This window comes from Danio rerio, chromosome 8 (genome assembly GCF_052040795.2).
Source record: "Danio rerio strain M-AB ecotype USA chromosome 8, GRCz13ab, whole genome shotgun sequence".
NCBI classification, from domain to species: Eukaryota; Metazoa; Chordata; class Actinopteri; order Cypriniformes; family Danionidae; genus Danio; species Danio rerio.
In genome coordinates, this window is record NC_141028.1 from 6,939,991 (window position 1) to 7,012,079 (window position 72,089).

The 72,089-nt window shown below is 36.3% G+C and overlaps 2 protein-coding genes across 4 annotated transcripts in view; both read right to left on the reverse strand.

The window, feature by feature from the left end:
• Window positions 1–7,749, reverse strand: part of bnip3la (BCL2 interacting protein 3 like a) — a 17,557-nt gene extending 9,808 nt beyond the window's left edge. The window contains exons 1-2 of one of the 2 annotated variants that reach the window (XR_015496845.1): window positions 7,667–7,749; window positions 67–319 (exon numbers count right to left, since the gene is read on the reverse strand). Coding sequence is in view for 1 of the 2 variants with exons in the window: in NM_001012242.1 (NP_001012242.1) it covers window positions 67–319; window positions 7,667–7,721 (308 nt within the window). In the remaining variant the exon portion in view is untranslated. 2 annotated transcript variants of the gene reach the window in all.
• Window positions 7,750–18,081: 10,332 nt separating this feature from the next.
• Window positions 18,082–55,481, reverse strand: ppp2r2aa (protein phosphatase 2, regulatory subunit B, alpha a). Of its 2 annotated transcripts, XM_087264135.1 has the most exons (10): window positions 55,271–55,481; window positions 54,793–54,864; window positions 47,602–47,699; window positions 42,553–42,718; window positions 41,585–41,697; window positions 40,728–40,905; window positions 37,374–37,538; window positions 33,809–33,978; window positions 24,070–24,161; window positions 18,082–21,465 (listed from the first exon to the last, which is right to left on the reverse strand). In XM_087264135.1, the coding sequence occupies exons 1-10, from the start codon at window positions 55,275–55,277 to the stop codon at window positions 21,186–21,188; spliced, it is 1,341 nt and encodes a 446-aa protein (XP_087120261.1). In that variant the 5' UTR covers window positions 55,278–55,481; the 3' UTR covers window positions 18,082–21,185. The 2 variants fall into 2 exon arrangements, 1 of the variants encoding a protein (XP_087120261.1); XR_015497420.1 differs by lacking the exons at window positions 18,082–21,465; window positions 24,070–24,161 and adding an exon at window positions 30,825–33,240 and having other exon boundaries at window positions 33,330–33,978.
• Between the last annotated feature and the right edge of the window lie 16,608 nt (window positions 55,482–72,089).

Below are 72,089 nucleotides of genomic sequence, written 5' to 3' on the forward strand. Positions count from 1 at the left end.
AGAAAAATAAAAAGCGTCTACTGAACCATGCAGTGTAAATGCATCTAAAGTGTCCTGGTATCGTACCTGTTGCAGGACGAGCTGCTGGGACTGGACTCGTGTTGAGCGTCCAGCAGGATTTTCTCCATGTCTCCATTATGGATGGAGGAGGAGGAAGGCACATGCTCTAGTCCTCCTGTCAGGACCTCCTCTTCCTCCTGCACGGCCTCCAGGGCCTGTGAAGTCTGGGGCTCGCCTTGGTTCCCGTTCCCCAGCAGTGAGGGCAGGCTGGGGCTCTGATGCTGAGTGTTTCCATTCATCTCCAGCTCCACCCAGGACCCTGATCAACAAAAACAGTCATTAGCATCAGCTGCTGCTTAACAGATTAATGCATCTGGGCCCCAAATAACCCTAACCCAGGGGTGGCCAACCCTGTTCCTAGAGAGCCGCTACCCATATCAAACACACCTGCCTGTAATTATCACGTGGTGTTCAGGTCCTAATTAATTGGTTCAGGTGTGTTTGACATGGGTAGCAACTGAAATCAGTAGGAAGGTGGCTCTCCAGAAACAGGGTTGGCCACCCCTGCCCTAACCCTAAGAGCTAATGCACAGACTTAATAAGCTAATACACATCTTTTCTTTCTTCTTTCATTCTTTCAATGCTAACCTCTGCCTGACCCAGATGTGTCTATTGGAGTGAAGCTGAGCAGGCATTTCAATTCATCCTCTAGGCAGAGGATTGTGGAATTGAGATCAAGACAGAGTAGGAGAGTGTGTGCACATTTTAAGCAAAGAAGAGACGAAACAACATACATTTCATTCCTAGAAGAATCAGAGGCTAACATGCTCTGTTGTCCCGGGGCAAACATAAGACACGCATGTGTTCTGTCTGACCCTCACTGTTGCTAGGCAACACAGAAAGATCCAGTATAATAACATGATGGAAAGTTGCTAGGGAATTGTTATGCGGTTGCTAGGGAGTTCTGGTTAAAAGTCCATTCACTAATCTCAACAAATGCTTTGAACAGAGCGTTAAGTAGATATATATAATATACTTTAATAATTAACATTTGCGATATTACCAAGGGCTTTTTAAAATACATTCATTGATTTATTTTCCTTCGATGTAGTCTCTTATTTATTAGGGGTCGCCACAGAGGAATGGACCGCCAACTATTCCGGCATATTTTTTACACAGCGGATGCCCTACCAGCTGCAAACCAGTTTTGGGAAACAAACACACAAACACACACAAAAACACAAACACAAACACACACACACACAAACACACACACACACAGGCCAATTTAGTTAATCCAATTCATGGCGCATGTGTTTGAACTGAGGGGGTAACTGCAACACTTAGAGCAAACCCACGCCAACACGGGAAGAACATGCAAACTCCAGACAGAAATGCCAACTTGCCCAGCCAGGACTCGAACCAGGAACCTTCTTGCTGTAAGGCGACAGTGCTAACTACTGAGCCACTGCGTCGCCACTTTAAAATACAATAAATATTCATTTTCAACTACATTTCCGGGGCCGGGTCGCGGGGGCAGCAGTCTTAGGAGAGAACCCCAGACTTCCCTCTCCCCAGACACTTCCTCCAGCTCCTCCGGGGGATCCCGAGGCGTTCCCAGGCCAGCCGAGAGACATAGTCCCTCCAGCATTTCCTGGGTCTTCCCCGAGGCCGCCTCCCAGTGGGACAATCCTGGAACCCCTTCCTAGGTAGTCATCCAGGAGGCATCCGAAACAGATGCCCGAGCCACCTCAGCTGACTTCTCTCAACGGGGAGAAGCAGCGGCTCTACTGTGAACTCCTCCCGGGTGTCAGAGCTCCTCACCCTATCCATAAGGGTGCGCCCTGCCACCCTTCGAAGGAAACTAATTTCGGCTGCTTGTATCCGAGATCTTGTCCTTTCAGTCATGTCCCAAAGCTCATGACCATAGATAATAATACATGATGTATTTTCAGTATTATAATATTATTAAATAACTATATTTAATTTCTGCCTTCCTTATTATGCAGCACTAATGAAACAGAATCCTGTTTAAACGAGGATGTCACATCATCTTGTTTTGCCAAAATGGTTCTCCGGCCCACAACACTGAGCTCTTGTATTTGTACATTCCAGCAGCCCTTCATCTGTGAGCATTTGTTCTCCCTCCGTCTGCATCACACAACCCAAACCTCAGACATACACTGAAGGTATGACTCCATGTTTGTTTCTGCATCTGAAAAAATTACAAGTGGTGTATGACAACATCAGTGTGGTAAATTATTCAAATGAACGCACAAATAGCGCACCAGCTCTTGTTACACAACTAAACACAGAGCAGCTTTAAAGGAATCCACCGCAGGACAGAAGCGGGACGGAGGGAGGGAGGGAGCGAGCGATTATGTAATCTCTGGCACATCAAACCCAAATCCTCTCGCCGTTTTCCCGCTCCCATCCCCCTGCTGAGTCTGTAACCCAGATCTGTCTGCGTGCCACAGACACCCATAAGCATACTACTCATCATCACTACACGCTAACTAGTAAACAATGACTCATTTTCATGTCATATAAGTAGGCACCAAGGTCAAAAAAACACAATCATCTTGCATCTCACTATACAGTTAAAGTCAGAAATATTTGCTCTCCAGTTTATTTCCTTTTTTAAATGTTTCCCGAATGATGTTTAACAGAGCAAGGACTTTTTCACAGTATTTCCTAACGTTTTTTCTTCTGGAGAAAGTCTTATTTGTTTCATTTCGACTTGAATAAATGCAGTTTATAATTTTTTAAATACCATTTTAAGGTCAAAATTATTAGCCCTCTTAAGCAATATTTGTTTTTAAATGTCTACAGCAGTGGAGCCCAACACCCGGGCCACGATCAATTGATCCCGGGCTGCAGAAAAAATCCTTAATCATTTAATTTTATTTTTTATCCAAGTCCGAACGATCTTTTATTTTGAAAAATTATGATTCACTTGGTTACATCTTGAGCACTTGAGCACCCAAATTTAACCAACAAGCTAGCAAAATGAGCAAGAAACAAACATCTTTGAAAAGTTTCTTTGTGAAGAGGAAAATGCTCAGTGAATGATCTACAAACTGCCAAGGGATACGCTTATTTCACACGGTCACCCGGTACCTTGACGTCATCGAATTTCGCTTTCAGATTTAAAGGGCTAGCGTTGCACCAGACCCCCGTAAGTGGTGTTGTTTGAAAGTGTAAAATCTATGTTTTATGCACATATGCATCACTTTGGTTTTTATTCTACTGTATAAAACTTATTTACACTTAAATATATAGTATTTTGGATACCCGAGCTAGGTATTTTACATTGGTTTATTTTCATGTTTTTCATATGACACATGTACAAGTTATAGCTCAAATGAAAGCTCTTGCCGGTGCTCATACAGTTCTAGCATTCTTTTTACTGAATTATATTCATATGCCAAACATTTGTTGAATGAATTGTGGTGTTTCCATGGCGCAGAAATAAGCAGCCCTAGATAGCACAGACAGCTGTCATCTCTTACCTTATGCTGTGCGCTTCAGGGCCATTCTCCTCTGTTTTTGAGGTGATGTGCATAAGTAATACTTTTATATGTCTGATGTGGCCCAAACGCAGTAAATTATGTTTACTTGTGAGTTTAAGTGGTTAAAACACGAAAGAGAGGCTGCGAAGAAACCTGCGTCCATTTCCCGCTAACACTGAAGAGCCACTAAGCACTTTCTTAAACAGCTGATTTGCTACAGTATTCACAGTGCTTAACAAAAAATGAGGGTGATTGGTCGTTTTTATAAATTCCAGTACCGAAATTCAGTATGGTGACAAATCTAATTAATATAGTGAAAGAGTCAGTTCATTAACTTGAGTTTGATAAATGGCATCTAAACAGTGTGTTTGGGAAAGAAAACGTTAGCTAACGAGTGCCATTTCACTTAACTTAGCTGAAAATGTGATCTGAAATTCCTTTTTATTTTCACTTTCCATTCAGAATGGACCTTCGGGTCACTTGAAAGACTGTGAAATTATAAGTTTGTGCCACTTTCTCTTCGCTGATAAAATATACAGCCAGCTACACAACATTACTGTGTGACTCAGGCGATACTTCTGGGTTTCTTCCCACCGTAACCTCAATTTCGCTTTTTAAATGGAGGCCGTGTGAAAACAGTCAATGGATCCCCAAGGTATTTGTCAACAAATCAGGTGAATCCAGCATGAATTAGTCATATTATAGTCTTATTCAGATTAGGGCAAATAATTTGATTACTTATGTCCATGTAAACGTTATTGACATTAGTTAAATTAGCTGAACAAATGGAGCCTTACTGTACAGAGTTAACAAACAAAAGGCATTTAAATAGTCACAGATTTTTCAATGTCGTAGGCTAGAATAACACGTAAAAATATTCATATTTGAATAAATCTTCAAGCATTTGCTGCTGTGATGAACGAACATTGAAGACTCTATAAAGGTTTAAACCATAAATGATTATTCACAGTATTGTGAAGTGCCCATGATGTCAATATTGTGCATGCTTATTATGATGAAATATTGTATTATTGAATATTGGCATATTCAATTCACTACAACTTACGTTTATTTCTATAGCGCTATTACAATGTAAATAATGTCAAAGCCGCTTAAAGTAGAAGTTGTAGTGATTTAAGGCCCCGTTTACACTAATGCGTTTTCGTTTTAAAATGCATAAGTTTTGCTATGGTTACACCATCCGTCCACACTACGCCGGAGTTCTCGAGCGCCGAAAATGGAGCGTTTTGAAAATGCTGGAGAGGCCGTTTTCATTCTGAAACACTGCTGCTCCGTCTCAGTGTGGATGAGGAAAAACGGAGACATCTGAAAAGGGAGGCGGGGCTGCTGAGATTCGATACCTGATTGGGGCTTTTGTGTCATTGCGTATCCTTCCCTTATTCGTCAAGCCCCTATCACATGACTATAACACATGGCTTAACGCTACCGGAATACAGTACTGTAAACAACAACATGGACACAGAAATGGGAGTGTGGTTTGCACTATTGTCTGTTTTAGGCGCCATTGTGCAGTTATTCATTTGTTACGTTTAGTAACAACTCGACCTCATCGTCTGTCCACAAAAATACCTCTCTTGCTTTCTTTGCCATCGCGTTTAATGTTCAACCGGCGTTTGTTGACTAACAATAACCAAATGCCGAGCGAGACGCATGCTTTCTGTTTATACTAGAACGTGCATGCCCAGAGTGCGCGAATGGTCACGTGATATACGTTTTTGGTGGCGTAGTGTGGACGGAGATATGTTCAGAAGCGCTGGGGGAAACGCTAGTGTGGACGCAGATCGTTTTTGATCTAAAACGCCGTTTTAAAACTAAAACGCACTGGTGTAAACGGGGCCTTAAACTGTGTGTCAGTCCAGTTTTCAGCTGAAGTTCAGTTTAGTTCAGTGTGATTTAAATTTCATTGCTGAAGGTTTAAACGCTGAAGAGTAAATCCATCGATTTGCATATGCCTAATATCTAGATCAGTGGTTCTCAAACTGTGGTACGTGGGCTAACTTCTAGTGGTACGCACGGGAATCAAATATGTCATATGTACATGCTACATATATTTAAAAATTAATTTAAAAAACGATTTATATATGAATATGATGACGTATAGCCTATGTTTCCAGGTGTTGATAAATAGGCTACTATGTTGTTACTACTTTACAGGAGTACAAGAGTTTTTTTTTCTTTTCTTTTTAAGAACAGTAACCTATCATTTTTAACTTTTAAAAGCAGATTTTAAGTTGAAAGTTGACGTTTTCAGTCAGTAGTTACACTGTTTTTTAATACTGGTCATTATGGAGGTACTAGGAGAGACATTTGTTTCTGAGGTGGTACTTGATGAGATCCACTGATCTAGATATTACTCTTGAACATCAGAAGATGGATAAAAACTGGGTCTGTGATGAACGTTTAGAGGAGGAAACTAGGCCTGTCACAATAATCAATATACGGCACAACACATGAACATTCATTCATTCATTAATTTTCTTGTCGGCTTAGTCCCTTTATTAATCCGGGGTCGCAACAGCGGAATAAACCGCCAACTTATCCAGCAAGTTTTTACGCAGCGGATGCCCTTCCAGCCGCAACCCATCTCTGGGAAACATCCACACACACATTCACACACACACTCATACACTACGGACAATTTAGCCTACCCAATTCACCTGTACCACGTCTTTGGACTGTGGGGGGAAACCGGAGCACCCGGAGGAAACCCACGCAGGGAGAACATGCAAACTCCACACAGAAACGCCAACTGAGCCGAGGCTTGAACCAGCGACCTTCTTGCTGTGAGGCGACTGCACTACCTACTGCGCCACTGCTTCGCCACACATGAACATAACCTCAACAATTCTTGGTGATGCAGTATATATCCACCATATGTAAAAAACAATTCTAGCAATATTTCAGCTGATTGTCAACATCTCTATCTCTATTGGAGGTGTTAGTGTCAGTATGGTAAAACACTAGTACTGTCAATTACTATAGTATATTTTCATGTGGGTTTCTGACGACTGAATATAAATCCTCAGTTGCATTTGACCTTGCAACTTTTTGTTAATATTTATTATTTATTTATTTAAAATATGCCTTTTCACATTATTATTCCAGTGTCTCATTATTAAAATGACTATGATAAATTAAATATTCTTAAGAATTAAATATGATTTGTTCTTTGGAAGAGTGTACTTGCATCGTGATGCAATTATATTGTCATTCTGGAATTATATAATGAGTGGCGTAAAATGGTCTTAAAATGACAATAATATCGTTAATATCAATAATATTTAACAAAATAGCCTTTTAAAGTGCAGCTGGGTAAACTCTTTCTAAACAACAGCAGATGCAAGAAAGTATGTTTGAATATGTGAATGATAAATTGCATTTTATTTATTTCGATTTATTGCATTTTATTTTTTTTAATAAAAAGCACATTTCAGTACTGTGCGATGACAACATTTATTAAAGCTGTCTACTTGTTTTACTTCACTTTTAATCTATTATTGCATGTATTAGAGTAATTGAATAACTGACTAAAGATAATTTAATATATAAAAAAGTTAATTTATGAAAATATAACGTAATTCTAACGTATTCAGTACACATAATGAGGATATGTAAAGATAGTGCTACAGCTACTAAACAAGATGACACAATTAAACGGATAATAAACAAAAAATACTAATGAAAGCTGGGTCAAATTAAACAGCAATTGACTCAGCTGTATTACAGTTTATTTAGTTATTGCACACGCCTCCCGCCTCCATTTTTTTAAGCGCCCTCTTTGCCTTGTTTTGATAAAGTAGCCCCGCCTCCACAGCGCTCGAACTTGATATGAAACTATCGATTGGTTTACGTCCCATCAATCATTACACGTTGCTAAGCAACAATAAAGCGAGGACCGCTATCAGGTATTCTCATTGGCTCTTGCTTTATGACGCTATCTTGCGCTCCCGCCTTTTCACCCCTCCCAGCGAGCGAGGAGGAAATTCCAGCCATTGAGCGAAGTGAGACAATAGATGTTGCATAACAGCGACTTAAAGCTCCAGAGAAAAATAAAATCAGCACAAACAACAGAGTAAAAGCGACATTAGGATCCCTCCCGAGTTTTCCCTGCAGAAACACGGACGGAGTTTTACCGTTGAGGCCCGGTTCTTCATTGTTGTTCAGCTGCGCGGCGGCTGTGGTGGACATGTTGCCTCTCCAGTCACTCGCGTCCGTCAACACAGCGCGCTCCCGACTACTCGTGAACGCGCGCCCTGAATGACTCCACCTGAGCGCAGGCACGACGTCACCACAATCACAACATAAATTTATTGACTAAATAAACTGAAGTAGCTTTTTAAAGGAAATTATAATCAGAGTTTTTAGACTTTAGCATCAGTATGTAAAGTTATATATGCTAGTGTGGTTTAAAACAATTCATCTTTATTTCTATAGCGCTCTTACAATGTAGATTGTGTCAAAGCAGCTTCACATAGAAGTTCTAGTAAATTGAAACTGCTTCAGTCCAGTTTTCAGAGTTGAAGTTCAGTTTAGTTCAGTTCAGTGTGGTTTAATATTCAATAATGTTATTAGGTCCAAACAATGAAGAGCAAAGCCATCGATGCGCAGCTCCACAAATTCCAAACCAAGCAAGCCAGTGGTGAGGAACAAACTTCACAGGATCATACTGTTGAAAAAACCTTGAGAGAAACCAGACTCAGTTGGGTACAAACATTTCTCCTCTGGCCAAACTTTCTGTGCAGAGCTGCAGTCTAGGCGCCGAAGGCTGAAGAATCCATCATGGTGAAGCTGCAGGTGTGAGTAGGTCACCGGTGGGGAGTTCAGCCTGGCCTATGGGAACAATGCAGAGTCTCGTCTGTCATTGGGGTCTTTCAGGAATCAGTCTAATGCTCTCCGCTCCTCCATGACCACCACGGTATCTGTTCAGGATACGGCCAGGTCCAGGATTATGGATATTTTGCCATCATCTCTTTACACACACTGACAAAAAAGGTTCAGTTTAGAAGATATAAACCTGATATAAACATTCAAAGTTTGCAATTTGTTGTTTCCACCTAAATGGTGTCATGAGAAATCAAGTCCTCCATGCAATCGAGTCCGCTTAGGACCCCGAATCGATCAGCTGGGTTGAATGCCTGATCCTGTCCGCTTGTTAACGCCCCATTCACACGGGGCTTCAGCGTCAATGCTTGACGGAAGGCGTTTCTGAAGTTGGGGCTGAAACGATCGCCATAGAAGCGTCAGCCAATGAAATTCAGTCAGAAATAGGCCACTGTCTAGCTGGTGTGTTTGCATACAGCGATCTGATTGGCTGACGCTTCCGTCGGCGCTTGAAAAGTTGAGCTGGTCGCAACTTCTGCAGCGAGCAACACCTCTGAAGCGGCGACGACGGATCCACAATGCAGTTCGGCAACGCCTGACGTCACCCATTCAAAGTGAATGGGAAGCGTTGACGCTGACGCCCCGTGTGAATGGGGCGTAAGTGTGAAGTCACACGAAGCGGCTTCCAGGTCCAAGCGCTTTATTCAACTTAATGGGAAGACTCGTAAAATGGTAATAATAAACGTTTACGAAGCGATTTAATACTTTTGAAAATCACGATTGCAATATATATGTCTATGCCTAATATCTAGGCCCACACGAAATCTGCGTCTAAATTTATTTAGTTTTTAATTAATTACAGTAATATTATTGACTAATATGAAAATGTTCATCTGATTTATGTACAATGCAGTTTGTACAGTAATATTTTCTGTCTTTTAGTTAATATCTTTATGAAACTCTTGCTTTTTGTAACCAAATAAAGTGAAGCTAATTAGATTTGCAATTTAGACATTAAATAGAAGTAAAAAAGATCTTACTTTTTATTTCACATATTAAGGTTTTAGTTATTGTTCTCCCAAAATAATTCCGCAGAAATCCGCAGACTTTTACCAAAATTCTCCGCAGAAATAGCAAAGAAAAACGTCTGCAGATTCCGTCTGGCCCTGCTAATATCCAATGGCCAGAAAGTTAATCATTTTTTTTTATAAATTGTTAACATTTTGGTATTTGTGATGCAGCAAGCCCAAAGATTGTTGTGTACACTTTGACTTTATATAAATTTATATTTAATGTGTGATTTGAATAAAAAAATGATTATAAATGAATGATTTCCCAACTCAAATGAGTGGCAGCTTGGACCCGGAAACAGTATTACTTACGTCACCAACACGTCACCACTTAACAAGCAGATAACTGGATGGGAGACCACTTGGGAAAGCTAGGTTGCTGCCGGAAGTCATGTTAGTAAGACCAGCAGGGGGCACTCAACCTCCGGTCTGAGTGGGTCCAAATGCCCCAGTATCCGCTTGTTAAGTGGTGACGTGTTTGTGACGTATGTAATACTGTTTCCGGGTCCAAGCCCCTATCCATTTGAGTGGAGAAATCATTCGTTTATGATCACGTTTTATTCCTATCACACATTAAAGTTAATTTTATATAAAATCATAGTGTACACAACAATCTCTGGGCTTGCTGCATAACAAATACCAAAAATTTAACAATTTATAAAAAAATGTATAACTTAGGCATGGACATATATATTAGGCATGGACATATATATTGCGATCGTGATTTTCGAAAGCCTTCAATCGCTTTGTAAACGTTTATTAACCATTTCATGAGTCTCCCTATTCAGTTGAATAGAGTGCTTGGACCCGGAAGCCGCTTCGCATGACGTCACACTTAACAAGCGGACAGTGAAGGAAACTCTATACTGCTCAGTGAGCGCCGTCCTTTGGATGGTCATGAAAAATCCCAGGATGTTCTTCGAAAAACAGTAGGGGTTTAACCCCAGCATTCTGGCCAAATTTGCCTACTGGCCTCTGTCCAGCATGGCCACCTAACCCTTCCCATATCATAACTGGCTTCATCACTCTAGCTGCGTCCCAAATGGCACACTATACACTATGCACTCATGCACTATGTACTTATGCACTTAAACACTCAACAGGATAGTATATGTATGTAGTGTCGTCCCAAATGGCACACTAATGTTTTTTTACTAAGCGGAAATTCAAACCGTTTCCCTGATGACGTTTGACGGTTGCCAAATCATTGAAATAAACGACCGAGTTATCAAATAATACCTGCCGTGAGTATTGCCGCATTCAACATCGAGAGGCGCTATAATCACTCTCGCAGGAGAATTTAGCTTTCTCCATCCAAAATAAAGTTATTCAACATGTGCGTCCGATAGCTCCGCCTCTTCCGCTATGTGAGCAATCCTGCGGTCGTTGGGTGCGTGAAGTGTCCATCATTCCACACTTCATTTTAGCGGCTGAATGAGTGCATCATGCGGGAAATTAAAGTGCTCTTATTATTTTTAGAATTTTCATTGCGAACACACTACTTGCACTATTTTTACTACAAAATGGCGTAGAATAGTGCATAAGTATGCGATTTGGGACGCAGCTTCTGTCTCCTCTCCACCAATCTGCTGATGTGTGGTCTGGCGCAACATGGCTGCCAGGTGGATTCTGCACACTGGTGGTGGATGAGGAGATTCCCCCTCAATGTGTAAAGCGCTTTGAGTGTCTTGAAAAGCAATATAAAAATGTGAGGAATTATTATTATTATTATTATTATCAGTGATTTTTTGACATCACCACATACTTTAGTTTTTTTTTATCAAACGTCTGACCATTTTAACTTTAATACATTTTTTTGTGTGTGTATGCATTTGTTCAGATGGTTTGGTTTGACTTGATCATTGTACAGTGTTTTTGTATTATATAAAGAACTGGTATGACATTCATTCATTCATTTTCTTTTCGGCTTAGTCCCTTTTTTAATCTGGGGTCGCCACAGCGGAATGAACCACCAACTTATCCAGCATATGTTTTGCGCAGCAGATGCCCTTCCAGCTGCAACCCATTACTGGGAAACATCCACACACACTCAAACACATACACTACGGACAATTTTAGCTTACCCAATTCACCTATAGCACATCTTTGGACTGTGGGGGAAATCCGAGCACCCGGAGGAAACCCACACCAACACTAGGAGAACATGCAAGAACTGTTATCTGTTGACTTAAATAGCTTACCTGTAATGCTGTAAATATTATATTTATTTTTATACAGTCCTATACTATTGTAAATTGCCTACCAGGCAGAACGGTGGCTCAGTGGTCGCCTCACAGCAAGAAGGTCCCTGGTTCAAGGCTCAGCTGGGTCAGTTGGCGTTTCTGTGTGAGTTGGCATGTTCTCTTTGTTGTTATGGGTTTCCTCTGGGTGAAACGGTCCAAACACATGCACTATAGGTGAAATGGGTGAATTAAATTGGTTTTAGTGTGTGTGTGTGTGTGTGTACTAGTGAGAGTGTATGGGTGTTTCCCAGTTCTACGACAGGATGAGCATCCACTGCGTAAAACATATACTGGATAAGTTGTTGGTTCATTCTGCTGTGGTGACCCCTAATAAACAAAAAAGTAATAAGCCGAAGGAAAATGAGTGAACTTATTTACCCCTTCCTTCGCTTGATTTCTAATTTTTCTCTCTGTAAAAATGCAGTTAATGTAACTTGTGTTTTCGTTTATATCGATCTCCTGATTGTGTTTGTAATATAGCTAATAAATGCTCTGCCCTTTCCTCAAATTTCAGATGAGATTACGACAAATTGTGAATAAAAAGTGCACATTTCAAAGCACTTCATATAACCTTTAATCTTTTTGGTAATGTATGTTGGGTTGTAGTTTTCTCACCTCACAACCTAACTTGCGCCAGCTATTCTTTAGCAGTGTGTCTAGGAGATTTATTTATATATATAAATATATATATATATATATATAAATATATATATATATATATATATATATATGTATATATATATATATATATATATATATGTGTGTGTATATATATATATGTGTATAAAAATATATAAATATATATATATATAAATAAATATATATATATATATATATATATATATATATATATATATATATATATATATATATATATATATATTTGTTTATTTTTTTATTAGAGCTTATTGCTTTGGTGGTGGAAATGGGCATGTTTTAGTGTTTATGCTATTTTGGTAAATCATGTGTCTCAAAATTCCTGGAGAGCCGCAGCTCTGCTTTGCTCCAACCCTAATCAAACACAGCTGATCCAGCTAATCAAGGTGTTCAAGACTTTTTGGCTGTTTCTCAATTCCAAGAACGGACTTGCGTTCTTGTGGAGAGCGATCTTGCCAGGTGTCCTTGGAAGAACGAACTCGGGAGACCGCGAGAACAGAGAATGCGTCCCGTGAGAAATGAGATGCTGTGTTCTTCCTGATGGTCACATGATCTTTCACGCATTTTTAATGGTAATTTTTTTTTAAACATTACAGCATTCATACATTTTATTGTAGACAATATAAATATAACTACTTCTAATATGAATTTCAGCAAATAAACACCCTTAATGTGTTTATTCCTTTATTAAGATATTCATGGTGATGTTTACTTTCACCGTTTCATTTAGGGAAACTTCATTTAGGTAAATAAGTGATATCTCTGAACTTTAATAATAAATCCATAAAAAATTCTGCGCTTCCCACCTCCAGTCGCATTGACTTCTGGTACTTCCAGAGCGAGTTCGGTGCTCAAGTCTGCATTGATGCATCCTCGATATCAAGAACACATCCGGGAAGTTTCACGCGTTCTCTGTTCTTGCCATCTTAGAGTACTGGAACTGAAGTTTTGCAGCTGATGATGACGTTACACGAGGACGCAAGACCGCTTAAGAACGCATATTGAGAAACAGCCTCTAATGGACAGCTCGATTATTTGAATCTGCTGTGTTTGATTAGGGTTGGAGCAAAACTGTATAGAGCTGCGGCCCTCCAGGAATTAAGTTTGAGACCCGTGTGTTAAAGGGACAGTTCATTCTATCTATCTATCTATCTATCTATCTATCTATCTATCTATCTATCTATCTATCTATCTATCTATCTATCTATCTATCTATCTATCTATCTATCTATCTATCTGTCTATCTATCTATCTATCTAATGCTATTTGCTAAATTAAAAATGTTTATTTGTACGGAAATCTTTGTTATACTATAAAATCTGATTCTTCAGTTAACAGACCACAAATAATCTCACAAATAGCTCAGGCACAGATTCATTTCTGGATGTCCTATTTTGCTCCAGCCAACCTTAATGTGGGTCAGACACAAAAGCAGATGCATTTAACCATAGCAATATTGAAGTCAATGGTTACAGGTTTACAACATTCTTCAAAATATCTTCTTTAGTGTTAAACCAAAGAAAGAAACTCAAAGTGTTGAATGGAACAAGTAAATGATAACAGAATTGTCATTTTTGGTAGACGATAGACGATATCGGATATTTTTCCAGTCTGATACTGGAAACTGGGAGAAAAAAAAAAAATGACCCCAGGAAATTTCGGTCTTAAAATTGACTTTAATTTTGAACATTTTGGGTTTTACAACTATTAAGATAAAGGGAATATAACTCCAGGGTTTGTTCACATACAGCAGGCCTGATTTCCATGTAAACACACTCCATTATACAGAATCATTCTGCAACCAATCAACAGCTCAAAGACAGTCACGCGACTGCATTAATACACTGAATACTGCCAAGGACATCATTTTAATTTTTTGTTTTCCTTGAAAAGTCATATAAAAATATCTAGAGCATTCTTCATACCTCATAGGAACCATCCTGTATTAAAAAGCTGCAAATAAAAAGACACACCAGAAGATGCAGGAAATCATAAAACATGCACTACTTAAGACTTGAAACATCGGCGCGTCCCTAGAAAACGATGAAAAGAGACCGGTTTAAAAGTCTCCTCAAGATATTGCATAAAATTAATGCCACGATTAATTTTAGGGACTGAATGTAGGGAATAATGGAGCTATCTGGGAACCCTGCTTCAAGTCAATTGCACTTGTGGACGAATATATATATATATATATATATATATGTATATATATATCAGGCATTTTGTTTTTGGGTGTAGAAACGTCCTGTTGCACCAGGCCTGAGTTCAGAAGGGAGGAAACTTTTGCGGATGATCAGTGCATGAGGCTTTAGAATCGATTCAGTGTTAATCATGATTAGGCAAACTTAGTAAACAAGACTTTTCAGGTCAGTTTAATAAAAAAATAATAAACTTAAATTATAAACAGCAATGAGTGTGTTTCTGATTAAAGCTAAAATTATGGAAGCTTGTTTTGGCCATGGAATTAACACACACACACACACACACATATATATATATATATATATATATATATATATATATATATATATATATATATACATACATACATACATACATACATACATACATACATACATACATACATATATATATATACATACATACATACATACATACATACATACATACATATATATATATATATATATATATGTATGTATGTATGTATATATACATATATATATATATATATATATATATATACACATACATATATATATATATATATATATATATATATATATATATACATACATACATACATATATATATATATATATATATATATATATACATACATACATACATACATACATATATATATATATATATATACATACATATATATATATATATACATACATATATATATATACATACATATATATATATATATATATATATATATATATATATATATATATATATATATATATATATTTTATACAACAGTTCTGTTTGGTTCTTAAATCTGATTGGCTGATAGCTGTGATATATTTAAGTAATATCAGCACCCGTACAGCCTCTTTACCCTTTAAGTATTACTCCGCCCACATACAGCCATCAAAAAGCAGACACTACAGATCTAAAGTTTAAAAGATGCACGCTCAACTGTTTAACTGTCAGCTTATGATTTGAATCCAACGCGGAAGAAAGTAGTTCCTCATACAAGTTTTTTTGAGACTCTCCATGTTTGATTTTGTTTTCATATACACAATTATGCCGTCAAACTGTTGTATAAACGCAATATCACACTCGTAGCGGCCTCATGCCATCGCACGCCTCCCACCAGTGCCGATATAGAGCCATATCGCGCTGCTACTTGTGTGATATTGCTCACACACACACACACACACACACACACACACACACACACACACACACACACACACACACACACACACACACACACACACACACACACACACACACACTCGCAGACACACACCCACACAACAGTTCTGTCTGGTTCTCGAATCTGATTGGCTGATAGCAGTGCGATATACAGCAACAACAGCTCTTGTGCAGCCTCTACACTCTTGTGTATTACTCCGCCCACATAGAGTGACAGCAGATCAATAAACTCACTACAGTTCTCTACAGTTCTCACAACAAATATTGCAGCTGTTGGACAACATCATGTACTTTTGAGGCTTTTTCAGGCAAGGATGTAGTTTAGATTGCATCTATTGAGTTTATTTATAAGGATAGTGCCTATTTTAAATATTCATAATTTCGGAGATAAGCAGCCATCAGCCTTTCATACTGAGCAAAGCAAAGATGGTTGCACCACAAGATGGCACCAGAGACCGCATAATAAGCCCTCAGAGGAGAAAAACTCAGCATTTTCTTTTCGCATTTCAAATTACAGCTGATAAAATAATTTTAAAACAGGTAAGAGACATTCTAAGTCGATCGCTCTCTTTTGTATGTTGTAGTGCTGTATTCATACCATAGGAATCTGCTAGTGTTTGCTTTGGCTTTTTCGTTGTTAATTGTTGTGATATCCAGATTGCAACAGAAATACTGAGAAATCTCTGTAGACTGATGGCATTTCATGCTGCTCAGCCTTATAATCTTAAAATGTGAGCAAAATCACCTGCTTTGTCATCACTTTAGATATTACGCTAGAGAATCATTTAAACACTAGCTCTGAAGTGATGTTGGTGAATGAGCAACGGTTTCTGCTGTTCTGATGTCAGCTGGAGATATGAATGAATGGTGGAAGAAAGTAGTTCCGCGTACAAAATGATTTTTGAGACTCTCCGTGTTTGATTTTCTTTTATATATACACGATTATGCAGTTGAACTGTTGTATAAACTCAATATCACACTCATAACAGTGTGATATGGCTTTATATCATAAATGGTGGTACACAAACTGTACGTTCAGACAGGTCGGCGAGAGCGTCAAAGTAGCCGGAGGTCATTCGTTTTCAATGGGAGCCGGTGGTGATAAGCAACGGGGAGAAGCGCGGCACGTGTTCGCCAGTGTAAGCGTCGAGGAAAGTTGAAATCAAGTCAGCTTCATGGTAATGAGCTGACACAGTTCTGCGGCAAGCAATCAGAATGAAATCCAAAGCTTGAGAGGAGTCCAGAGAACAGTCACTGTGAACTTTGGCTCCGACCACAGTTTTTCCTAAGGGTTTAAATATTGCGGTCGCCGGATTTTCTAATTATTTGCAGTGTTTTCTTACAGGAACATACAAAAAAAAAGTTACTGGCGAGTTACTGATGTGCATTAATGTTATATTTTTTCTTTAAAAAAAAAAAAAGGAATTTCATGCAACATTACAAAACAGTATTGCTGCTTCGGGATATTTCAGACATAGGGACACATTAAATAATTAAGTAAAGCAAACCCACACCACACGCAACTTGATCTTCCATTGTTAAATAAGTTTGATAAAAAAGCACAACATTTACATGCTAAAAAGCATGAATTATGCGGGGATGTAACTGATTTGCTGCAACATCCCCTTTAAATACGAGATCAATGTAGCTAATTTTGACGCTCTCGCCACTAGAGCTGAAGGCAGACAGAGTTGTCGCCAGGACGGCCAGAGTAACTTTTTAACGCTCTTGACGCCTTAGGTGTGAACGCACAGTAAGGCAACACACGCTTCCCACCAGTGCCAATATACATGTGCTATTGCTCATATTACACAGTTCAAGTTAGACTTATTAGCCCCCTCTTAATTTTTTTTTAACTTTTTTTCTGATATTTCCCAAACGATGTTTAACAGAGCAAGAAAATTTTCACAGTATGTCAGATAATATTTTTTCTTCTGGAGAAAGTCTTATTTAGTTTATTCCGGCTAGAACAAAAGCAGATTTTAATTCTATCTACACACCATTTTTGGGACAAAATTATTAGCCGCTTAAAGGTGTATTTTTTTCCTCGATAGTCTACAGAACAAAGTTGAACTGCCGCCCTCAACCCTAAAGTGTAAGCGGGGGTGGGGGCGCCTAGACGTGGATATAACTGAGGGCGCGGGTGGTGAGGGTAGTGTCGCGGACGCCATCCTCTCTATTCTGCCGCCCTATAGACGCGGTCACGCGGATATAACTGAGGGCGCGGGTGGTGAGGATAGTGTCGGGGACGCCGCCCTCTATATTCTGCTGTCCTAGACGGCCGCCTAGAGTGCCTTGATGGACGCGCCGGCCCTGATGGTTATACAATAACTTACCTAATTACCCTAACCCGCCTAGTTTACTTAATTTAGCCTTTAAATGTCACTTTAAGCTGTATAGAAGTATCTTGAAAAATATCTAGTCAAATATTATTTACTGTCATCATGACAAAGATAAAATAAATCAGTTATTAGAGATGACTTATTAAAACTATCATGTTTAGAAATGTGCTGAAAAAAATCTCTCCGTTAAACAGAAATTGGGGAAAAAAATAAACAGGGGGCCTAATAATTCTGACTTCAACTGTGTGTGTGTGTGTGTGTGTGTGTGTGTGTGTGTGTGTGTGTGTGTGTATAGATAATTGGGTCAGACTTTACAATAAAGTTTGTGCTTACTAACATGAACCAAGTATGAACAATACTTGTGCAGCATTTATTAATCATAGTTTAACATTTACCAATGCATTACTAACATCCAAATTCATACTTATTAACATTAGTTAACGAAAATACATCTGTTCAGTGTTAATTCCTTAACTCGCGGTGCATTTACTAATGTGAACAAATACTGTAAATGTATTGTTCATTGTTTGTTCATGCTAGTAAACACATTAAATCACATTAACTAATACAACCTTATCTGTATTTTACATAACTGACTTCGCTTCTAAAAACTGTTTAAGAATTTCTTATTAGCAATTTTTGCGCTAGAAATTAAAATCGACAACTTTTGCTTGCAAATCCAACAAAAATACAATAGCGAACTCACAATTTTGAGTATCATTTATAGAATACTTTATAGAAAAATAATTAAAATAGGTAAATTGCAATATTTATCTCACTTTTCTGACTTACAATTGCAAGTTTGGATTTTTGACTTTGCATGTCAGAATTGAGAGTTTATATCTTCCATTTAAGACTTTTTTTTTGTTTTTGTAAAATTTGTAAAGTTTTTTTGTATTGTAAAATACATTATTGGCATCACCTCATTTGCATTTATTTCTTGGAATTCTAAAAAAAAGCTGAAATTGCATGGAAAAGTGTATGGAAAGCATCGTCAATGCACCGAGATATCAAATTGAACTGAATCGATGGCATGACAATCGTAACCAAACCGTGAGACCAGTGTTGGTTCACACCTCTAATAAATAAACAATGTAAATATTAAATCACACATTTGACAATAAAAACTATAATAATCGCAATATACAGTTAGGTTCATAAATATTTGGACATCGACACAATTCTAACATTTTTGGCTCTGTACAAAAAACACAATGGATTTAAATGAAACGAAAAAGATGTGCTTTAACTGCAGACTGTCAGCTTCGCTTACATCCAAATCAGGTGAACGGTGTAGGAGTTACAACAGTTTGCATGTGTGCCTCTCACTTGTTAAGGGTCCAAAAGTTATAGGACTATTGGCTTCTAAGCTTTTCTACGGCCCGATGTGAGTTATTGCCTCAATATCCCAAATACAATGAGCAGATAAAAGGTCCAGAGTTCAATTCCAGTTCATTTCAGAGTTCATTTTGCATTTGGAATCTGTTGTTGTCAATTATCAAGATGAGATCCAAAGAGCTGTTACTATCAGTCAGGCATGCCATCATTAGGCTGAAAGAACAAAACACAACCAGAGAGATAGAAAAATGTTAGGCGTGGCCAAAACAACTGTTTGGATTATTCTTAAAAAGAAAGAGCGCAGCAGTGAGCTCAGCAACACTAAAAGACCCAGAAGACCATGGACACAACTGTGGTGGATGAACAAGGTATTATTTCCCTGGTGAAGAAAACACCCTTCACAACAGCTGGCCAGAACAAGAACACTCTCCAGCAGTTAGGTGTGTGTATGTGTGTCAAAGTCAATCAAGAGAAGACTACAGCAGAGTGAACACAGAGGGTTCACCACAAGATGTAAACCATTGGGGAGCCTCAAAAACAGGAAGGCCAGATTAAGAGTTCTAAAAAAGCTTTCACAGTGCTGGAACTACATCTCAGACAGATGGGATCAAGACCAACTTGTACCAGAGTGATAGGAAGAGAGGAGTATGGAGAAGGGAAGGAACTGCTCAAGATCCAAAGCAATGAAGCATGGTGGTACTAGTGACATGGCATAGGCATGTGTGGCTGTCAATAGAACTGGCTCTCTTGTATTTATTGATGATGTGACTGCTGACAAAAGCAGCACAATGAATTCTGAAGTGTTTAAGGCAATATTTTCCGCTTACATTAAGCCAAATGCTGCAGAACCCATTGGACGGCACTTCACAGTGCAGTTGAGTATGACCCAAAGCATACTGCAAAAGCAACCAAAGGAGTTTTTGAAGGGAAAAGAAGTGTAATGAAGTGCAATTGCTAAGTCAATCGCCTGATCTAAATCAAATTGAGCATGCATTTCACTTGCTGGAGACAGAACTGAAGGGAAAATGCCCTAAAAACAAGCAAGAACTGAAGACAGTTAAGGTAGAGGCCTGGCAGAGCACCACCAGAACGAAACTCAGTGTCTGTCCATGCTTTCCAGACAAACGATTTGCAACCAAGTATTAAAAAGTGAAAGGTTGATTTATGATTATTATTCAGTTCAATTACTTTTGGACCCTTAACAAGTGGGAGGCACATATGCAAACTGTTGTAATTCCTACAGTGTTCACCTGATTTGGATGTAAATACCCTCAAATTAAAGCTGACAGTCTGCTATTATTCATTTCATTGTGTTGGTGTATAGAGCAAATAATGTTAGAAATGTGTCGATGTCCCAATATTTATGGACCTAACTGTATATACGTTGACAATTGCAAGAAAGCCTAAAAGTTTTATTTTAAGAAAAAAGGTCTAATTGTGATATTATAATTGTACATTTGAATTGTGATATAAACTCAGAATTCACAAGATTTTTTATGAGATCAGAAGTTTCTATTCCTAAAAAACTTTTAATTGAGTAATTAAAACGCCAGAATTGCTTTTGAATCCACCTGTGACCGAAACAGGCTTCCATATAAACCAGACAGATCAATGTGCAAGAACCCAATACAGTAATCCAACTAAAAATCCCTTCCTCCGGCCTACAGTGTATCAATTAAACATAACAGAATAATCCAAAGGTTTTGGTGTACTACAGTGGTTAATATTAAGACTATGAGTTTGTGCTTGGATACGAGATTAGCATGTATCCCGCATTTGACTCCTGCTTTTAGGAATGGGGACGAAGCAGTTTTGAAATTCCTAATTGAGTTTCTCCTGGAAAAGGTAAAGGTTATTGACCGTCGCCAAGGCAACGATGTTTTCCTGAGGATGCCAGGAGGTGTAGAGGATCTTGCGGCTGAAGTCCAGACAGTCGACGCCGATCTCGTTCCTCTTGCGTCGGCTGCCGGTGGACACGCGCCAGCTCTTCAGCGGGCAGCCGGGGGAGCCGTTCTCCCACGAGGCCTCTAGAGTCACGTCTCGCTGGCCCTCACGCTCAAACATCCGGAAGAAGTTGTTGTAGGAGCCAGTCATGACCTCGCTGGAGAGAGATGTGAAATAATGACACAATTAGACAACGAGTTCTTATTTTATAAAGAAAAAAAACATATACATGTAAAAAGGAATGTATTGCAACTGCTATGGAGTCAAAACCAAGCAGCAACTTCCCGCACTCCCTTGTGAAGCACACTTAAAAAAAAGGTAGCCTACTATGTAAGATGTAAAAATGATTAATGATTAAAATGGCCAATCTTTATTTTGGTCTCGTCAAAGCAAGATCTAAAATAGATCTGAAAGGATAAGGATTAAGCCAAATGAAGGTTGTATAACTTATTTTTATCCGCAATCTTATGTTCGCTTTCAGATTTCACTCCCCGGAGCATCTGACATCATGAACCCTTATTCAGGACATGTGTTAGGGATTTTAAAATCAACTCTGAATTTTTATAGGAAGCCAGTGCAATGAGGCGAGGACAGGGGAGATATGATCTCTTTTCTTAGTTCCTGTTATTAATCTGGCGGCTGCATTTTGGTCACTGACAGTTTCAATCACCACTGAGGCCCCATTTACACCAATACGTTTTAAGGCTGATTTATACTTCTGCGTCAAGCGGACTTGTATGCTACGTCGAAGCCTACGCGTGGCTGCGCCTAGCCCTGTTCGTGGCTGTTGGCGACGTTGATGCACGTCTTAAACAAAGTAACGTTGTTGTTTTGTGTTTAACTTATGATTAAAGTTGTTGAATGTACGCTGATTCCAGCTTCAAAATGAGCGAGTTTGAGTCACTTGTACACCAGCGAAGAAACTTGACACAGAGGGACATAAACACCTACCCCCTGCTAGCGTTATTGAAGTGTTAATGCAGAGCAACAGAAACAGCACGTAGAAGTATAAATGCAGGGCAATCACGCCGATCACTTGACGCAGAAGTATAAACCAGGCTTTAGTTTTAAAACGCATAACTTTTTGCTAAGGTTACACCATCTGTCCAAACTACCCCAGATATTGAGCCCTGGAAACTGAGTGTTTTCTTTTTAAAGTGCTGCTGCTTCGTGTCAGTGTGGATGGGGGGGAAACAATGACATCTGAAAATGGAGGCGTGGCTGCAGACATTCACCTTTCTGATTGGGGCTTGTTCTCAATATTAAAGTGCGCAAAGTTCAGTCTTCCCTTGTAAGTTCAGACTTTGCAAGTTTGATATGGAGAACAAACTCCCGAGGACAAGTCAGGTAAATCTTCAAAAAGAACGATGTACTTTATAGCGTCATTCACATCACCCTCTTACCGAAAAAATGAAAACATAATATAATGAACTGCCTATTTTTATTTTGATAACTTAACAGACACCAAGACTGTTGAGGAATCGTGTAGCTGCATATTTATGATTTTGATTAACGAACAGCAATTATTTTAGGCGAACAATGGAAACCATTTTGTGCCTTCTAAAATTCTTGACAGTCACCAATGTATTGCATTTGCTAAATAGAAGTATACACAATAGTAAATTTACCATAACTATCATGCATAATGTATTAGCATTGGTTAAAGGTGCAGTAGGTGATTGTCTTTAGAAGCATTTTTTGCTGTGCTGGTTGAAAGTCTCTTCACAGTTTAATAGTAATGACTAAAGTAAAGGATCTAAAATGTATTTATATGTATTTTTATATTTTGGGTAAAGCATAAAACTAAAAAATGTTCATCTAATTAAATAGAGTCGGAACTACATCTCTCATAATTCCAATAAGTAGGCCAAACTGTCTGTCAGCAAATGCAGATTTGGACAACTGCGCAGCCTTTTGTACGCAGCTCCGCCGAATGCCGCGCGATCACGAGAAAGAGAATGCGCACGCGATCAGTAAAAACCTGCTGAATCAAAACTTTTTAAAAACCTGAATCAATATTGGAGTTATCTTTGCACGCTGGAGAAAGAATGACACAACGGCTGAAGGATTTCTCTTAGACAGGTCATGTTCTGTTTTAAAACTGTTTTAGCTTCACGCAAAGCTGATGTAATGTTAGATGTTGTTGTTAAAAATGGGTTATATCTTCACAGAAGTGTTGTTCAATCACTAAAATCTTCTGATGAATGTCTGATGAAAGACCATTTTCAGTTTCATAAGGGACCTTTTACAGCATTGATGATGTAGATTTTAATTAGTTTAACAACAAAACACAAGTAAATACCACTATTCCACCTAGTCTCTGCCTATATTGTTTACCATGCAACTCTAAATATTCACTCTGAAATAGCATGTCAGTTTGGCTTGCACGCCGCCGGACGAGCACTAGCACATGAGAGAGGGTTCTTTTGCTGTGCTCTTGTTAAAGGAGGCGCGGCTCTAGATGGCAGGGGAGGGACTGTGATTCAGAGATTTATGCCAAGCTGTCAGCATTGTGGAAGATCACCTACTGCACCTTTAACGGTCAGACGCTTCTGAAAAAGTGTCTATATAAGCGAGTGATCTGTTAGTCAAAGATAAAAGCTTCAGTCTGACAGACTCTCACTGGACGCATTGATACGGCTGAGAAACCCTGCTGTGAGCCCACAGATCATGCTATTGTGCTTGTATTTTGACTAAAGACATTATCTGAACATGCTGGAGCCCTTTGAGAAACTCATAATGATATCATTACTGAACTCACCTGTCGTCGCCCCTCCAGCAGCACTCGAACTTATCAAAGATGCAGTCGTTCTCATAGAGAGAGCACAGCTTACTCCTGAGATAACCGTGAACCTGTGGACAGAGAGATGACAGTCACATTTAGACCAGAGTTACCGTTATACAATTTTGACTGAAATATTGATGATTATGATTTTTCCCATAATCAAGGAGCTCTATTTAGTGTAATCATGATTATTTAAAACAATTATCAGTCGGCCAGATTACCATAAGGTATATAGTAGAGCTGCACAATTAATCGTTAAAAGACCGCGATCTCGATTTGGCCCCACTAGACCAGGGATGTCAAACTCAATTCCTGGAGGGCCGCAGCCCTGCACAGTTTAGTTTCAACCCTAATTAAACACAGCTGATGAAACTAATTGAGTCCTTCAGGCTTGTTTGAAACCTACAGGTAAGTGTGTTGGAGCAGGGTTGGAACTAAACTGTGCAGGGCTTCGGCCCTCCAGGAATTGAGTTTGACATCCCTGGTCTAGACGATCTTAATCCAGCATTTCTACGATTCTGTCAATCATATTTTCAAGTTCAGGAGAGAAGAAAAGGCGGCTGTACGAGTCTTTTCATTGTTTCACACACGTTGCTCAGTGACATTGACACCTCCAAACAATGTTGAATGAGTCACATACTGTATTTATAAGGTTTAATTTAACTACAAATGCCATTTTTGTCTAAACATGATGTTTTCGCGATCGGGAAATCACACGTGACATGAGCTGCTGACCGTGAGCTGTTTTTAGTGAACAGAACCTGCATATGTTGCGAGTAACAGGTAGTACATTTGTAAATAATATTCAGCTTGCGGCACAGAGTGATCGTTTGGGAGCCGCGCACGAAATATGAACAAGCACTTAGCAGTCAAAATGAAACCGAAAGTGTGCACATTATTTAAATGAGCATATCACATTTTAGAGTTATGATTACAGCAAGCGTTTGATATGTTTTTTCTTTTATAGCGAACCCACAGTTGTGCATGAAAATAAATGTTTACGGTGTCAGTATAACTACTCTAGCCTATATATTGTTGAATATAATCTGATAATGGCAAATGTCTGATTTTACCAGTGAACAAAATTGTCTGATATGACAGATTGCAAGCATATCTCTCAAACATAATAATTCAACATCAGAATTATTATTAGAATAGAATTATTTATAGAAACCAGTAGACCTACACATAATATTATTATCGATGTTGTGCCATAGGTTTGTTTTTACCATACCTTTATTTTACATGTACAGAATCGAGAGAGAATCTTGATCTTTGTTTTAAGCAAAAAAAAAAAAAAAAAAAAAAAAAAAAAAAAAAAAAAAAAAATCGCAAATCCCATTTTAGCCAGATTCGTGCAGCTCTAGTATATAGAAGACCAAAGCATAGTGCATTCTGCACAGACCACTATAATAGCAAAATAATAACAAAAAAATAAAGTATTTTTAGTAAATAAATATTGCATTTGTGAATAAATTGTATAAATTATTTCAGCGAGCTGGCAAGGAAATATTTCACATTTTCATTCACGATGTACAAATGAAAAATCTAATAAAAAGAACTAAAAAAATTCACATTTAAGCCAAACAAACAAATAATATCACAAAAAGATAAACCTAAATTAAAACATCAATAATTAAATCCTTAAAAAAAAAAAAATAAATAAATAAATATATATATATATATATATATATATATATATATATATATATATATATATATATATATATATATGTATGTATATATATATATATATATTATATATATATATATATATATATATATATATATATATATATATATATATATATATATATATATATATATATAATTATATGAAGAGTTCAGATGCAAAAGCCGCTAAACGGCACTTCCACCAAGTATGAGCTAATGACATTGAGTGAATGCTTTAGGCACGTACTACATGTTCAACAAATATTTTTGCTTCAAATCATCTAAATCCCAGCGTTAGCGCATTCAGAAATAACAATTTACTGACAAAAGCTGCTAAACTCCACTTGCCTTTGACAGCACAAGCCGCTATACCCCGAGAACCAATCAGAAGGGGCGAATCGAATCATGTTTTCAATGTCACGGCTTAATATGCCGCCTTTATGAGAAGGCAGTTTTATTCCGCTTCCGATTTTAAAAGACAGAGTTTGATAAACTGGATAAGCCTGTCTGACTGTCAGTGGAAGGCAAATGAAAACGTCCCTTACCTCAAAACTCTGTGCATTATAAGAAAAAGAAAACACAATGTTCAATCAGAAGTGTAAGCAATTCATAACTTTTTTTTGTGCAGTGATGCTACTTTGAAGGAGTCCGATTTACTATACATTAAACGGCAACTCCATTTCATGAAAGACAGAGTCAAGATGCTGTGCTTTTACCCCAAGTTGATGCAATGAGGATAAACAAGAGACGAAAAAGAGACAAAGACTATGAGCATGGTGAGGATAAATGAATGACAGCTTCTGAAAGTATCTGAGAGGCGTCCCCTTTTTGCCCCGTAGGCCTACCTTGTGTTTTATTTGCTAATTTGAGCTATTTTTTAAAAGGTAAATATAATGTAAGACACTATACATCTATACATTAATTAAATCATATTACCTATACCTCTGATAAGCTTTTTATAATAATAGACAATGCACAGCTACTGATGTGTCACACTGTTTTACGCTACATTATTTGAATCTAAGAGGCTTAGTTTACAATGTTCACATTGCTCTACTTACATTAATTAAATCTTAACAATCTGTTGTCATTTCTGATATTTGGGATTTAGATTTAAAGTCAATTTTAATGTTATTAATTAAAGCACTTGACAGATTTCATTAAGGCCTTAATTTTTCAAAATACAAGCCAAGGCTGAATTAGGGTAAATAGACAAGTCATTGTATAACAGTATTTTCTTCTGCAGACAATCAAAAATATATATTGCTTAAGGGGGCTAATAATATTAACCTTAAAATGGTTTCAAAATATTTAAACCTGCTTTTATTCTAGCTAAAATAAAACAAATAAGCCTAGAAGAAAAAATATTATAGGAAATACTGTTAAAATTCCTTGCTCTGTTAAACATCATTTGGGAAATATTTATATAAAAAAAAAAATCTCAGGAGCGCTTATAATTTTGACTTTAACTGATAATCGTTTTGAATAATTGTGATCACAATTATGACCAAAATAATTGTGATTATGATTTTTCCCAAAATCGAGCAGCCCTACTATTATATATGTATTTTTAAATACAAAAAAAAAAAAATCAAAACACATGCTTAAAATTCCAACATAATAGTAAAAATAATTAAAATTAATAACTTTAAATAATTATTTTAAGTTTGCTCAAAAATGTGCTTGTCCAACGTGTCGTAAAGGCAAAATCAAAACAAATATGGCAGAGAAACGTAAATGCAGTGATTCTTCAGAGGCGAAGAAAAAGATTAGACAGTATGACAAAGCCTACCTAAATTTTGGTTTTATTGAAGGCCAAGACAAGTTAAAACTGATTAATTTATATTTTCTATACATATTATATATTAATATTACACAAACACACACATACACTATAACTATATATATATATATATATATATATATATACATACATACAGTATATATGTGTGCGTGTGTATTTATATGGTGGGGGGGCTCCAATGTTTGTATATGTTCATGGGGGGGGCCCCAAAGAAAAAGGTTGGGAACCACTGATCTAAATCATATGAGGATTCAAAGTAATGTGGACCTATAATTACAGTAACTGAAACCTATAATGAAGAAATTGCATCACAGCCAGAGTTTCTCATTAAATCCAAATACTTTACTGCCAGGTATTCTGAATTCCTGAAAAGCAATACTATCATGCGTTGCAAAAAATGTAGTTAGAAATGAATCCCTGGCGCTATCTAGTGGTCAATGGTTATACATTACTATTATCATCACCTTGGAATTATAAGGTTCTATCTGACATTGTCAAAATTGAGTTATTGGCATATTCTTATTAAATGACAACTTATCTCCATTATGGGATGTTTTTTATAAGTTGTTTACATTAAGACATTTCATTTTAAAAAAGAAATGTTACACACATACTGTTTAAATGTAAATCAAAGGCGGCAACACCAAGGCTCCAAAAATACAAATTCATTAAATTAAAAAGGCTGACACAGAGCATGTAACGTTTCGAGCCACCCGGCTCTTCATCACACAATGTTCATCACAATCAGGTGCTCCTTTTTGTACACTTCCGGATCACATGATCTCCTCAAATTACAAAAAAAAAAAATATATAAATAAACTAATTTTTTTGTGTATTTTTTTTGTAATTTGATTTGAAATATCAAAGCTATAGACTATATGTGAATGTGTATACATGTATTCATGTGTATATATGTATATATGAATGATTGTGTATGTATACATATGCATGTATGTATATGTTGGTATATATGCGAGAGGAGATCATGTGATCTGGAAGTGTACAAAAAGGAGCACCTGATTGTGATGAACATTGTCTGATGAAGAGCCGGGTGGCTCGAAACATTACACGCTCTGTGTCAGCCTTTTTAATTTAATAAATTTGTATTTTTGGAGCCTTGGTGTTGCCGCCTTTGATTTACATTTAATTTGCACTTTTTGCGGTTTTGGATGAGCACCCAATTAAGAGAGATGTGCGTGCTTTTGTACAGTTTTTACACACATACTGTTTGCAATGGAATGCAAAAACGTTAAAGCTCATTAACTCAAAATCATTCAGAACGCAGATACCTTATAATTCCAAGGTGACGTTATATTAAAAGGATCGGTTCACAAAAACTCTTTCCTTCTTTACAATCCTTTTTAATTTTAAAGAGTTTCCTGCTTCATGTATTTATTCATTCATTTTCCTTCGGCTTAGTCTATTTCAGAGGTCGCCACAGTGGAATGAATCGCCAACTATTTTTATAATTAAAATACAAGACAATAATAGGACAACACAGATCATATGACCCATGCTGATTACATATGTTCATAATTCATAAGAATTTTAGTAGTGTCCCCCCTATGAAATTAAAATCAGAGCTCAAAATGTGACAAAAGCAGATCATTTGACTCAAATCTTTTCATGGGTGCTTAAAATAAAAAAAAAAGCACACATAAAAGCACTTCATAATTTGACTCGTGTTGTATTACAATTATTCCTGGGTCCGTTCTTCGTACCTCACTTAAATGATCTAAGATGATTTGGCAGATTCTGGATCTTTTAATCTTGATAACTGATCTCTCGCTAATTTGGTTTTTCAAACAAGTTCGCGAATCAGATTAGAATGTCTGGATGAACTGATCTGAGATCGCTGCGTGTGTTGAAGGACAGATCTATCGATCCTCGAAATCATGATCAGCAATGCAACGATTGGCTGACGCCACATCAGCGTAATGACATCATCTGATTAATATTCAATTATCCATGTGAGCTAAATTACATCAAATGAGCAGTAAACAACTTGTTAAATATGAAACGCAATAACCTTCCACATTTGTTGTGAGCTGCAGGCTTTACACTTTCATGTGTCAAGTGTATTTATCATGTATTTCAATGCAAATCAATGTATTTAGTTCTACATTTAGAAAATATGTTCTTTATTATAGTAGCCGTTTTTTTAATCGGATGCTTACAAAAGCATTTTGTTATTGGTAAAGGCGTCTGTATCTTTTGTGAAGCATAATCCCTGGCATATTAACTATCAAAACATGTTTATGACTGCATTAATGTATTATTGCTTTTTTTAAAAAGTCACATATTGTGCATTTTTATTATACAAAATTTGTACTAAAGCGATCTAAAAAGTTCATATAAATAAGTTTTCTCTTTGCACCACCAGGTGGCAGTCTTTGTACTTTCATTTCGAGGGTGCAGATTGCATAAGTTTTATAAATATGTATAACTTTATTTATTTTATTCATAACTATAACTCTATAGTTTTAAAATATTTACCATTTTCCAAAGTGTATATAACTACAAGAAAATATCAGAATTCGGAACATGCTTTCTGTATTATCTTTGCTTGAACTGAGCCGATCTAATCCTGTTTATATAAATTGAACCTGCTCCCGATCATGTTTGACCTAGCAGAACTATTGCCATGACAACAACTCTCGGATCAGCTTTGAAGAACGAAACGATCCTGGATCGTGTCAAATCGTCAAAATCCAAATCCAGCTAACTGAGTAATCCACGTACGAAAAACCGACCCCTGAACTCCTAAAATAGCTCGGATTTAAGTTGCTGTTTACTAATAATCAAGAAAGACATTAACTCCTGCAAGCGAATCTGATGACTGAATGACTCAGTGAATGAATCATCTGTGATCTGCATCAATTCATTTAAAAGGCATTTTTGGGTGCTGCTTTTCATGAATGTGAATGAGAGATAGAACATATTTCAACATATTGAGGGATTATTTAATTTTCAATCTATTTCTTTAAAGTTTAACTTAAAATAGAGCTAATTTACCATCAGTTGAAATAGCAATGCTTCAACTAATGATAAAAATAATGATAATAATAAAATAAGGATTTTTTTTTATTTCTTATGTGCTATTTCCTACATTGTTAAGTTGAAATTGTTATGATAGTTTGATTCTATTCTTTAGTTTGAAGTGTTATTAATTTTTTTATTTGTCCACACATTTCAAGCATAGGCAATCTAGCATCATTTACAGGCATGCTAATGAAGCAAATTTGAATGAAGCTTTTCTGAAGTCCACATTTAATTTGGGCTGCACAATACTGTAAAAAAAACCTGACATTGCATTTATATCACAGTATATATCACAGTGAATAAGAATATAGCAATTTCAGCAGATGACTGGAATACTTTGTAAAGAATTAATAATTTTAGATGGATTAGGATGTGTCTGTAGGGGAGGAAAATATAAATAAATTAAAAAAAAATTACATGCAAAGTAAATATAACAGAGAAAATATGCAAATAAACAATGATTTATGATTTTCTAGGGATTAAAACAGCAGTAAGAAGCAGGAATTTAAATCACTGTATAATGCATGGTTTCCCCTACATTCATTTTTCCGTGGCGGGGTGCCACACCAAAATTCATCCTGCCACGACTACATTACAGCTTCTTATTCAAAATCATCTGTAGTTTTATAAATAGCGGGTTAAAATCCCACCGAAAACAAATGAAAAGGTAAGGGAATAATAACAGTGCAAATCTTTCTTTGACCGTAGTAGTGCTGTACGTGCTGTTCAACCCTTTAAGGTGACGTGCTGACAGACTGACTGACAGGTGCGTGATGCGTGAGGCCAGCAAACACGGCTTAGCTTTCAGTTATGATGAACACAGTTTCCATAATTATACTTTATTTATAGATAAAGGTCCGTGGCTCTGTATATAATAACTTTATCTTGCTGGAGTTTATAGCCGTTTCACTTTACTTCAGGACGCATTAATGCCACGGTCCGCTTCGCAAGTCTATCGGAGATATTCATAAATATTCCTAGAAAATCTAACAAATGTTGGAGACATACTCGGTACATAAACGCACTTAATCACACTGCAGCCGCGTTTATTTGAGGGCGCGCAAGAAAATCTGCACTTCAGTAGCGTATATTTGAGGTCGCGCAACAAGTTTTGTGCACGAACAGAGGAAATCGGCACTTAAGCAGAGATTGACATGCTTGTAGGCTATTACATGAATGCGATCTCAATACTGCGCCCATGACATTTGTCGATGAAATAATGACATGACATGTAGTGCTAGATCTGTGTAAAATGGACAACATCTGCCACCGCAGCTGGAAAAAATCCTAGAGGAAACACTGTAATGACAATGACAACAACGCTGTATCATTTTATTTGAGTAAATAATTATATAAAGTGTTAATCTTTAAGTGTTTAAATCTTTAAGTGTTAATCTTTAAACAATTAATCTTTAAGCTACAAACATTTAATTGACTGCCCAAGTGGCTTAAATTTGCTTTAATAACTTTCACTCTGAATTACTCCACTGTGTTGTTAAATAATGTCTGGTAAACTATAATCCCAACTACATTGCAGATCCCTGCGATGCAACTAGCGCAGACAAAAATTTTCAAATTTAAGACCTTTTTAAGACCTTTTTAAGACCATTAAGTAATAAATTTAGGATCTATATCACAATATAAAAACCACGCATACACAAATAGAAAATGCTAAATCACAAAATTAGGGGTAAAATACATTTATTTAAACTGAACACTACTAAAGGCAGGTTAGATGCACAGCAGAAAAAAAAAACATCTTAAGGCTGATGTATACTTTCGCCTGGAGCCGCATCGCGCACCTCTACTGACTGCGCACGTACCTAACGAAACGGATGAGGCTTTGTGGTTCAAAGAAACCATCGTAAAAATCAGACGGATAAATAGTAGGTAGTTTCTGGTTCTACGTCATATCAGTAATATCGCTCAAGAATTTTAAATCAAACTTTGATGTATCATTTGCTTTTGTTTATATCTCCGACAGTTCTACCAATTAAAGTTTATTGAAAATATTAATGACAACAGAACATGGGTTACTCTACAATTATATTTTACTATAGCAAAAATAAAAGCAACAAAAAAAGTACTTACTAAAATACTGACTCTTTTTTTATTTAGCCCACTCCACATTTGACATTACTGTCTGGCTAGTTTGTGTCCTCTACTTATAAGCTCAAAAGGCAATAATGGTCCAAAATTCCTGAAAGCCAAGAAAACAGGCCATCAGTATATTGTAAACCGACAGGTTCATATATTCCTTTCCAGTTATCAAAGACATAATTTGTTACTTCATTTTAGTTTTTAGCTATTACATTTTAATACTGTAATATATACATCAGTGTTAAACCTATAAATGGTGGAAAAACATATTCTGTAATATTAAAACCACCTGGGTCTCCACTTTTGCCATGGTCTCTTTTTTGGATTTAACAAACGTATCCCTCAGGTTTTTTGCTAACTTTTACAAAAACTTTGTCTTTCCCACGGTTGCAATTTCAGGCCAGGTATTTTGTCATCTGGTTCTCCCTATGATCACACATTGACGGATCATAAAGGTGTCTGCAGTCGTACCCCTTTCATACAAAATCTCTTAAGCGATTCATATTCAACTCAAATGAAACATGGTGCTGCGCGAACTGTTTACCCGAATCTCAAAGTTAGTGCGCTCCGCCAGCCGAATCATGTCGTGCCTCCGCAAACACAGCGACGACGCCACATTTGCCGCGTGCACTAAGTTCAATAACAGAAAGCTGATTAGTTATCGCCTGTTGGTCTCGTTTGAAGTTTTAATACCGCAAATTACACCACGAAAATAAAGCACAAAAAAGAATTTAAATGAGCATTAGATGTAGCGTTAAATGGACATCGGAAAAATAAGACCTGTGTAAAAATATTGAAGACCTAGAACAGCCAATCTAAGGCTTTTTAAGGCCTAAAATTTAGATTTTTAAATTTTAGACTTTGTAAGACCCCACAGAAACCCTTTAAAACAATATATTGTGCAGCCCTACATCGAATGCATGAATAAAGCAAGCAGGACATTGATATTTTCTCATGCAGATTTGGAAAAATTTGAGCATTTTTACTAAATTAAATAATGCTGTCAATTAGTATGTTGACAAAAAAGCATTTCAGATAACGGATCAGATTGTAGAATTAAATAATGAATCTGAAACAGTAAGACAGCAACTGCACCTGGTAAGTTTCCACCGGATGGCTCTCCATGTGCAGATCCCAGATCTTGAGGGTCAGGTAGTCTCTAGTCATCATGTAGCGGCCGCTGTGACTGAACTTGACGTCTGAGATGGATGAGATGATTTCAGAGAAGAAGGACCGTGTGCTGGGGTCCTCGGGCTCCTCAAACACTACACAAACATATAAATGAATAGACAACAAATATCAGTTAGAGAGGTTTTCTGCTTGGTCAGATAAAGAGCACATGTTATGCTTTTTCAGATTCTACCTTTAACGCAGTGTGAAATGCAGCTGTTTGTGAAAGTAAAATATTAAATAAGACAAATAGAGTTTTTCTTTTCAAAAAAGATAGACGCTATTATGAACTGCCTGAAATACAGTGCATCCGGAAAGTATTCAAAGCACTTCACTATTTCCACATTTTGTTTATGTTACAGCTTTATAACAAAATGGATTAAATTGACTTATTTCCTCAAAATTCTACACACAATATCCCATAATGACAATGTGGAAAAATTAGTTTTTGAAATTGTTGCAAATTTATTGAGAATAAAAAAGCGGAAGAATCACATGTACATCAGTATTCACAGCCTTCGCCGTGAAGCTTTAAATTGAGCTCAGGTACATTCAGTTTCCACTGATCATTCTTGAGATGTTTCAGCAGCTTGATTGGAGTTCACCTGTGGTCAATTCAGTTGATTGGGCATGATTTGAAAAGGGAAACACCTGTCTATATAAGGTCACAGGGTTGACAGTGCATGTCAAAGCACAAACCAAGCATGAAGACAAAGGAATTGTCAAAGGAATTGTCTCTAGACCTCCCAGACATGATTGTCGAAGCACAAGGCTGGGGAAGGTTACAGAAAAAAGTCTGCTGCTCTGAAAGTCCAATATGCACAGTTACCTCCATCATCTATAAGTGGAAGATGTTTGGAACCACCAGAACTCTTCCTAGAGCTGGCCGGCCATCTAAGCTGAGTGATTGGGGGAGAAAAGCCTTAGTCAAGGAGGTGATAAATAACCCAATGGTCACCCTGTCCAAGATCGAGCGTTCTTCTGTGGAGAGTGGAGAACCTTACAGAAGAACAACCATCTCTGCAGCAATCCACCAATCAGGCCTGTATGGTAGAGTGGCCAGACAGAAGCCACTCCCTGCCTGGAATTTGCTAAAAGGCATCTGAAGGACTCTCAGACCATAAGAAACTATATTCTCTGGTCTGATGAGACTAAAATTGAACTTTTTGGAGTGAATGCCAGGCGTTACGTTTGAAGAAAACCAGGCACCGCTCATCACCAGGCTAATACCAGCATCATGCTGTGGGGATGTTTTTCAGCAGCAGGAACTGGAAGACTAGTCAGGATAGAGGGAAAGATGAATGCAGCAATGTAAAGAGACAACCTGAATCAAAACCTGCTTCACAGTGCTCTTGACCTCAAACGGGGGCGACGGTTCATCTTCCAGAAGGAAAATGACCCAAAGCACAACGCCAAAATATCAATGGAGTGGATTTACAACAACTCGGAGAATGTCCTTGAGTGGCCCAGCCAGAGTCCAGACCTAAATCCATTTGTAGAATTTAAAGGAATTCAATGAATTTAATCTAGTTTGGATAAAGGCAGTAATATAAAAAATGTGGAAAAAGTGGAGCACTATCAATACTTTCCGAATGCACTGTATATCATCAGAAAATCTAATCTTTGATTCCTGCACAAACAAATAGAATAATTCTTCACTGTCAGTCTCTGAACAATGTCAGATTTGACCTTCAACCACTGCATTTTAACCATTGGAGGTCTCCAATAGTTTAGTTTTTCTTTGCGACATGCTGAAAAGATCCCATTTTCCACTTCAGAAGGATGTTTTGAATTTAAAACAATATAAAATAAACAATACAATTGTTACTCTACATTGTTTACATGTGCTGAGGAAGAACTGAAATTTAAATACTCTGAAGAGGGTTTGGTTTTCAACCAATCACAAGATTACTGGACTAGATCTGACCAATCTTTAGAGAGCTTTAGAGAGTACAGATCCGTGAGCCAACCATTTCAGACACTAAAAATAAGAAAGCGGATTCAACAATGGGTTTAATATATACATTTTGATTAAAAAAAAAAAAAAAATATATATATATATATATATATATATATATATATATATATATATATATAATTGAAGGATTAGTTGACCCAAACTGAAAATTCAGGCCCACTTTACATTTTTACATTGAGTTTATGAATAAAAAACTTAAACTATCCTGTAATCTACCCATACCACCAAACCTGTCCCTTACCCTACCCGTATCCCACCTCAAGAACACCAGAAGTCTTCTGCAATACATTATCAACACAGTAAATACATTGCATTTATATTTTGATGCAAATATCTAGTAGTTAAGGCCACCATATATACAGTGGGACAGAAAATTCTGTTTAATCAATTACTCTCATACCATTCCAATACCCTTAGACATTCGTTCATCTTTGAAACAATCTTTGAAACAGATATTTTAGATGAAATCCTGGAGCTCTCTCATCCTCCATAGACAGAAATGGTCTGGAGATGTTTAAAGTCCAGAAAATTATCCAAAAGCATTGTCAAGAGATTCAACGCAACTTCAGTGGTTAAATTGTAATCGATGAATACAGATGAGAAGATAAAGGCAAACTAAGTCATATTTACATTTTGTTTTGGTGCACAAGAGTATTCTTGGAGCTTCGCATTATTACAGTTGAACTACTGAAGCCACATTGATCATTTAGACAAAGTTCCTTTTCAGGACTGTTTATGGAGGATGAAGGAGCTCTCGGACTTCATCTAATATTGAATATCTGAAATTGTATTCTGAAGATGGCAAAACATAAACAACTTTTAAAAAAAGCATAATAGGAGCACTTTAAGGCTTGCGTTATAAATGCAATCCAAAGTGTCATCATGTGTGTGTAGTAGGGCTGCACGATCACAACAGTCAGTCTGAATTATAATTGACCAGGAGCCACAGAACACATGTGATTTGTAGAGTCGCTGCGGAGTTTAATCATATTAGAGTGAAAGTTTATCAGTTGCATGTGTTTTAAGGCCTGTGACTTTTAAGGCCTTGAATGTTTAAAACATTTGGGCTTCAAAAATGTGTAACAAAGATGAATTTCATTTAATTATATAAACGTACTTCTAAACCATTTAAGCAAAATTTAAAAAACAAAAATTCTAGCCCAAATATCTTAATTTCAAAGTGAAAATAAGATTATTTTACTTACCCTAATGACAGATATTTAAGATTGTTTTAAGGAAAAAAAACACCTAATTTTGACGTATTTCTTCTAAAGGTAGAAACAAAACTACATAAAAAAATTTATTTTTATATTTGAACAAGAAACGAGACAAACGAGTCAATTTCTGTACCAGCATAATGTTGGACTCCTCAAAAACCGTCAAATAGAGCTATTCAAAACATCTTGTGAAACTGTTCATATCGCAATATTTATTGCAGAAAAATAAAATATCGCAACGTCAGATTTTTCCAATATTGTGCAGCCCTAGTGTGTAGGATGCTATGAAACTCACATTTTGAGTGTTGGTCACACAGAGCGGACGCCCTCATGTCACACAGGCGCACTGAGCCTTTGCTGCTGCCGTACACAAACGTGTTGCACTGCAGCGGGTGAAACTCTGACGCCGTGATCACCTCCGTCAGCTCCTCCATGTTGGCCGGCTTGATATCAACAATGTCTGAGTGCGTGGTTAAGGAGTACAATTCAGTATAGCAGTCACATTCATAAAATTGTCTAATAATATAAATAAAGTTCAAAAGTAAAAAAAAAAAAAAAAAAAAAAAAAGGTTTGTTTAGCAAGGATGCAATAAATCAATCAAAAGGGAAGGACACCTGCAAATCGATTGTTTTGTTCCGAAACGGGAATTTAAAAATAGTTTCGCTTTGCTGTCATTTGTTGTTATTTTTATTTATGATGATGAGCAATAAGACAATATAAGCGAAAAGGTGTGCTTTCATTTTGAATGGTGACACTCACAGACATTTATAAATGTCACTAAATATAAATCAGAGGTAAGACTTTCTCAGTAAGCCTCATTTGATTTGTTAAGGGTTGTACAAATCTATCTGTTGAATCAATCAATCAATCTATTGCCTGTCCTTTTTTGTAACATTTATTTAGTTATTTTAAAATAAGAAAACAACATTTAATAACTTTGTTTTCATTATTAATTTTGAGCTTAAAAATGTTGGCTAGAATAATGCATTATAGGCTACATTAGAGAGAATTAGACTGCAGTCAGATCATGAAGCAGATCAATGCTGATCTTTCTTTAGAGGTGTCAGAAATTAACAAATCAATAGGCCGAATACAAAATATTACAAGATTAAAATATGGAATAAATATCAGATGGTAATTTCGGTCAATTTTGCTAATGGATAAACAGCACTTGGTAATATTTCAGCATGTTTTCACTTTCATATTCGACATGAAGAGCACATTAATGGTAGGAATGATATTCCTACCTACTCATAATTCTCTCTTCATATAGCCGTATATATATATTAGGGCTGTCAAAATGAGCAGGTTAAAGCATGTGAAGGGATCCCATCCCTCCCTCGGTCACCAGGTCCGCTGTACTGCGCACATTGTGTGTGTGTGCGTCTGTAGTCCACTTAGAATCCAACATGGAAATCATTCGTTTGTTATTGGCATTGATTGTTTTGAAATTCAAATGGCATTTATTGCCTGTCCTTTTATTTCTGTAATAAATATGGCGTTTCGCGATTAATCATGATTAATTACAAAAAAAAGTGTGAATAATTATGTTTTTTTAATTATTTGACAGCCCTAATACATAACCATAATATACTGTGATATAGCCTGGTTCTTTAGTTCGTTGGATTGTTTTGCTTTCTCACTACAATCAATTCGCTTCAGATATTTTGTCGCGGAGCAGCGCACGCATGCTGGATTCACATATGCCAAACAAACTGAGCTAACAGGGGAAACTTGCATTCTGTGAATGAACGTCGCCTCGTGGTTCCATCCCAAAGGGGGAAGAATTCACTTTCGCGAACGCTCACGCTCAATCTGGCCAGTTGGTGGAATGAACTCCCTAACTGCATCAGAACAGCAGAGTCACTCGCTACTTTCAAGAAACGACTAAAAACTCAACTATTTACTCTCCACTACACTTCCTAATCTGTAATTGCCTCTCTGAATATCAAACTAACTGTACCAAAAAAAAAAAAAAAACTAATACTACTAATACTTCCCTTCTTAGACTTTACAGACCTGAAACTTGCCTGTAACACCTATTCATTGTTGCTCTTAGTTGTGTAAATTGCTTCCTTGTCCTCATTTGTAAGTCGCTTTGGATAAAAGCGTCTGCTAAATGACTAAATGTAAATGTAAATACACCATGGGTCCGAAACAAAAGTCAAGGTGTGAAAGCACCTAAAAAATTTAAGATTTGGTGTATTAAGTTTATACAAGATTTATTAAGGTTTCCTGAGGATGAACTCATTTTAATAGTTGTAACAGTCACAAATATTTCTTGAGCAACAAAATCAATATTTTTACCATGTAGATAAAATAATATACATGTTTATAGCTAATTATTAAAACAGTAATGTAATACTGACGCATAAATGAAAGGTTTACCATAATTATCATTATGAAAATATAATATTTAAAGAATTCAAAACATGAATACATACGCCAGTTGTATGTAAACAACAGTAAAATATCTCCCACTGAATATTATAAAATGAGCCACAAGGGTCTGAAAAGTTTGTTTCTTGATATTTTCAATTCAATTCAGCTTTATTTGTATAGCGCTTTTACAATGTAGATTGTGTCAAAGCAGCTTCACATAAATGGTCATAGTAACTGGAACAGTGTGGTTCAGTAACTGGAACAGTGTAGTTCAGTTTTTAGTGTTTAAGTTCAGTTCAGTTTAGCTCAGTTCAGTGTGATTTAATCATTGAATTGAATTGAATTGATATTTAAAATAAATATTATCTATAATAATGAATTTTACTATACAATATTTGCTTTTTATTTCTTCATTTTCGTTTGCTTTAGTGAAATTTTAAATAGTTTTTTGTTCATAAAGGGAACTACAATATGTCTAAAACATGCATATGTTATTAAAATATGTGTTCATATTCTACGTTGAATCATACCAAGCTACAAAAAGCTGTTTGACTGGCTTAACTTCTGCAAAAAACTATTAGCACAACGCTGGCTTCCTCCACATATTTTGGACATGTACAGGTGGTTGGTAAAACTTTGGGCTCGAGGGAACTTGGTACAAATGTGTACATTAAAGATCTGGATTACAGCCGCTGACAGTCTCCATGTTTATTGCACAAACCAATGATCAGGATGCTTGTCTTATTTTTTTATAATTGCAGTCCATTGATTTTTCATTCTTGATACTGAACTTTTGTTTTTCTGTTAACTTCTATTCATCGTATACACCAGTTTAAAGAGACCGTAGAGGAGGGGGTGGGAGTTGTTAAATTGATATGTAATTATATTGTTAATGGAGCCTGTATGCTTTGTTAATAAAAAAATACAAATATTTAATCATATTTTAACATGCATAACATTGTGTTAAATGTCCAAGTAGTTTATTTGTGAATGTAATAGTGTAATTATCTGCATTTTTCTTGCAGCTAATGTGCAATTTTTTTTTCTTGAGGAAAAAAATCTGACAATGATTTCTGAAGGATCACGCGACACTAAAACTAAAGTAATGATTGAGAGAGTTATTAAATTTCACAACATTCTTGATTTTAGTGTATTCACGATCAGATAAATGCAACACGGGCAAGCATACGAGACTTCTAAGAACATTATTCATCTCTCAAAAGCCAATGCACGGTGTAAATGAACAACAATGCTTAAGCAGGATACTAAAGCTTCTGTCGGTGTAGTCCAGGTGCCACAGGTTGACACGAAGGTCATCGGCAGACAGATACGTCTCGTTGTCGCTGTTAACAGAGATGGAGTTGATATGGTAGGTGTGAGCGTTGGCATAAACCCGCCGTGGGCTCGCCTCCACCATCAGATCCATCGGCTGGAACACTGGCACCTGTGCAGAGCAGACCACGGTTACTCGTACAGTGTAATCAATGCATTAGCGTAATCCTGAGGGAGTAACCAGTACACACACACATTTACGCATCTTTCACTATATTCAGCACTTTCACTAGACTTAATGTTTATACAGTACAGACTGTATACAGTTGTCAACTTTTTACGTGGATTGAAAAAGCTTAAGCCACAGGTGTCAAACTCAGTTCCAAAAGGGCTGCAGCTCTGCACAGTTTAGTTCCAACCCTAATTAAACACACCTGATCAAACTAATTGAGTCCTTCAGGGTTGTTTGAAACCTGCAGGTAAGTGTGTTGGAGCAGGGTTGGAACTAAACTGTGCAGGGCTGCGGCCCTTAAGGGATTGAGTTTGACACCCCTGGCTTAAGCTCTAAAACATGAATGGGTGTTGTTCAACAGTATTAGAAGAACTATGATGAAATGTTATGAAGCACTTCAGTTTTGGTTACTTTAATCAATTTGTCTACCTCTAAACAACCCTCAAAGGAACAATCTGCATTTATACATTTTCAAAAGACTTAATTTTTTGTGCGATTTAAGAGCAGTTGTCCTCATGAGTACCAAAAATATCAAAATTCAAGTCAAAATAACTAGTATTGTTATACTTGTGGGGACATTTGGACCACACAATGTGAGGAATATAAGACACACACACACCCGTAGTGTTGTGAGAGATGATGGATGTCTGTAGCGGCCGTCCTCTTCTTTGAGGTTATAGCCCTCCGGCCTCTTGTCCCGTTCACTGATTTTCCAGAGCTTGATGGTTTTATCTGCAAGAGGGGATAATCCAAAGATAACAGGCATATGAATGTGTTAATGTGCATTTTTGAAACTTAAGAATTTTAAAATTTAAGCAAATATTAAAATGTATAAAATATAATTAACCAGAGATGCATGATTCTGAATAAATTGAGAACTATTTAATAATTTTTTCCTCCCATGATTCTGATTAAATCCTAAAATAAATATGTAATAAACAAGAATTTCGGACGATTTCATTTGCTGCAGTCGATTTAAAAACTGCATAATGCATATCATAAATACATAAATAAATAAAAATAAAATTAATTATCTAAATAAATACATAAATTATATTTTTATTATTGATTTTAAAAGCGATAAAACATGCACATTTTAATAGTATAATAATGAAAATCTAATTTAAAATCAATAATCCAATAACTCATTTATAACACTTCATGTTTCATTACTTCAAGAATCCGCATTAAGAATTTAATAATAATTTAATTGCTTTAACATTCATTAAAAACATCACATTACTTTCAAACTGTAAATTTAATCTTCGCTCTATAAATCAGTGTTTATATCTGAACTATAAACAGTTATTACACTACTTTGACTATTTGATCATAAGCAACTCGGGCAAAATAATCTTGCTTGAAAAAAAAACTAAAGCGCTTTTATAATTGTAAATGACTTGTGCACAGCTGAGATCAATGCTATAATATACTAATCATAATCAGTTATAATTAAGACTTTGTGTGTTTGAATCAATGACAAAAAGGTTATGATTAATGCATAGCTGGATGATAAAAAAAACATTTAATTAAAAATAAATAAATAAAAGAATGAATGATTAATTTAAATAATGTGCGTCAGCTCACCGTTTGTGGACAAAAGGAAGTGTGCAGCATTTTTCTGAGGAAGCCAGCGGATCTTATTGATCTTTTCCTCGATTTCCAGACTCTTCAGATAGTCGAACTCCGGCTCGTGACTCTGGAAAGTGCTGTAGACATTGTATTCGGCACGACACTGCGGCAGGCTCTTATTCTGGAACAAGACACAGATGTCACGTTTACTTTTTTACTTTTTGCACATCATCAATGATGTCAGCAATTTATCAACATTTACAACAAAGTGATTTGACCTCGAGCAAAGCATTTTTCACAGTATTTCTTATAATATTTATTACTCTAGAGAAAGGCTTACTTGTTTTGTTTAGGCTAGAATAAAACTTATATTATTGGCAATATAACATTATATGTTATACAGTGCAAGTAATGTATATTTATAAAGCGCATTTATGGTGTATGGCCATACACCCTAAGCGCTTCACAATCTTAAGAGAGAGTCTCTCCACAATACCACCAGTGTGCAGCACGAACTTGGATGATGCGACGGCAGCCAGTGGACAACAGTGCCAGTGCTCACCACACACCAGCTATTTGTGGAGTGGACAGACAGCGATAGAGGTGAGGGCAATGTGGACCAATTTGGCATTGTACGATGTCTAATGTGAAACCTCGCGATGGGCGATGGCATCGTCAACATGTAAAAAAGCCTGGAGGGTGGGCTGTTTGATAAAGTGCGTGCGACGTGTCTGAAGAGCAAGGAGGGATTCAGGAATTAGAAGTGTGCGTGGCTTATTTGAGGACCAGGAGGGAGACGTGAGATTTTCGGGAGATTATCACTCGTTTGCGGGCATTATGAGTCCCACAAATGCATACTTCCTGGGAGACTTGGGATGTCTGAATATCACGTTTAACAACTACAGTGAGACGCGAGCCAGCGGTACATCCTTGCTTAACTGTCCGACGTGCACTGCTCTCTGGAGCTCAGAGGAGTGCATGACAGTGTGTGTGTGGTCACGTGATGTGAGTTTTCATCGGATGGAGGGCTGTTCAGAAACGCTAGGTAAAACACGTTGTGGATGTGGATCATTTTCAATCCAAAATGATATTTTAACACCAAGACATATTAGTGTAAACGGGGCCTGAGTGTGTATTTTTCGCAAGCAAGTTTGCGACGGGGGCAGAGGATCGGCGATGCCAGCTCAGCATCGTGTTGTCTATTGGCCAACAGCGATGGACGATGGCATTGTCTATCGGCCCAACTCTAATAGAGGGTTTACACTCCTATTCTTTACAAGTGCCATGTGATTTCTAATGACCACAGAGAGTCAGGACCTCAGTGTAATATCTAATCTGAAATACAGTGATTTACCCAATTACTCTAACTTGACTAAATACCCTTGTTCCGCCTTTAAAATACACTTTAAGCTGTATACTAGTGTCTTGAAAAATATCTAGTAAAATATTATTTATTGTCATCATGGCAAAGACAAAAGAAATCAGATAGACATCTTGACAACTCTGCGTACACTTATGTTAATTTTTATGTTAATGCCTAATAACAGATTAAAATCATAGTTGTGATCACTTTCTTAAACAGATTTAAGAACTGATAAAATTCAGTTGTATTTTTTTTAAACGAGCTTCACATATTAACCATAATAAATCTGGCTTTCCTCGCTGTAGCTTTTATTCCACTTTTTAAAACACTAAAACAACAGAGGCAGTCATTTTGACTGTTTTTAATTTTTTGCGCCGTGGCACATGATCTAAAAGGGTGGAGTTTATTTTCTTAATGAGTTATAGGTGTGTTTTGAGAATAAACCAATCAGAGTCTCATCTCCCATTTCCTTTAAGAGCCAGTTGCGTCGTGCCATAATCACATTTGCTATTTACAGGACGTAAAGTAAGTGTAAGTGGAAAAACTGAGCATTTTACTAGCAAGAAAACTGTTAAACAGAGCATCTACTGCGCGAGAATAAGAGATAATCGATCTACTTTCACTTTCGCTCTCAAGGATAGGGAAACCTTTACGCACAGACATCGATTAGCCTATAAATAACTAATTGCGTTTGTTAAGCGCAAATATTTGTTTGTAAACTTTTTCTAAATTCAGTTCTAATTTCCAGCAAACGAATAAATGAACAATAATAACGAACCTGAGTTATATCCTAAAACACATGCTGTGCCCCATATGGTCTAAAACCTGCAAGTGGGCAAATCTAAGCTTGTTTTAATAAAACAAATATAAATATGCATATAATAAATAATACTGCTAATAATAATATCATTATACAAAAGCAAATTGTTATGAATGAACTGAAAAAGCCTCCCGAGATGAAGGGATAAAAGCAGTGATTTTTCACATTTATGTAGGCTAGAAAATATGTTTTGTAATATTTTGATCCTTTATATTTATATCCTATATATTCTTATTATATCCTATATATACACATCCTTAATATTTTAATAATTTTTCATATATAAAGATATTTGCGTACTATGAGCAACTCTGTGCTGGACTTTAGACCAGGTTTGTTTAGGTCTATTGAAAAATCTATTATAGATTCTCAAAATAGCAACGCACCAGCAGTGCGCCTCAGAACGCCTCTCTTTTTAGACCAGAACGCCTATGGACGCACATATGAGCGTAAATGCATTTGCTATTTAAACAGCGTGGCGAAACGCCTCAAAACGACTCTTGCGCCAAGCTGAAAATAAAAAAAAACTATTGCATCACGTCTTGCGCCACATTGACATTGCGCCCTGTGTATGTTAGGGCCCTTAATTTAATCAAGTTTGTTGAAATAAATCACACATCTATAATTCCCTCACTTGTACTAAATATGTGTATATTACCTTCTAACATTGTAATTTTATTAAAATTACAAAAACACAAGAGTTTTTTATTTCTCCCTCGAACTAGCATTGCGATCAAAATGACCAGATGCATTTCAGTGTCTGCTGCTTTTCCCTGTGACTTTAAAGATTGCCTGCCTCTGTTGCCTAGCAACTTCATGCTACCAAAAATATAAGTTTCTTTGGGCAAAAACACAAATTGACTTCAGATATGTCTCTCAAAAGAGCATATTTAGTTGTGTAAAAAAGCCTTCCCTCCTGCTTGTCGAAGTGAAAATATAGGTGAGTCGCGGACATCCGTGTGTGGTCTGCTGTAGCTTAATTATACATTTATAGGCTGTATTACCAAAAAGATCATATTTTTAGAGTGATGACTTAATTTAATATTATAACAGACATTTAAAGCTTAATCTTAATATCTCAATGGGGTGTATACTGAAGCATGCTAATAGGACTTTTAATTTTGCCATTAACCTGGGTTAAGCGCTTCCGGCGAATTGAATGTCAATGCAAAATCCGGTGCGTTTAAGGTCTGTTTTCTTTAAAAAAATCAGCGATCTCCACTTGCTGAGTGATATCCGATTTAAAGTGGGTCTCAGATTGTACAAGAAGCACTGCATTAAATTACATTTCCCCCGCCATGTCTTTATTATATGAGCATTTATTTTACCACAGTATATTCCATGGAGCTTCTGCGTTAGCCTGCCGATTCTGATGGGCGCGTGCGAGTAAACGGCTTTTTGTCTCGTTTTACGCTTGAGCAACTAAATAAATGCTAAAGTTTATTTAACTGAATGTATTTTAATGACATTACAACATCGATGCTGTATAAGGAACCGTATAAAATGATAAAAAGTTCACAATAACAGGTCACCGGAAGTGTATCAGCATGGGAACAGCACTAGCTCGGCATATACCCTATTGAAGTTTTAAATGTAATTATGACATGACAATTAGGGTTGTCACGATACAGTTTTCCAGTTACCTGAGCTTTGAATTCAATTTGCAATATGATGAACTGACATCATAATATTATTTGGAACAACAAAAAAAGCAATGAAAGAGTTGGCAAACCTTTCCAGGGGACTACGTGACCATCATTTGGAAGCCTAACAAAATACAAAAGAGGCCACAGGCCAACTGTACGGATAATAAAAACAAACTGTACGGTATTTTATATATCAGTATCTTTGGCTACTGAATATCTATGAACGAATTTGTCTATTTATGTCTTCGCTAACAGGAAGATTTGAAATATTTGAGAGAATATTTATTGTTTACTCTCTGCTGGAAGTGGTGTTAATGAAGGCAGCAGGGGGCGCTCAACTTGCTGTCTGTGTGGGTCCTACCGCCCCAGTATATTGATGGGGACTCTATAGTGCTCAGTGAGTGCCGTCTTTCGAATGAGATGTTAAACCGAGGTCCTGACTCTCTTAACTGCAATTCGGTACTAGTCGATACTGAAATTTCAAACACATCCATTTCCAACCAACATTTGAGCGCGTTCTTAAACAGCGTTGATTGGTCATTGTGTTCAAGTGCTCAACAGAAATGACTAATTGAATGACATTGGCCGTGAGGGTCATCAAATTTACTAAACTCACTGCTGTTTACTAAGTGTAACCACAGTTACAGGGAAACTGGAGCGTTTTAATTTCCAGGATTCATCAGTGGGTCGCTCGAATGTCAGCCTACAGAAACACCAGCTAAAAGACGTGACTTTAAAATGCTTCAGTGTCCCTTTATCTGTAGTTACACTCAAACAGTGGTGAGTTCGGTGAACTGATGACCTTCAGGGCCAATCAAGAACATTTCTGTTGAGCATGTGAACACAATGGCAAATCAGCGCTGTTTAAGAACTACTCAACAGCGCTCAAATGGTAGTGGGAAATGGACGTTTTTAAAACTTCAACATTTATTGGTACCGAATACCAGAATCGTGACAACCCTAGTAGCCATACTGTCATTACATAATGAGTGGCATAAATTTATCCTAAAATGTCAATATTATAACATACCCCTATTACTTTTGGTGCAACACATCACACAACAAATAGTGTGGACAGCCCTACACTAAACACAAAGAGGTGCCAATACTGCATATGTAGAATATGCTTTATTTGTCTGCTTTTGCATTAAAAAAAAAAACATTATCAAGTATGAACAGCCGATTTTTTCTCCACGCCTTAATTGTTGTGCTTAATGAACTGTAATCCATCTCACCTCTTGCTCTTGCTGGAAGATCACTATTCTTCCACCTCGGTCTCCTGTGGCCAAAAGCTCCCCAGAATGATTGAACTCCACCGCAGAGATGATGTCAGCTGCGACACACACATACATATACACACACAATCATGAATTATTGAAAAGCACAACTATGAGACCATATTGTTTGGCTGAATGTTTCTGAGGAGATAAGCGACTGCTTGTATTTGTGCGCGTGTGGGCGGGAACATGCGGAGCCTGGCATTAAAAGCATCTCGGGCATCTGCACACACAGTGCCATCCAACAAACCCCCATCCCGCCGTTCACTAAGAATAACAATCTATCTCTCTTTCTTTCTCTGTCGTATAATTGTGACGGGCAGCAGTGCTGTGCTGGGCTGTGCCATGATCTGACTCAATGCAGAGAACAAATCCTTTGCTTACAACACATGCACAATTTAATCTCAAGTAAACACAAATGAAACATATTTTTGATGCAAACAGATGGAATTCGGAGTCAAAGCACAAATGAAACACTAACTAGAGCCTAATTACATTATTGGTAACACTTTAGAATGGTCCATTAGTTAATGCATTTACTAACATTACCTAAGCATAAATAATCTTATAAAGCATTTATTAAAAAAAGTTCAACATTAACTAATGTATTATTAAAATGCCAAGCTGTACTTGTTAACTAGTGGTGTACCGCAGTGGTCCCCAACCACCAGGCCGCGGACCGGTCCCGGTCCGTGGAACAATTGGTACCGGGCCACATAAGAAATCTTTAATTATTTCTGTAGAAAATATTCCCTACGCGACTTGGTTCCTTCCACTCACCCCCGCCATCTCACGTGAAATGGACTATGCCAAAATCCACCACGGAGCGGGAAGAAAGATCGATGGAATATAGCTCAGCGGTGGTTGTTGATAGTTTAAAGTTATAAAACAGGTATTATAGAGTCCAAATCAGCAGAACATTTAAGGATTGAGCATTTATGTGTGCGTGCATCGCTAAGTAGATACCCGAAATCATTGCAATAAGTATCTTTATGGAGTTTCACATAATCATACTCATTAGGGCTGTAACATGCCAATGCATACATTTAATTCGGCTATACGGTTGTATTATTGTTAATATGTTCGTCAGTTAAAATGTTTGGCACAGATGTTATGTATTTGATGCATATAAACCTTGATTAAAACATAATCAGACCGCCATAGTGCAACAAGCGCATGCGAGTTGAGTTTAAATAATGTTGAGTTGTTCATGATTAACCTGGATGCACGAGCGCAGCAGCTGTGTACACGTGAAGACAACACAGCTAAATAAAAATAAATTTAGTACTGTGAAAAATCGTCTGTCACTACTAATGTTGCTGATAACGCTGAATGTAGAAATCAACCATTGTAATTTGTACACCTCATATATATTTGTCTCATTTTCAATAAGTGATTCAGTTATTTACTTATAAACCTTCATGTTTCATTGCTGGATAGATTATTTTCAAAGAATTATTCAGTGGCATATTTTTAATGGCTGGTTGTCACTACCTATTGCTTAAACAATGAAATTGCTACCTACAACTTTCATTTTTGAGCATCAAGTTAATCGCATATGATGGTGATTTTCTAAACTATGAACTGTTATCCCAGTTCTTCTGTTATTTGACTGTGAGCATTTAATAGCTGATAATATATTTAGTAAACGAGAGATTACATATGAACAATTCAATACTTGTAGCCAAAAATAATTTTATAACAATTGTAGCCAAAATATAAAACATACCAACTTTCTCCTTATTAGCAGTCAGTAGCCCCTTTCACACATACAGACCTTTCCGGAAAATTGCCGGCAATTTTCCGGAAAGGTTTTATGTGTGAACAGGTCCTTTTTGAAAATACCGGAAAATTCGTTCTGGCTATTTTCCGGAAAGAAGTTGTAACATTACCGGTAATTTGCCGGAATGCTGCGCTGTGTGAATGCAGAAGGAAGATTGCCGTAATAAGCGCGTGCACGTGTAGAACGTGCTGAGGTGAGACGTTTGCTTTAGCCAATCACAACAGTCAGACGCATTTACGTCCGCACGGTTTATGAGAATAAAAGCCTTTGAATATTTTTCCAGACACATTTAGATGCTAGAAGTTAGTCAGATCACGTTTATATGTTCTTCTTAATGCCAACTGTGTAAATAATCATCGATGAGATGCTTATGATAAGCCGTTGTTCGTTTACCTTCAAGCTTTGCGTGTGCCTGTGAAACAGCCTGTGAGCGCCTGCACACGCACATATTATGAACATCTCGACATGCGAAAGTGATCCTGCGAAAGTTGTTCACAAAATTGATCATCCACAGAGTTTGTAATTTAGTCAAATGTTTACAAACACAAGCGCAGCCGTTTAGAGCTCATTTGTGGTGAAGGATGTCAGAATTTACCGGTATTTTGGAATGGATGTGTGAATGCTCTTTTCCGGAAAATTTCCGTAACGTCCTCGCCTGTGTGAACAGCGCTTTTTTCAATATACCGGTAAAGTCGTTCCGGAAATTTTCCAGAAATTTACCGGTATCACTGTGTGAAAGGGGCTAATGACTATCAAAGTACAACATTGTTCACAGTAGGTATGAAACAAAAGAGTTAGCCCACGGTTCAATACATACCTAATACATAATTTTTAACAGTTTTCGGTTTGGTTCGGTTCTCATGGCTTGACACATGCTTTTTTTATTTTATTCTATAGGCAATAGGAACAGTAAGAGGTTAAGGAAAAAAAAAAATATATATTTTTTATTGCAATACTTATTTTGTTTTACTGAAAAGCCAAGAAAAGTACAGTAGTTCCTAGTGTATTGTATAAAAGAATTAACACTGAAATCTTACCGCTTCTTGTAACCCATGTACAAACTGGGGAACACATAAAATCCTGCACTTTGAAAATAAACATACATGTGAAAGTAATAAAGATAAATTGGTCATTTTAAATAAACATATTTGTACTTAAGTAAACATAAATAAACCATCTTAATTATCTCGGTGCTGAAAAAATCCGAGACTGTAGTCTGTAATGCGGATCAAGTGCTTTTATAAGATGACAAAAGCCCACATCTCCAATCACCGAAAACGGCTGCAAATCTTTAGCAATAAACACCCGCACTGCCTTTATTATTTTATTTGTCTCTCGGAACCAGTTGGGTATGTTTGCTTGAAAGATTCAGCGAGGGATTGTTGCTATTTGGAGGACTTTATTACCTTCTCTGCTATCCTGCCTTCAGACAGTGATATTGCTGGGTGATGGAGCTGCAGATGTGCAGTCATGGTTATACGTGTAAAACAATGCTTGCAAACAGTTATTTTTTATTCACAGTTTTTTTCTTTTGTTGGTATTATGCTAACCGGCAAAATCTAAATGTCTTCACACTGCAGATTTGAAAGACGTCGGTACTGTCTCGTACTGTTGCCTCACTTCGCCGGCGCTTCCTTGAACTGTTGCCTCAACCTCACTTTACCGCCACTCGCCATGTTAAAGTGTGGAATGATGGTCAAGCGCCCCCTAACTTTAGAGCATATGATTGGATATTTACTCGCGGGAAAGAGTTTCCTTTTCTCAGCTTATGGACTTACAGGCACACACAGTCAGATCGGGGAGATATAAAACTTACACATATTATTTAAACACAAAACCGAGAAAACAGCAATTCACAAGCGCGTATTGAACCGTGGAGGTCGAACCGTACGGTTCAATATTATATTGGGAACCGTGGCATCCCTAGTTCACAGTCAATTAAATAATGCTAATGTTTTTTTGTATTCATACTTGCAAGATATTTCTGACCGAATATTCAAAGCAGCATGGTCAACAATATAGGCACTGTAGCAACTTTACAAAATAAATCATTACTCATATTTTACCGAGGTAAAGTTGGTTTAATATTTGCGCATTTGTTCATTTTTTAAAAATGACAATGTGTGTCTCTATATTGTTTACTATGCTACTTTGACTATTCGGTCAGAAATCGCATGCAAGTATCACTTCAAAACAACATTAGCACTATTTAATCGACTGTGAACAAAGTCAAAAGTCATTAAAAATAAAATAATCATGAAAGTCGAACTTTAAAAGTCATTGACTGCTAAAATGATTCCCCTATTTAAAATTTGCAAACTATACTTTTCTGAAATTATATTATTAAGGAAAAAGTCTCAACGTGTGAATGTGTGAATATGTAAAGTATTTTGATTTAAAGTCATGTCAGCTACCAAGGCTACTTTCATGGCAATAACATTTCAATAATAAATTTACAATTAAAAACAACCAATACATTAATACATAAATTAAATAAGATTTTTCCTATAGTGTCACTTTGTGAAAAATGTCCATAGAGTACATTTCATAAAAAAAGCCTTCTGTAATCATTAAAAGCAGGACAGTCCAGTAAAATGTGTTTTACAGTAAGGGGAGTTGTGCAGCAGAAACACTGAGTGTGGTCTTCACCTTTGAGTAAAAAGGCATGGGTTCAGTTTTAGAGTTTTCAGCTCCAGTTTTAGTTGTGGATGATTTTACAGAAAAATCTATTGTGGTAAAGTTGATTTTAGATTCGAACACTTGGATTTCTCCTCATCAGCAGCCAATGACTATTAAAGTATAACATTGTTCTCAGTCAAATAAACAGTGCAGAAATAGCATGCAAGTATGGCTTCAAAACAACATTAGCGCTATTATGCTGACTGTGAAAAATGTACGTTGATAGTCATTGACTGCTAATACGATTTCCCTATCTAGTATTAGCAAAGAACACTTTTTCTGTGAAAAATGTGGTACGTTGATAGTCATTGACTACTAACACGATCTCCCTATCTAGAATTAGCAAAGAACACTTTTTCTGAAATTATATTAAAAAAGTGAAGGTTCATATATGCAAATATAAAACTAAATTTACCTCAGCAGGAATCATTACTCGTGCTTTGAGCTCCAGTTTTAGTTGAGAATGATTTTACAGAAATAACTATTAAGGTAAAGTTGTTTTTTTATTCGCACATTTGGACTTTCTTCTTATTAGCAGCCAATGACTATCAAAGTACAACATTGTTCAGTCAAATAAATGGTGCTCATGTTGTTTTGAATTCATACTTGCATGGTATTCCTGACTGAATATTCAAAGCAGCTTAGTAAACAATATAGGCACTGTCACAAGTTGTCACTGAACAAATTTATGAATATTAAACCAACGTTACCTTAAAATGGTAAAATAATACAAGCAAAAATTACTTATGTTTTATATTCGCACTTTCCTTCAGTGACGACTTGTATATTATATATAGCTATTGTTCACCATGCTACTTGAAATATTCTGTCTAAAGTCTCATATAAGAATGGCTTCAAGAGACATTAGCAGTATTAAATTGACTGTGAACAATGTCATACTTTGAAGAAATTTGCAAATAATGCTTTTCTTAAATTATATTAAGGACAAAATCTGATTGTGTGAATATAAAACCAACTTTGCCTCAATGTGAAAACGAATGCTAAGATAATACAAGGAATCATTACTCGTGTTTTAAGCTCAAGTTTTAGTTGACGATGATTTCACAAAAATAACTACTGAGGTAAAGTTGGTTTTACATTCGCACATTTGGACTTTCTCCTTATTAGCAGCCAAACACTATCAAAGTATAACATGGTTCAGTTAAATAAATAGGGCTAATGTTGTTTTGTATTCCTACTTGCATGGTATTTCTGACCGAATATTCAAAGCAGCTTAGTAAACAATATAGTGACTGTGTCACAAGTTGTCCCTGAACAAATGTGTGAATATAAAACCAACATTAGCTTAAATGCTAAAATACAAACTATAGTTACTGTCTTAGTGAGGTGAAGTTGGTTTTAAATTCGCATTCCGCTTCAGTGACGACTTGTATATTATATATAGCTTGTTTACCATGTTACTTTGAATATTTGGTCTAAAATCTCATGTATGAATGACTTCAAAACAACATTAGCACTATTAAACTGACTGTAAACAATGTCATATTTTGATAGTCATTGGCTGCTAATATGACTTCACTATTTAGAATTGGCAAAGAATAGTTTTCTCAAATTATAGTAAGGAGAAAGTCCAAAATGTGTGAATATAAAACCAACATTAGCTTAAATGCTAAAATACAAACTATAGTTACTGTATTAGTGAGGTGATGTTGGTTTTAAATTCGCACTCCGCTTCAGTGACGACTTGTATATTATATATAGCTTGTTTACTATGTTACTTAGAATATTTGGTCTAAAATCTCATGTATGAATGACTTCAAAACAACATTAGCACTATTAAATTGACTGTAAACAATGTCATATTTTGATAGTCATTGGCTGCTAATATGGCTCCACTATTTAGAATTGGCAAAGAATAGTTTTCTCAAATGATAATAAGGAGAAAGTCCAAAATGTGCGAATATAAAACCAACATTAGCTTAAAAGCTAAAATACAAACTATAGTTACTGTATTAGTGAGGTGAAGTTGGTTTTAAATTCGCACTCCGCTTCAGTGACGACTTGTATATTATATATAGCTTGTTTACCATGTTACTTTGAATATTTGGTCTAAAATCTCATGTATGAATGACTTCAAAACAACATTAGCACTATTAAACTGACTGTAAACAATGTCATATTTTGATAGTCATTGGCTGCTAATATGACTTCACTATTTAGAATTGGCAAAGAATAGTTTTCTCAAATGATAATAAGGAGAAAGTCCAAAATGTGTGAATATAAAACCAACATTAGCTTAAATGCTAAAATACAAACTATAGTTCCTGTCTTAGTGAGGTGAAGTTGGTTTTAAATTCGCACTCCGCTTCAGTGACGACTTGTATATTATATATAGCTTGTTTACTATGTTACTTTGAATATTTGGTCTAAAATCTCATGTATGAATGACTTCAAAACAACATTAGCACTATTAAATTGACTGTAAACAATGTCATATTTTGATAGTCATTGGCTGCTAATATGGCTCCACTATTTAGAATTGGCAAAGAATAGTTTTCTCAAATGATAATAAGGAGAAAGTCCAAAATGTGCGAATATAAAAGCCAACTTTAACTCAGTTCATGGTTTGAGCAGCAGTTTTAGCTGACGGTGATTTCACAGCAATAACTGTGGTATTCAGGGAGTGTGCATTTATTGTGGTATTTCCTGATTAAGCAGGGTCTTACCTTCAGCTACATCATCATCCACGGCTCCTTTGACCTGGGACAGACACCAGCGGCTCTGACCGTCCCCATGTCCTGCATCAGAAGACAAATTCACACTGTATGTCCAACACGAAGACCACATTAAAACCCCCCTTTCAGTGTTAACCACCACTGATGTGAAGCTCTACAGACTCATACAGCTAACACACAACAAAATGCGCTCGAAAAACTAAAAAGATCCATGTATTTGAGGGAGATCTGAGGATCAGGAGTGTGTCCAGCAAGCTGAGCACAACATCTGACGACCTACACATGCATCATAACACAGAGGTGGACCTTATTCCTGTTTCAACATGATTTGCAATTCAGAGCGAACTCGGCGTGCTAAAATTGAACATTTCGGCTGCCGTTACAACAGCCGTGCTTCAAAAGCAAGGTTAATATACCGCTTAACATCGTGAAAACGCGTTAAATGTAGCATATTTAAAGTTGTATGTACCGTCCATGCTGGGCTGGATCTCAATCAGTCCTGGGCCTGTTTATTTTTCGAAGCTGATTTTCGAGCGTCTGTTTCCTATGACTCGGTTACTTCATAAAGGTATTTGGATAAGGGAATGACGATTTTCTAATCACTGTGCTGGAAAACTGTTTGATTTCATAATTCCCTCCGTACAGAAGCGTGTTTAGCTCTTCTATCATTCCGCGCACACGCGCTAGTTGTGCGTGATCCGGTGACGTCAGAGCTCACGCACGAGCTCGACAGCGGCTGTTAGCGGTCAGTGACGGTTATTGCTAAAAGGGATACAGATGTATTTGACAGATGCGGCTAAAAAAGTTACCGAGAATTGACCGATAAATGTATATGTTTAATTGAATTACATACAAATTTTATTTTATTAAAGTCCACTCAACCCTAAACCAGTCATTATAATGGAAACCATCCTGGAAGTGGCCAAAACCCCTCTAAAACCAGCCTGGTCGACCAGCTAAAACCAGCCAACCAGCTTAGGCTGGTTTAAACTGGATTTTTCAGCAGGGTATACTGTAATGTAAAAACAGTGATATACCGAGTATTTTTCATAATATTTATTAAACTACCCATTAAATTGAATTGTATTAACGTCTAACCCAACCCCAACCCTAATCATCACAGTAATGCAGGGGCGGACTGGGACTAAGAATCAGCCCTGGCACTGTAGCCACACCAGCCCACATTACTACACCGACACAGCCCCATCCACGGACACGCACATTCCCAGCTTATATTGGTGTACAGATGGTAAAATTATATAAGCAGTAACATATTTAAGAGATATTTAAACATTTAATGTGTGTGACTAAAACAAAAACAACCCATTTATATATGCAATCATGTCATTCATTTTTTTTTCGGCTTAGTCCCTTTATTAATCTTAGAACCACCAACTTATCCAGCTTATGTTTTACACAGCGGATGCCCTCAAAGCTGCAACCCATTACTGGGTTACCCAATTCCCAATCGGCCTACCCATTTCACCTATTGCATGTGTTTGGACTTGTGAAGGAAACCCACGCGAACATGCAAACTCCACACAGAAACACCAACTGACCCAGCTGAGGTAACCAGCAAACTTATTGCTGTGAGGCGACAGCGCTGCACTGCGCCACTGCACTGCCCCCTTTCGAGACTAGTTCAGTTCAGTTAATTTGATGTATTTGGGATTGTCTGACTTGACTGCCTTTCTCTTTTTATGGTCCATCTCCATCAATTTGTCGCACTTACTGTGTGTTTGACATCCTTGCATTTTGATTTTGATTATGTTTGCATAACCTCTGATTGGGTCGGCCCATCTCGAAACCAGCCGGTCGTTGCCGATTTGGCCAATGCTTAACATTGATTAATATTCTTACTATTATCATAATCATCATCATAATATTCACATCTCGCAAGAGATAAAAGCTGCTTACATGTAAAAAACAATACATATAAAAAAAAATAAAAAAAAATAGCTGACCGGCCCACATTTAAAAGATGGTCCGGCCCTTCTGGCATTTGCCAGAATTGCCAGATGGCCAGTCCGCCCCTGCAGTAATGTAAAAAATATGAATTATTGTTGTACTGGGCCATAATAATTATGCTATATTATTGATGTGAGCATTCTCAGCTGTATCCCACCTGGACTTTACTGCCAGTGTCCGACACCATTACTGAAAAAAAGGCGGGGAAACGTTGTTACGACTATTTTGGGATCAATCGCTTGAAGTTTTATGATGTGATTCTTTTTAACAAAACGTAAAGTAACACAATAGTATGTAACAGTTTCACTGAGAATTTGCTAGTCAATTGTAATTTATTTTGCAGGTTGGGAATTTTCTCTATATCTTTTCTTAGGAATTTTAACTCTAAAACTCTTAAACAGTAACAATTTCTCACTTTCAACCAACAGAAAAGAGTAGTTTACAGCACCATCTTTCAGTCAGTGACACCATTTTGACAGGAAAAAAAATTGCAGTTTGGTAAATCTGAATAATTTATATGCAAAGACCACTGAAAGGAATTTTCTCTAATTATATATTTCCTTAGGAGTATTAACTCTGACTTTCTAAAATAATAATTTCAGCCAACAGTGATGAGTGGTTGAAGAGTATAATCTTTTAGTCGATGACACATTTTGGTGGGAAAAAAAATGAAGTTTGCAGGTAAGGATTAGCAATGGATTTATTGAATTTGGTGTTGCTGATTTGTGTCCACTTACTCTAAAACAAAATGTCGGCATAAAAAAAATATTAGGATCACTGATGTCACAAAGTTCAAATTAAATATAAAAAATCTTTTTAATGGAGCCCCTTTTCACCTGGTTTCTCAGTAGTGGAAGTATTCATGGGTAAACTATAATAAAAATAAGAAAAGAATAATTAAAAAGAAAAACTCCATGATGATGTTATCAAGACTTTCAGATAAAAGAAAATAAAATGTGTGAGATGATTGATAACAACAGGAGGGAACAACAACATATTTTCTGTCCTGCCCCATTTCAAACACCTTGCATAAGTGGTAATTCGCTTTTTTGTAATTTAATGCAAAGATGATATAATATGTATGTAAATACATATACGTGTACTTTGTTGTTTTTTTTTTATTAAGATGATGACCATTAAAGATCTTGTGAAATGGGTCCAAAATTATTTACATATTTGCAGATTCTGAGGTTTACAAACTTTCAAGCAGTATTGTAAATAATGTAACATAATAAGTATTGTCAAAATATCATTATTGAAAAATATCATTCTGAACCTCTATCTATAAATATTAAGAACTATTTATAAATTAAAGAAAAATATCAATAGTACAGGCCCGTAGCCAGGGGGGTTCAGGTGGTTCGAAAAGAAAGACCCATCCCCCACTAATAAAACATCTAGAATTTATCCCATAGATGCTAATTTGTCTTATTTTGACTGCTATGCCTTCATTATTTGTGAATATAATCCATCAAAGAAGATTTCCATTGATTGCAAACAATTATTTTTCATGAGCTCATCATCCAGCTTTGCAAGAAAACATTCAATACAACGAAAGTCATTTATCAAGCAGCCCAACTTTTTTTTCTGAATCTTGGAACTTATTCTTGAAAGAAAAATTAGAGTAAAGGTTTGAAGCCCATATTAAATTTAATACAAATTAGACTATTTTTGTTATCCATGAACTTTAAAAAAAGTTTTTTGGGGGGGCAGAAGAGACTATAAAAATGTCAAGCTCTACGTTATTAATATTGTTATGTTTAAATGTTATTATATTCAAATGGCCAAATTCTGCCTGGGGAAAGATGAATGTGCTGGACAGTTTGCTATTAGTCCAATAAATGACAATAGGCTAATCATTTAAAACTTTAACTCCTTTTTTGTTGTAATATGATGTACTAAAGTTGTATTTAAAGATAAGTTTTTTTTTCATATTTCTTTATTCTGTGTATCGAGCAAATGTTTTGATACCTCAAAAAGTGTGGTTATGATGACCATCTGACAAGCTAATCCAGCAAAACATAGTGCTTAAAATATATCACTAAAACAGGTCCGTAGCCAGTCTAGAGAAGGGGGGGGGGTTCTTTTATCCCAAAAACTGATATATATATATATATATATATATATATATATATATATATATATATATATATATATATATATATATATATATATATATATATATATCTTCAGTGTTTGAGATTTTAAATTCAGCCTTCAATTAAAGAATTCAACCTAATCCGCTTATGGCTTTGTTTGGAGTACCAAATGAGGACATGCATAAGACTAAAGAAATAGAAAATGCTTTTGCAACGTTAATAGCCAGAAGAAGAATTCTTATAAAGTGGAAATCACTAATGCCACCTAAACTGTCACTTTGGCTTAGTGATGTAATGATATTTTTGAAAACAGAAAAAAATGTATATTTTCTCAGAGGATCAACTAAACAAATTCTTTCAAAACATGGGACCCTTTAATAATTCATATTGAGAATAATGTACTCCTTGAACCCTGAATCCACCCCTCCCCCTACCCTCATAGGTGTTTTTTTATTCAAATTAAAAATTTTCTTATTTAATTTATTCATTTTTTAAATTATATTTATTATGTTTATTTGTCTCTGTCTTAAATTTAGTGTGTCGTTTAAAAAAAGAAGCAAAAAACAAAAAATACCTTTGTTATTGAATACTTGCAATGTATTGTAGTTTTCGTCAAAAATACAATAAAAAATATTATGTACTGTCATCATGGCAAATATAAACTTTATATTAAGTGTCGCTTATACCTGTGAACTCACATGGTAACTAGATGAGTATGTAACTGCAGTGTATGTACACACTGGTATAGTATTTACTTGAGTAATACTGGTGTATTACACACATGTAACAACACATTAAATAGTATGTGTAAGTTCAAATGTGTAACAGGATATTGGTAACACTAAAAAAGTACACATCTGTAACATAAATTACATAGCCTACATTCATTGTGTAGCAATATACTTGCAGATGTTTTCCCACTTCCACACCTGTTTGCATTCTGAACACTGCTAGAATAAGAATGGCAGAACTAACACTGTATTAGAAGGCTTCACCTTGTGATACCAGTGTGATTACAGGGTACATCCTCAGGAACTGTCCTCTCTTCACAAATTACTAATATATAAAACCTAAGCCTTTCTGCAACTGTTTAAAAACAGCAAACTTCTGCCAAAAAAGTATAAGTGTATATAGAAATAAACAAATGACTTATGTTGTTAAAAGGGGAATTGTAGGATCACATCAGTAATACAAATTAAAGTGGTAGTTTATCAAAGATTGTGTTATTAATGTCCTGTTACACATTTGAACTTACACATACTATTGTGTGTTGTTACGTGTGTAGTTACACCAGTATTACACAAGTAAAACCTATGTACCAATGTGTACATACACAATTACCGTGTAAGCTCAAAGGTATAAGCGACACTTTAATATATGGGACTAACATTTTTTTGCCATTAAACAGAAATTGGGGAAATAAATAATGAAAATGTAACAGGAGGGTTAATAATTCTGACTTCAACTGTAATATATAACTATAACATACCATAATTCCAGATTATGTCCTTCCATAAATTCAGTCAACATCTTGATTAAGTTTTGAGAACAATTATGTGATTAGAAATCAGCGTCTGGTTGTTTTTTTACCAATAATGCATTATTTTTGAAGCGCTTCAAAACCCTCTAAATCGTAGCTCTAACACAAATTAATATCCAGCTGTGAATAAGTAGGCTTTATGTGTGTTAAATAGTGCAGCCCAGAGGCATTATTTGTATGACATGGCCCATAAAGATTAATTTCTCCCATTAAACAGAACACACGGTGTCTATTCTTGGATCTGGATCCCCAGGTCTCTTTAGCAAGCGCATTGATTTAGACCAAAACAAAAGCTTTATGAGCCTTTGATTTTCATTGCAGTTCCCTTGATCCTAATTAGCACAGCTATACAAGTCTAATGATTTTAAACAAAGGCCACTTTCACTCTGGTGTACTGCATACTGCACAGTATTAACTCACAGTTTTTAGGAAAAGGAGACTAGAAAAGTGTTCCGCAAATGTTTCATATGCTCTATTGTTGGCGTGCGACCCTGTTATGCTAATTATAAATGTACACAATGTAAAATCTGTTGAAATAATGAGATCAGTGATATAATTCAAAATCCATTAGTTAGAAAACACTTCAATAAAGTCTCCTTCAAAAACTGTTCAGAATAAATATCCATGTAAATAATAAATGCAGAATAATAATAATAATAATAATAATAATAATAATGATAATAACAAAAACATTTTTTTATAAATAAAATTCCATTACAAATTGATCAGAAAATACAACTTACTTGACAGCATTTAAAATAAATAAATAAATAAATAAATAAATAAATAAATAAAAATAAAAAATAATAAAATAATAATAATAATAATAATAATAAAAAAATAATAATAATAGGCGATGCCGTGGCGCAGTAGGTAGTGGTGTCGTCTCACAGCAAGAAAGTCGCTGGTTTGAGCCTCGGCTGGGTCAGTTGGCGTTTCTGTGTGGAGTTTGCATGTTCTCCCTGCATTCGCGTGGGTTTCCCCCACAGTCCAAAGACATGCGGTGTTTGTCCGTAGTGTATGAGTGTGAGTGAGTGTGTGTGTGGCTTTTTCCTGGAGATGGGTTGCGGCTAAAAGGGCATCCGCTGCGTAAAAACGTGCTGGATAAGTTGGCGGTTCATTCCGCTGTGGCGACCCCCAATTAATAAAGAGACTAAACCGAAAAGAAAATGAATGAATCATGAATAAATAATAATAATAATGATAATAATAATAATAATACTACTACTACTACTACTAATAATAATAATAACAATAATAATAATAATTAATAATAATAACATTAATAATAATAATAACATTAGCGGGGAAAAACAAATACAATTCCTTTACAAATTGAGCAGAAAACTAAATTTATTAATTAGCATTTAAAATAAATAAATTATAATAATACTAATACTAATACTACTAATAATAATAATAATAACAATAATTATTAATAATAAATTTAAACAAACTAAATGTATTAATTAGCATTTAAAATAAATAAATTATAACAATAACAAAAACAACAAAAACATTAGCTAAAAATAGCGCAATTGTAGCTGCAGTTATAAACTACTTAATAAAGTCTATTAATGTAGAGTTAATGCTTAACAGAAAATGAATTCACTATATGCTAATTCTTAATAAATGGTTCATAGGGTGTAGTTATTAAAAAGTGTTACCATTTATTTATATTTATAATTCTAATTTCTAATTTTCAAATTATGTTTTTTTAACAAAATAAACAAATATATATAAAATAAATAAAACAAATTAAATTAGTAGAGACAAAGTAGATTAAAATTAATAATAAAATTAATAAAATAAAAAATAAATAAATGTGGTCTTATAATTAGCAGAAAATAATAATAAAATTTAAGATATATATTTTTAGGATAATAAATATTTCCCACATAATATCGTAAACCTATGTATAACATTAAATTTCACAATATGGTTGTTTATACAGTACAAATGTTGGGTGTTTATACAATAAATTATATATATATCTCGTCTCTTGCACACATGTTTTGGCCATGATGTCTGAAACAGATGCGATCATATCTGCTGCAGGCAGGTGGCACTGTTTTCCTACTTATTGAGCAAGACTAAATTCTGGATGGCAGCTTGGAGATTTCAGAGATGGTAAACTCCAATATAAGACCTTATATGATGATTTATTAACGATTACTGTAGATTGCTGAATTAATGTCCAAGAAACATTGCTATTTCTCACACCAAGCTTTGAATTCAAGACTGCTGAAATATTAATGCGGTACGTTTTTCAGTAAGTAATTGGATGATTTTCTTAAGGGGTTTAAAAGCAACATTAAAGTAGATTTATTTATTTATTTATCATTTTTAAAAATAATATTAAAAATATTTTTTTGTATCATAATTTTTGCAGACTGAAAAACAAAGAACAGACAGACAAACCCAAGAAACAAGAGAAAATGGCGACATACAAAACGTATTTGACCTACAAAAGACACAGCAATGGATGTAGAGAGAAAAAAACGTACATATCGTCAGAAATTAAACGACACTATTAGTCTTTATGGTGTTTCAGAAAACAAAGACTGGATCCCATATTTTATTCAATTTTGCAGAGTTCGCAGTGGGGGTATATCTTATTCTTTCCAAATGTAAAGTGGAGGTGAGTTTGAGAAGCCAGTCGACTTATTTTGTTTTTAACACACATTTCCAGTCTTTTTTTAATGACTAATCAGTGCACATGATTCTTAAAAAGGATTTTTTTTAATAAAAAAAGCAAATATCGATCACAATTTCAAATTCAAAATCAAATATATAATAATTTCACAATTAAATAAGGATAAAAATATCAGGATATACAATTTTTGTAAATTCAGTCAGTTAATGGTTTAAATATATATATATATATATATATATATATATATATATATATATATATATATATATATATATATATATATATTCTCATTTATAAATAAACAAATATATAAATAAATAAATAATGCAAATTTTATTAGTAAACAAATTAAAGTAGTTTAAAATAATAATAAAATTATTTTAAAAATAAATAAATAAATGCGGTCTTATAATTAGCAAAAAATAATAGTAAAATATAAGATATGTATTTTTAGGATACTAAATATTTCCCAAATAATATCGTAAACCCATGTATAACATTAATTTTCACAATATGGCTGTTTATACAGTACTTTCATACAAATCCAGAGTATTGTTACATTGTTGTGTAACAACAATAGATACATATACATTTATATATATATATATATATATATATATATATATATATACATACATACATACATATACTGTATACATTATATACACACACACACACACACACACACACACACACACACACACACACACACACACACACACACACATATATATATATATATATATTGATCACATTTAAACGATTAATAATTAATTAATTTCTCAAATTATGTTTAACAGAGCAAGAAAATTTTCACAGTATGTCTGATAATCTGGAGAAAGTCTTGTTTTGTTTTATTTTGGCTAGAATAAAAGCAGTTTTTAATTTTTAAAAGCCATTTTAAGGTCAATATTATTAGCCCCTTTAAGCTATTTTTATTCATTGTCAATAACTTGCCTAATTACCTTATCCTGTCTAGTTATCTTAATTAGTTAAGCCTTTAAATGCCACTTTAAGCTGTATACTAGTGTCCTGAAAAATATCTAGTAAAATATTATTTACTGTCATCATAAAAAATGGCATCATGGTTATTAGAAATGAGTTATTAAAACTATTATGTTTAGAAATGTGTTGAAAGAAATAAACAGGGGGGCTAATAATTCAGAGGGGCTTATCATTCTCACTTCAACTATATATAAGGCGCTGCCTTGATAAGAGTGGAGTGCTGCTATACTGCCCTAACAAAGTGTTGCTTTAATACATCTGTGTCTCCCAGACACGGATACTACTCCAGACAGTAAAGTGTTGCCCACAACTGAGGCAACTCTCTCCTCAAAGGGAGTTAGTTCAGCATCACCTGTTTCCCCACCTGTTCGGTCCACACTTTGACGGTGCGGACTATTTCTTTTTTAATTCACTCACAGTGCGGTGTTCAGACCCCACTGCGTTAACCGTGTCAGCTAAACTATCCCACTCTATTTTTTACTTTTGTTATTAATTCCGGAAGACAAACTTGCAAATAACAGTTTTTCTCCGGGTGACCTCCGATAGCAGCACCTCCAATTCACATTCTGTGAAGATTCTCTTCTTGCTTGCTTTTGCCATTGCTTTTTCGTTTGGTTTTGCCAAAGTGGAGTCATTAGCATATTCATACGGGGGAGGAGGCAGGGAGGGGTTTTGCGCTCGTGCATGTGCGCTCAGATTCAAGTTAAGTTGGATGTACAAAGAGAATAAGCGTGGGATTCTGTGTACGCAGTGTCATAAATTTGAATTTACAGCTTTGTCCGTACGCAATGTTTTAGTATGAATTCAAGGCAAGTCTTCGAACATGAGGCGCCTGGTGCTATTTGTGTGACTATCATGAATGATTCCTCAAGACATGCTTTTACTTTTGAAAACATTTTTGAGTGAAGATTTTTTATCAGTGAGACCATAAAATAGCAGAGAATTATGTATCTGGGCCATATTTAGAGACTTTGTGAAGAATAATGACTTAACAACCACTAACTGCACCTTTTTATGTGCAATAACATCCACTCAGAGTAGCTTAACAACAGCATAGCAACACATCAAAAAATCATTTACTGGCAACCACATAATTCTTCATTGAATCCCTTTAGATTGCAATAGCCTTCTGTGTTGCTTGGCACTTTGGAAAATTCAGTGTCTTCCTAACAACCTCTGAGAACACCCTGACCCTAGCAACCACAAAACAAAACAAACAAAAAACTACCTGCCGACTTTTCAGAGCACCCTAGCATATAGCAAAAACCTTGGCAGTTACTGCAAATTGCATTGGTAAGCACATCACAATGCTAACAACAAACAAGAACACTTCATAAACTGCATAGAAACTCTGAAGCAAATCACCCTAACAACCACACAATACACTTTGGAAAGCTGCATAGAAACTCCTTGGCAACCACCCTAAAAACAACGTAGCAATGCTCTGGCAATTACCCAGAATGCACTAGCACCTTTAAAACATATCAGCTTGCCAAAATCTGCCTGGCAACCCACTAAGAACCACTCAAAACACCACGGAAAGTGCATAGCAACACCCTGGCAGCTCTAACAACAATGTAACAATGCTCTGGCAATTACTGTACTCTCTGGCCCGGGGCAATTACCCAGAATGCACTGGCATTTGGGAAACATGACAGTTCATCACCATCTGCCTGGCAACACACTAACAACCACTCAATACACATTGGAAAGTGCATAGCAACACCCTAGCAACCAGGCCAACCACCCAAACAACAGTGTAGCAATCTTCTGGCAATAACCCAGAATGCTCTGGTACTTAAGAAACACAACAGGTTATCAACATCTGCTTGGCAACACACTAACAACTACTCCAAACACCTTGGAATGTGCATAGCAACACCCTGGCAACCACCCGTCCCACCCTAACAACAATGTAACGATGCTCTGGCAATTACAGAATGTACTGTTACCTTGGAAACATGGCAGTTCATCAACATCTACCTGGAAACACACCAACAACCACTCAAAACACATTGAAATGTGCATAGAGACACCCTGGCAACCATCCCTACCACCCTAACAACAGGGTAGTTATGCTCTGCCAATTACACAGAATGCTCTGGCACCTCTGAAACATGGCAGTTTATCAACATCTGCCTAGCAACACACTACCAGCCACTCAAACACCTCTTAATGTTCATAGCAACACCCTGGCAACCACCCTTACCACCCTAACAACAATGTAATGATGCTCTGTCAATTACCCAGAATGCTCTAGCACTTCATAAACATGGCGGTTCATCGATATCTGTCTAGCAAAACACTAACAACCACTCTAACACCTCAATGTGCATAGAAACCCCCTGGCAACCACCCCTACCACCCTAACAGCAATTTAACAATGCTCTGGCAATTACCTAGAATGCACTGGGTCCTCGGAAACACGGCAGTTCATCAACATCTGCCTGGTATAACACTAACCACCACTCAAAACTCCCTGAAAAGTGCATAGCAACACCCTGGCAACCACCCATACCACCCTAACAACAATGTAATGATGGTCTGGTAATTACCCAGAATGCACTGGCACCTCGCAAACATGGCAGTTCATCAACATCTGCCTGGCAACACACTAACAACCACTCAAACTCCTCTTAACGTGCATAGTGACACCCTGGCAGCCACCCCTATCACCCTAACAACAGTATAATATTACTATGGCAATTATCCATAATGCTCTGGCACCTCGAAAACATGGCAGTTCATCAACATCTGCCTAGCAACACACCAAAAACCACTCAAAACACCTTGAAATGTGTATAGCAACACCCTGACAACCACCCCTACCACCCTAACACCAATGTAACAATGCTCTGTTAATTACCCAGAATGCTCTGGCACTTCGGAAACATGGCAGTTTAACAACGTATGCCTAGCAACACGTTAACAACCACTCAAACACCTCTGAATGTGCATAACAACGCCCTGGCAACCACCCCTAGCACCCTAAGAACAATGTAACGATGCTCTGGCAATTACCCAGAATACTCTGGCACCTTGAAAACATGGCAGTTCATCAACATCTGCCTAGCAACACACCAAAAACCACTCAAAACACCTTGAAATGTGTATAGCAACACCCTGACAACCACCCCTACCACCCTTACACCAATGTAACGATGCTCTGTTAATTACCCAGAATGCTCTGGCACTTCGGAAACATGGCAGTTTAACAACATATGCCTAGCAACACACTAACAACCACTTAAACACCTCTAAATGTGCATAGCAACGCCCTGGCAACCACCCCTACCACCCTAACAACAGTGTAAAATTACTATGGCAATTACCCATATTGCACTGGCACCTCAGAAACATGGTAGTTCAACAACATGTGCCTAGCAACACACTGACTGCCACTCAAACACCTCTTAATGTGCATAGCAACACCCTGGCAACCACCCCTACCACCCTAAGAACAATGTAACGATGCTCTGGCAATTACCCAGAATACTCTGGCAGCTCGGAAACATGGCAGTTCATCAACATCTGCCTAGCAACACACCAAAAACCACTCAAAACACCTTGAAATGTGTATAGCAACACCCTGACAACCACCCCTACCACCCTTACACCAATGTAACGATGCTCTGTTAATTACCCAGAATGCTCTGGCACTTCGGAAACATGGCAGTTTAACAACATATGCCTAGCAACACACTAACAACCACTCAAACACCTCTGAATGTGCATAACAACGCCCTGGCAACCACCCCTAGCACCCTAACAACAGTGTAAAATTACTATGGCAATTACCCATAATGCACTGGCACCTCAGAAACATGGTAGTTCAACAACATGTGCCTAGCAACACACTAACTGCCACTCAAACACCTCTTAATGTGCATAGCAACACCCTGGCAACCACCTCTACCACCCTAAGAACAATGTAACGATGCTCTGGTAAATACCCAGAATACCCTGGCACCCGGAAACATGGCAGTTCATCAATATCTGCCTAGCAACACACCAACAACCACTCAAAACACCTTGAAATGTGCATAGCAACACCCTGGCAACCACCCAGAACACTCCAGCATCATTGCATTAAGTTTTACAAGGTAATGTGCTGTTTTGTGTAAACACGTAGTTCAGCATCTGCACTCTCTGGCCCAGATGTCCTTGCAGAAGTGCTGCTCTGGGATCAGCAGATGGTCAGAGAGAAAGAGAACACATCCATGACCCGAGTCGCCAACAAAGAAAAAGCCCCTGCAGTGTTTTTACCTTCCTGGCCTGGTATATAAGATCACAAACATGGCCTTCCGCCAGCGGCCGCCCATATGTCACGCACTCCCTCCGCATAAATTCACCAGGCTTTACTTTGATTAAAATATAAATCATAATTTATGTACTGCCCAGGGCCGCCGTTTCATCAAACGCTGATAAATACAGAGAGAAGAGAGGGGGAAAACATGGAAGGATGAGTGAAGAAAACCCCCTGAAACTCTGCAGACCGGGGGTTCGGTTTGCCTCTCATGCACTGCTTTGACCTGTCAGCATGAAACACATCGCCGACAGCATCGGAGAAGGACAGTTTTTACGAGGTTGCTAGGCAGCAAGGAAGCGGAAGGTGTACTCCGTAAAAATAGCCAGGCAAATGGAACGTGCATTTAAGATAGAAATAGAAATACACCAATTTCTGCCATGCATTGCCCACATAATCATATGTCATGTTGAGCATCATGTAGTCATCGCATGCACTTCATAGGTCAGAGTTAATGGGGTCAAAGTTGCAACTTTACAGCACTTGACCTGTGTATAATGTGAAACGTCCTTCAAGATGTTTTTGTTGTATTTATATAAGTGTATGTTGAAGAGGAATAGAGGTTTTCAAGCATCAAAATAAGTATTGATTTTTATTCTTATGCATTAGGATGTCTCTTTGTTTATATTTAAATATAAATAAATAATTTATTGTAGATTTTTTGATGGTATAAATTCTAAATATAGCAAAAACTGCACAAAAAAAACATAGCAAAAAAAAATATTTCAGAAACTGCTGATCTACTGAGATTTTCACGCACAACCATCACTACGGTTTACAGAGAATGGTCTGAAAAAGAGAAAATATCCAGTGAGCGGCAGATCTGTAGGCTCAAATGCCTTGTTGATGCCAGAGGGGAATGGCCAGACTGGTACCAGCTGATAGTACTAGTCAACAGTAACTCAAATAAGCACTCGATACAACCGAGGTATGCAGAAGAGCATCTCTGAACACACAACGCGTCCAACCTTGAAGCAGATGGGCTACAGCAGCAGAAGACCACACTGGTTGCCACTCCTGTCAGCCAAGAACAGGAAACTGACAGGAAACTACAGTTGGCACAGGCTCACCAAAACTGGACAATAGAAGATTGGAAAAACGTTGCCTGGTCTGATGAGTCCTGATTTCGGTTGCGACATTTGAATGGTGTCAGAATTTGGCATTAACAACATGAAAGCATGGATCCATTCTGTCTTGTATCAACAGTTCAGGCTGCTGCTGGTGGTGTAATAGTGTGGGGGATATTTTCTTGGCACACTTTGGGCCCATTAGTACTAATTGAGCATCTTGTCAACGCCACAGCCTACCCGAGTATTGTTGCTGACCATCCCTTTATGACCACAGTGTACCCATCTTCTGATGGCTGCTTCCAGCAGGATAACGCACCATGTCATAAAATGTGAATAATCTCAGACTGGTTTCTTGAACATGCCAATGAGTTTACTGTACTCAAATGGCCTCCACAATCGCCAGATCTCAATCCAACAGAGCACCTTTAGGATGTGGTGGAACGGGAGATTGGCATTATGGATGTGCAGCCGACAAATCTGCAGCAACTGCGTGATGCTATCATGTCAATATGGACCAAAATCTCTGAGGAATATTTCCAGTACCTTGCTGAATCTCTGCCATAAAAAATTAAGGCAGTTCTGAAGGCAAAAGTTGGTCCAACATGGTACTAGTAAGGTGTACCCAATAAAGTGGCCGGTGAGTGAGTGTGTGTGTGTGTTTAAATAAATTAGCTACAGTTATGTTCATGTACGACCATATATTAAGTTTCTGCATTTGTCTGCAAAACATTTTTATTCATGCAAAATAGAGTAATAGGTAATGATCTTATATTTTAATAATGGTCAGAAAAATTATGTTAGATTTTTAAAATAAATATATTTGTTTTGTTAAATTACATGTAATCTCCTAATATTTTTTCTATGCATTAAAAAAATCACTTTTATAAGTTTTATTAGATGCATATAGACTCATTTTTATCTTATATATACACTGTAAAACCCAAAAAGGTAATTCAAGCCATTTGAGTAAATTGAATGCAACAAACCATTTAAGTTCAAAAACTAATACTAATGGGTACTAACTTAATCCATTTGAGTAAGTGAAGACATTTGAGCACAGTGAAACCCAATAAATGGTGAACTCAAACCAACTGAGTACTGCAAAACCCAATAAGTTAAGGCAACTCAAACCGTTTGAGGAAACTTATTGCAACAAGCCATTTAAAACGAATCTATATACTGTGAACTTTGAAGTAATGAGGTATTTAATTAACTCATTATCTAAAACAGTTTGGTAAATATTTAAAAAAAGAAAAATAATTGAAAGGGAGGGCTAATAATTCTGAGATCAACTTATAAAAAATAAATTATATATATTAGGGCTGTCAAATGATTAAAAAAATTTACGCGATTAATTCCTTTTTTTGTAATTAATCATAATTAATTTCGAATTGCCGTATTTAATTTATTACAGAAATAAAAACACAGGCATGTAAGTGCCATTTAAATTTCAAAAATATCAATGCTAATAACAAACTAAAATGCTTTCCATATTGGACACAGACAACGCGCGCAGTGCCAGTGAGCTAGAGGGATCCCTTCAGATTCATTAACAAGCACGATCGCGTTCATCAAATTTGCTAAAACTAAGCATTCTAATAAATATATATATATATATATATATATATATATATATATATATATATATATATATATATATATATATATATATATATATATATGTATATATAATATATATAAAAAAAAAATATATATAAATATATATATATATATATATATATATATATATATATATATATATATATATATATATATATATATATATATATATATATATATATATATATATATGTATGTATGTATGTATGTATGTATGTATGATTTGAGAGCAAGGGAGGTCAAGACCACATCCTAGTACAAAGCATTTGCTCTGCCAACATGAATAGCAAATAGAGAAATGCGCTTTACTCAGCAAAGCAGTTTCATCATTCTTGTAATCCAAAGCCTGACACAGCTAAAGAGTTTCAGAGCGCTGAAGTGTTTTTGCTTGTGTACTAGATATACAAAAATGCACTGAAGCTTCACACAAGATATTGTCTTGCTTTTGTAAGACTGTTCATGTAGAAAAATAATATCATAACCACGCTGGAAAAATCAGGTCACATCAGCAAAAAGCCAACTTGAAATGTGTTAATTTTTGGTCAATGCATTTCTTCTTGAAACTAAATTATTGTAAAGCAACCAACAATGTCAGATTAGGGTTAGGGTAATTAGTCAAGTTATTGCATAATGATGGTTTGTTCTGTAGACTATCGAAAAAAAAAAAAAGCTGATAGGGACCAATAATTAAAATGGCTTTTAAAAAAAATAAAAACTGATTTTATTCTAGCCAACATGAAACAAATAAGACTTTCTCCAGAAGAAAAAAATATTATCAGACATAACGTGAACATTTCCTTGTTCAGTTAAACATATTTGGGAAATATTTAAAAGAGAAAAAAATGTAAGGCAAAAATAAAATTCTGACTTCAACTGTATATACAGTTGAAGTCTGAATTATTAGCCCCCTGAATTATTAAACCGCTTGTTTATTTTTTCCCCAATTTCTGTTTAACAGAGAGCAGATTTTTTCAACAAATTTCTAACCATAATAGTTTTAATAACTCATTTCTAATAACTGATT

Excerpts from the sequence above, each read along its gene's own strand:
- ppp2r2aa (XM_087264135.1), bottom strand. Across the intron at positions 41,698-42,552 it reads CTTCCTTTTGTCCACAAACG|ATAAAACCATCAAGCTCTGG; the intron begins GTGAGCTGACGC and ends CCCCTCTTGCAG. Across the intron at positions 37,539-40,727 it reads CTACACCGACAGAAGCTTTA|ACATTGTTGATATCAAGCCG; the intron begins GTATCCTGCTTA and ends CCACGCACTCAG.